The sequence below is a fragment of the Xyrauchen texanus genome, chromosome 15 (assembly GCF_025860055.1).
Source record: "Xyrauchen texanus isolate HMW12.3.18 chromosome 15, RBS_HiC_50CHRs, whole genome shotgun sequence".
Classification (NCBI taxonomy): domain Eukaryota; kingdom Metazoa; phylum Chordata; class Actinopteri; order Cypriniformes; family Catostomidae; genus Xyrauchen; species Xyrauchen texanus.
In genome coordinates, this window is record NC_068290.1 from 38221716 (window position 1) to 38293804 (window position 72089).

The 72089-nt window shown below is 37.4% G+C and overlaps 4 protein-coding genes across 4 annotated transcripts in view; 2 read left to right on the top strand and 2 right to left on the bottom strand.

Annotated features, from left to right (window-relative positions):
- LOC127656384 (protein SOGA3-like) overlaps positions 1-913 on the bottom strand; it is a 14640-nt gene extending 13727 nt beyond the window's left edge. Inside the window, exon 1 of the mRNA XM_052144699.1 lies at positions 878-913. Coding sequence (XP_052000659.1) covers positions 878-887 — 10 coding nt within the window. The 5' untranslated portion in view covers positions 888-913. The remainder of the gene's footprint in view (positions 1-877) is intronic.
- Positions 914-8799: 7886 nt separating this feature from the next.
- On the bottom strand, positions 8800-19655 carry LOC127656381 (elongation of very long chain fatty acids protein 4-like). The gene is made up of 7 exons (XM_052144695.1): positions 19522-19655; positions 18751-18841; positions 17064-17251; positions 13683-13763; positions 12426-12597; positions 12188-12315; positions 8800-10695 (listed from the first exon to the last, which is right to left on the bottom strand). Exons 2-7 carry the CDS (start codon positions 18815-18817, stop codon positions 10384-10386), a joined length of 948 nt encoding a protein of 315 aa, XP_052000655.1. The 5' UTR covers positions 18818-18841; positions 19522-19655; the 3' UTR covers positions 8800-10383.
- A 45-nt stretch (positions 19656-19700) lies between these two features.
- Positions 19701-39267, top strand: dctn3 (dynactin 3 (p22)). The gene is made up of 8 exons (XM_052144698.1): positions 19701-19790; positions 23892-24134; positions 24768-24852; positions 24949-25035; positions 25226-25309; positions 25481-25539; positions 38209-38268; positions 38435-39267. Exons 2-8 carry the CDS (start codon positions 24033-24035, stop codon positions 38519-38521), a joined length of 564 nt encoding a protein of 187 aa, XP_052000658.1. The 5' UTR covers positions 19701-19790; positions 23892-24032; the 3' UTR covers positions 38522-39267.
- Positions 39268-42280: 3013 nt separating this feature from the next.
- ttk (ttk protein kinase) lies at positions 42281-67700 on the top strand. Its single transcript, XM_052144399.1, has 25 exons — positions 42281-42354; positions 43214-43310; positions 43466-43688; positions 43786-43892; positions 47327-47470; positions 47597-47693; positions 47788-47866; positions 47947-48053; positions 51576-51672; positions 51829-51934; positions 52076-52295; positions 52376-52482; positions 52643-52786; positions 56531-56667; positions 56801-56940; positions 57105-57234; positions 57584-57676; positions 57767-57924; positions 62953-63104; positions 63562-63686; positions 63774-63845; positions 63973-64149; positions 64237-64333; positions 67094-67179; positions 67339-67700. The coding sequence occupies exons 2-25, from the start codon at positions 43223-43225 to the stop codon at positions 67420-67422; spliced, it is 2970 nt and encodes a 989-aa protein (XP_052000359.1). The 5' UTR covers positions 42281-42354; positions 43214-43222; the 3' UTR covers positions 67423-67700.
- Positions 67701-72089: the final 4389 nt, after the last annotated feature.

Genomic DNA, 72089 nt, shown 5'->3' on the forward strand with positions numbered 1-72089 from the left:
ATCCACTGGGTCTTCTACCTATAGCCTATGTGTAGGGCTATGTCATAAAAATGTTTGCATGTTTTGCCCAACCCAACACTTTAATACCAAAATGACAATGCCAATCCATTTATAAGATTAATGGATTTTATATAATTAGGCTACTATTGCTTTTTAGGGGTTTAGGATAATTTATGTGAAGGCTAGAAAAGCCAGAAATGTTAAACATCGCCATATTGTCATACTTTTATTATATATATTTAAAATAAAAGGTAAAAAGGCCAATCCATTTACATGGGTGTCGTATTTGCATATAATTTGTCTGATGTCATGGGGATTGATACAATGGCGGATTGTCATCCAATTATATGGTCAGGCTCAGCTGGTCACAGACGAGATTATCTACACGTAAACCTTTTAAACTATTTGAATTGCACCTTAACTGTAATACCAGGACAGACTGTGTTATCTTTTTTTAATATGGGATTTTTTTATTCAATGTGCCGATTTTTTCCGATTGTCCATAGCGTATGGGCCCGATCATTATCCAATGATGACTCATATGAACGGAAAAGAGAAACCAAAATAACAAAGAAACTAAGCATGTTCCACGATGTTGTGATTAAAATGTTTAGGAAAAATACTATGAATTATTAGTGGCTTTACAAAGAGACCATTGGGTAACCCACTCAGTTCTAGGTTCAGCAAGATTTGCTCTGTTTAAAACGCAGGCTTTATTTTTGTCTTTCTTATAACGACTGGGGTTTTTCTTTTTATGGTGAGATGAGGTATTTTCTAATAACCTTTCCAAGGTGAATGAATTGTTCAAGCTTTTCTTTGCACCCAGCCAAAAAACACGTAAAGACAACCTTAAACATAATAATAATAAATGTCTTACCTTTTAACATCTCATATTTTCTCCGTCACAAATGGTGAAGGCAAAGGGTAATGACAGTGTACGGCGTCGTATAAAGGCCATTACAAATCTGATTAATATTCACACGGTAACGTCACAGCAGGGCGGGGTCTTCATTGAGCATTAGAGATGCTTTTAGCGACTGGCTTTTGTGTATCTGAATAATAAATAATTATCTCACATACAACAGCGGAAACAAAGATCCTAAGTCTGTCATTTTTTTATAAACATTGTCGATAGAGTGTAAATGAGCTCATTACATTGCAGAGATAAATAGTGTATTTTGGAGAACAGCACATTTGCACAGTGAATGTTAGCTTGCCGGTGAATATAAAAACTAAGGTGGGCTGTAGAACAAGGGCGTTGGTTTGGTTTGAAAGTTGGTAGGGACATATAGCTAGGATAATATCCAAAAATGTTGGTATTAAGAAAATGCGAGAGGAAGTCAGTCTGGTAATATAGGCAAAAAACATTATTACCTCATAAAACAAGTCTAAGCCGTTTTTTTTTAAAAGAATTTCTAAAGAACAAACAAAATAAGAACTGAGCACAATGAGGCTAAAGCCACCCCTAAATATTTTTTTTGTTTGTTTATGTTTTTCTGGTCACAAAGTGTATCAATATATATTTTTTATTTATTATTATTTGTATTGAATATTGATGGAGCAACATCATTTTTGAGAGAAAAATAATAATAATAATAATAGAAAGTTAAAAATTATTTAAAAAAAAAAGGGTGGTTGGGGGCAATTTACCCCACACTCATAATATAGTAATATAGAGTAGATATATGGGGAATTATATGGCTAAATTTGTCAATTTATGCAAATACTTTAGAGAGAGCAATATGCTTTTTTGAGTAATAAATTAAGATAATGCTTATTCAGAATATTCTGAACCATAAATGTCTTCAGAAGTGGTATAATATTTGTGGATGAGAAAAATATAAGTCCTTTTTTCCTATAAATCTCTACTTTCACATTCTGAATGTGAAAATAATGATTGATGGTAAAAAGGGACTAGATCTGTTTCACTCCCAAAGTGATTGCATCGCTTCAGAAGACATATTAAACCACTGCTGAACATTAAAAACAGCCAATCAAATATCAAAGTTTGATTCCTCCTGCAACAGAATGACATGATCAATACAATTTGACTCCACCCAGGTGCAGATCCACTCCCTTACCATCTGGGAATCTTACCACAAGCCGGCACGGGCATCATGTCTATTGTCTAGCTTTTTTCCTCAGTTATATACTTTTGATCAAATTCTTTACATTTATCCTTGGAGTACTTGAGAGAGCCAGTTAATTTATTCCATGCAAGAAACAATACTCCTGTGTTTAGCATCAGCAATGGCAGTGTTTTAAATTATGCTTGTGTGTTGTAGAGGGGGATGGTCAGTTATGACCTCTCTGGGCTCAGAGGGGTGGCCAGCTGGTAGTTGAATGACGATGGGGTGTAGCAGCTGGGTAACGTAAAGAAGGTTTATAATTGCTGCCATTAGGAGAATGTTTTACTGATTCATCTATTCAGTCTTATAATTGAGTATTACAGGGGTGCTTTGCAGCTGAGATTCTATGATGAAGAAGTGACCAGATGATGGACCAGCCTCATTTAATTTTGGCATAACGAAAACGTCCATATGGTGTACATCTGTAACTAAAATAAATCAAAACAGAGGAATTGATCTTCAAAAATAGTGAGGTTTCAACAACAACAAAAAATGCTCTTGCTAAGCAAACATCACTGTTACTATTGTTCAAGGGGTTGGGATTTGCTAAAAAGTATTTGTGGAGCGGAGGGGGGCGGGGCCGGCCTAGAATGTTGTATGCCCGGTCCCCAATCGGCCTGATGGGGTGCGCGAGGGATAAAGGCGGCCGGTGACGACGGTCCGTAAGAGAGTGAAGTTTTCATTAAATTAGCATTTATATTGACAAGCCGGTTCTCGCCACCTCCTTGCCCATCTTAACCCCCTTACATTGGTGCCGAAACCCGGGATCAAAATTTTCCAAGTTATGGAAGGAAATCACCCCATAGAGTCCTCCCAGTTGGCGGAGGTCCTCCAGTCCCTCGATGCATCAGAGCCACCAATAGGATTATGCAATTAATCACAATTAAAAAAAATAATCGAATGACAGCACTCATTTTCATACAAAGGGAGAATCTATAAGACTTCATTTAAAATTGTATTTAATTTAATTGTACTCATTACCATGTTAATGAGGAACCACCCATGGACTTACCTGTGGTTATGGTATTATATATGTGTGGTAAACATAAGGGCAAATATAATGTAGAAAAAAGGGCTTCAAAGCCTGGACCTCCAAGAAGTATAGACAAATTCTGGACAAAACTGACCTTTGTAATATACGTTCTGTTCTCATGAGGTTTGATATTATGAAACAAACTGGCCATGTTTGCCTTCAAATTATCTAATTTATAGAGGTAATTATTAATTATTTTAGTTTAGTGTAGTTACTTTGATAGTAGTTTGATTGTTTCGCAAAAACAAACGCTAAAAATTAAATTTTGAAATGTTCAGGATGCTTAGATGATCAAAAATAACTTGTATATCCAATGTAAACATGATTTGCAACTAAATGATTACGTTAAATATGAATGAATTTAAATTAATAAACCAATTTAGTGTGTGTATTATAAGTAATGTGAACAGTGAATAAACGCTATTAAAAGCTAATAAGTTATCACTTTGTATTGGCGACTTGAACTACTGAACAGATTTGCCCCTCTGTTTGAATTGTAGCCCCTCTTATGCCCCCCAATTTAAAAAACAAAAAATAATCCTAGAATCGCCCTTGTGTGTCCTTCTGAGCTTTAAATTTTTTTTTCCACCTTGTTTTCTGCATTCTTCAGCAGTTTACTGCTATTTATGGATAAGCAATGCCTTTTTCAATAAATAAATAAAACCTCTGGTCCATTACATTGATCTTTCAGCATCCGACAGGCAGGAAAAGGATTAGATTACTGTGGCATCCTTGGAGAATCAGAGCAAGGAGTTCTTTTTCTCATAACATGCTTCAACCCACTTCATCCTGCTTCAGGGAAGCTGCCTTTCAACAGAACAGAGGATGTCTGTCTCTTTCCTCAGTCACATGAGGAGCATTTTCTAATAGAGTTTGGACAGTGAGACTTCATATTTCCCAAGAATCATGACCTGGAAAAGTTATTTTTACTTTGCTGTAGAAAACTTTGAATTAGAGAATAAATCTTCTAGGAAATGAGTGTGTAATCCATTTTGATAAGTAAATTCCAGTAAGATTTTAAACATTTTATCAGACAAAGAAATGTAAGCGCAGCATAGTTCTAGCGGGAAGACTAGCAGCTGTACATCATCACACCATTAGCTGGGTAATTCCCAGCCAATCACATGTAAGCCGTTGCTTTATAAGTCTGCTCACAATCTATCACATTGCTGTTTCAGTGTGCTAACACTGCAACCTCCACCACCCCACCACCACCAGTTGAGTCCTGTCCTGCACGGGGGTAAGCTCCTCGCCCCTGCCTCCTATCTCCGGCAGGATATGATGGTTCGGAGTACTACAACTTCGGACCACCAGATGGGGCCTACACCAAAGAGAGACATTACTTTTCTGTTTTATATTCATCAAATAAACGTCATCTTCAATTTCACTCAAGTCTGCGAGTCTTCCTGATAGAATGTCTTTGAATGCTAACAAATAGCATTGTGCCATCTTAAGCTAATTTAATAAAACGTATATAATATTTTCTGATATGGGTGGAACATTTCAAACCAAAATGGCAACTGCTCTCCCTGTTAGCAAGGTTATATCCTCCTGTCATTACCATTCAAGAGTCAACAATATGATACATAGTAGAGAATTTTGTTTTTTAATATACAGTGTTTTTGTGTTTATTTTAAGTATCGGTGGGACCAAAATGTCTATTTAAATGTTATTGATCTAGTGTGAATAAAAAAATGGGAAAACCAATACACAATGTATAATGGCAAAGAAATATTTCAAATAAACCTAATTTCTTTGACTGATGGATATGCCAAATGAATGCCTTCTTGTAATAAAAAAAATACACAATTATCAATCTGTAATATGAATGCATTACATGTTCATTAGGAATAGGTGTCAGCACATGGTAAATCACATCTTAAACAGGTGTGTACAGTTACCATGGAAACCTTTGTCTTTGCTGAGGAGGAGGAGAAGGAGCATTCTGATTGGTCCTCAGGACTTCAGCAGTCTTTGGATGACTGAGAGGGTGGAACAGAGCGCTGATGCAGCTGATCATTGGCAGAGGGTTAAGAGTAGCCATTTGTGCTGCTGCGGGTCACCAAAGCTGTGCTTAAACTATATTGAACGCAAGAGGTCTCCACTGGCAAAGAAAAACATAGGAAAGAACAAGAAGAAGATCTCACATTACAGAATGATATCCATAAAGCAGAAATGACACTAGATTCTACATACCATAGAGAGAGAACATTGAAACAAACTGCAAATATTGGAGCAGTTTTCCATTTGTGGGTTACAATGTGAGCATTATAAAAATAATTGAGTAGTTGACAAATAACATAACTAAAAACATACAGATTTTAGGTTCAAATTAAACATGATGATTCATGTTGTCTCGAGAATGTTCTGGTTCTAATGAGCATCTTTTATGCTTAAATGAAAGCAAAAAATTTGACCTTTTATACAAAGAATTTATCATGTTTAATATCACACATTTTCTTTACATTAGACTAGTGACCTAAAAACTGTGCGTCTTCATTTTCTGTCAATATTTTTCTTTCTTTATTGAACTTTGTTGTCCTAAATTTAGATTTTCAAAGTGGTCTCAGACATTTGTACTCTGAAAAAAAAAAAAAAAAATTAATACAAATTTCTAGTTAGATTTACTTGCAAGTTTTTGCACCCAGTTTTTCAAGGTACATTTTAATGGTATAAAATTGAATAAAATCTACTTTCTAACTTCCTGATATAATATTGATTGAAATGAATACAATTAACTTAAACTTTTCAGTAAATACAGTTAATACATTTCAGTAACATTTACTTTCAAATATGATGCAAATGATGGGAATTTTATTGGATCATTTCACATTTTGAACTTTCTTAAAAAACACTTTTAATCATGTACCACTTGACATACTGTTAGGGGTATAACAGTTATGATCCGGACCGGATATGGAGAAAGAAGACCATGAGTCAAGAAGTTCAATTAAAGAATCAAAAATTTACTGAAGTATAGTCTGCAGTGAAATTGGTAGAGCCAGCGGCAAGGTCTCACGAGGAGATCGAAAGCCAAATCGTACCTTACACAAAATCTTACATCAATTATACCATTTGCAAGGACGTACATTCCATTATTTTACTCCTGATTGGCTAAAAGACCATAAAGTCACAACATATAGACAGCTATGCGGCCTATCAACATTAATCAGCGCACTTGTCGTCCGAGCCCGAGATTTACATCTGAAGTGACCTCGCAGATGGTCGCGGGGCATCTTCGAGTCGGCCTGGTGTGCATCCCTGGGTTCAAAACCCGGGTAGAAGGTCAAACGCACACACAAAACACTGACGAACGACAGTTCTTCTCTGGGCACAAGAGAGCCAGAGCACAACGTTATCAGGCCATTTAAACCAAAACAGAGAGATAAAATATTCACTCCTCGGGCAGAGGAGAGGGTTGAAATAACATACATTTCTTCCCTAAAGAAATAATAAGAGAAAATCACACTTCTACTATTCAGGTATTATTACATAGGACTTTAAACCATATAATTAGTCATGGAAAGGTAACAATCAAACACAGAATACATCTGGAACCTATGTTTAACGCATTCTCAGGGGCTGGAGAGCATCACAGATAAGCTTATCCCCAGAAGACCTTCAGCCTACGTGCAGGACAGAGAGACTCTGGAATGTTCCTAAAAGAGACTAGTTAGCATTCAACACACATATGATTCAAAGTATATTTCAGTTATGCATAAGAAAATAGAATTGATTATGTGATCATGCATATAGTTAATTCATCACTTTATTAAAGAAGTTAAGCAACAGAATACAGATAGATATTGATATAAAAGGATATATATATATATGTATTGATATATCTGAAGAGACAAGGGATTTTGACCCTCACCCTTCAGTCTTCCACGGGAGAGCTGAATGCATGCTATGTAGTCTATTAGTCAACATCACTTTGCATTACTAGTTATAGAAGCAAAATTCAGAGCAACCATTTTTGTTGTAATGAACAGCTCATTTTGAGTAGAATATGAACTTTAGACTTTACAAAACTAGAAGTTACAAAACATAACAGCAAAATCAATAATAAAAATGATGTAAATAAACTTGCAAACAGTGAAACCATGAAAGCTAATTAATTATTCAAAGCCGGTGCATGCTGGGAACACCGGCTTCAAAAAGCCAAGTAAAATGTACTTAATTTATTTACCTGTGAAATTTACTCAAATAAGTTTTGCAATTTCAAATGTAGAATTTATTTAATATTTTCAAGTTCAAGCTTTAACTTATTCAATGTAGAAAGTACTCGATCTGTTCTGCTGTATTTACTTCACAAAATAATTCTTTTCTGTATACCCTACTGAATATGTAAAAGGTAAAGTGCATATTCTTGGTCCTGGTCAGTTCACTTAAATAGTTCTGAGGAGAGACAAATACATTTTTATAAGTAGCAATGAATATCTAGAAGTCTCTCAATTAATGTCATAAAATCTGCAAGTATGAAAATCATAGCAGTAGAAACACTTTGTTTAACACTCCTATGGTCTTCATAAATAGGCATTGCTGCCATCTGGTGAACAAAATATAAATAACATGACTTGAAATTGATGTTAGCCAGAAACTGTGCAGTCTGTCTGCTTGGTGTACCCTAATATTATATTTTACCACAAGATATGCATTTTGATAGATATTTAGACATGATCAAACTATTATTTGTCAAAGTTTATCATTTTAAAATGGATTTGAATTGTCCGTTTTTGCAGTTAACAGAAATAAACTGCAGAAATTGTGAAAATGCAATAAGAGAACAGAAGAATTAGAGTAAACATTTAGTCTTCAAATTTTCTATAGTAAAAATTTATTTTGCAAACATTTTCAAGTCAGTGAGGTGCAAAGCAATAATAAACAACAATAAATGCATAAAAATGTGCATTTGTAAATGTGCATCATAAAAACCACATGTTTATGTGGTTTACGAGGACATTTTTTTAGGTTACAAACTGGTAATTACAAGGGTATTATGCTATAAATGTGGTTTATGAGGACATTTCTAGTCTCCCCATAATTTAAATCACTTAAAAAACATTAAACTATGTTTTATTTAAAAAAAAAATTGTGAGAGTTAGTTTTAGGGGATAGAATTTATAGTTTATACAGTATAAAATCATTATGTCTATGGAAAGTCCTCATAATGATAGGTAGACCAACATATGTGTGTGTGTGTGTGTGTGTGTGTGTGTGTGTGTGTGTGTCTTATAGTCTCACCCTTTCAGTTCTTTGTGTTTTTTTTTCTGCATTGTGGCTTGATTTATTGTTTGTATTTGACGGATTTAAAGAAAATGCTCTGTTTTGTGGTCTTTCCCTTTCATTTTCAGTGGTTGGTCAATTTCGACCGCAAAAGATATTGATTTACGACCACTTAAGACTTATCAAATCATGGTCAGAGAAAAAGTCACTAAGTCCTGTACCATTCAGATAAAAGAAACCATTTTGATTAAATCAGCAAAAGTGATTCCGGTCAAAAATGACCGAAAACCTATAGGAGGGTTAAAGTAGTTTTAGATGAAGTATAACATGATGCCACTGCTTGACACTAATAGAGTGAGCAAGTAACAAGGGTTTTTTTAGACACAAAATTGCAGACAAAATTGACTTTGCTTTAATTTATTTTATATACAGCAATGTATATCTGTCATTTAAAAAGAAAAGAAAATGCCAGAGCTGTTGATGATCATTACATTTTCAAAAGCACAATGTACAAAACTGCACACATTATACAACATTATTAAAAAAATCAAGACAAAACACGTATTTTAGGATTCGGAACGATGTGAAATGAAAAACTATGACTTGGAGCATCTTAGGACTTTATGTACAATGCAATACTGCAGCTGCAAACATATTTCCCAAAGAAAACTAAAAGCTATGTATCTTATGCTTATGATTGAAAGATTTGCTGATTTTCAATAACCTCTTGGTGATGTCAAAAGCTATTCTCAATAGGGATGCAGGACATACCCTTGAATATATCAGAACTGAGCAATATTGGACTGATTTGGCCAATACTGGAAGCAGCTAATCATAAAGTGTTATCATAAAACTTTTTTCTAAGCCAGGTTACAAAACTCCTAAAATGTTATTGGTTATTTCTTTTGTAACATTCTTGGAGATTTCACTGTGAACACTGTTTTTAAAAGAACAGATAAAACAGCATAAATCATATCGGTTATTGGTCAAAATCAAAATAATTTTCAGTTATCGATATGTTAAAATTCTATATCAATGCATCCCTAATTTTGAAATAAGTCACATTTGGGGGGCTATTCTGCACTATTTTTGGGATCACTATTTAAATGGAAGTGAATTTGTGACATTGAACATAATAATTTGTTATGACATTTTTTTATTTATTTGAAAAATGCAAAACAGAAGCATTTTCACTTGTGGTCTCAGATGTTCAGACCCCACTTTAATAAATTATGAAAACAAAAATGAAAAAAAAAATGAAGTATTTTTGTAATAATTTACAGAACAATGGTAAGACACAGGTCTTATCTGGCATTAGGACAACAATGTAAAAAAGGCAGATACATAGAATAAAGTAACAGACAATATATATCATACTTTGATAAGATCCTTCAAGAATTAGTCATACAGTGACCCAAAAATGATTTAGCCACATTTAGACACATAGGCCACACTTTAAAAATGCTCGAAAGTCTTTGCATTAGATAATACAATATTAAACCAAGTGGCATTTCTTTTAAGAAACATAGCACAATCACTCTTCCTGCAAGGACACCTCTGTGAACTTGAGAAACTGACATCACCATGACACCAATTGATAAAAAGTCACTCCAAAAAGTCTTCAGAAAAGTGAAGATAGTTCTGAGAAAATCTCTAGCAGCATTAAGTGTGCAGATGCCTCATGGTTTGATATTTTATTATCTAATGCAATGACATTCAGACATTATAAGTGTGAGTTAAGTTTCCATAAGTGTCTATAATTTGGGAAACTGTATGTATTCCCATCTCTCTACATTTAAGCTTACATTTCTCCTCTGCTGCAGAAGCTCGACTTATTCGTGACAATTTTGGATTATTCTCAGCTGATACACCCATCTAATTCACTGTAGCAATGAATCACACATCCTTAACCTGTTAATGAGTCTCTCCATATCCGTGGTCTCTCTTGCATCTGTATGTATGCCTGCCTGTGTCTGGTTTTCTTTCTGATCTGGTTTAATCACGCTTTGCTCTTCCCTTCCGCTTTCTCCTGCTGGTCTCGGCCATTGTTGGTTTCTCATCCATCTTGCCAGCATTTCCGTTGCTAGCCATAAGGGATCCATTAGATGCTCCATTAGAAAGGGCTTTGCTGGGCTTGGATGTAGCCTCACGGCGGGGCTGCTGACGGTATGTCTGGTAGTAGAAGTTCCCAAAGAGGATGATGAAGGTGAGGGCGTATCCAATCAGACACCAGTGCATCCACTTAGGGAATGGGCAGTCGGAATAGAGCGACAAAGCAGTGTGGCCAATGGTGATGTAAAACTGGATCTGTGGAAGAAATCAACAGATACAAGATAACGGCAAAGCCCTTTTAGATTTGATCATCAGTTAAGTCATTTTTATGGTTGATCCTTCAATTAGGGGCAATTTGGAATGGTTTAAATTTGGAAAAAAGGCACTTCTTCAAACTATACTTCATCTTTGTTAAAAAACAGTAATTGCAATTGAAAAAATCTCCATTCAACACTCTATATATTTAGATTGGCTGATCGTTATGAAATTTGGCATCCACTTACAGGTTGCCAAAATAAATCTGTATATCAAATTTCGTGCGAATCAGACAAAAGGCCTAGGATGAGTTTGAAAAAGTAGGTTTTTCAGAACATGAAGAATGGCTGAAAATTTTGTAGGTGGAAATCGGAGATACTGCTAAAAAAGCACCATAACTGCACAACTGTTTAATCAAGGAGGTAGGAATTTGGCATGCATCTTCTTAATGTGCATATCCTTAAAACATTGATTGGCTAAATCAATAAAAATGGTCACCAGAAGCCAATCAAATTTCAGCAGCTCATAACTTGTGATATGATTGGACAAGCATTATGAAATTTGGCATCCACTTACAAGTTTAAAAAGGCTGTATTACGTGCGAATCAGAGAAATGGCCTAGGAAAAAGTATGTTTTTCAGAAAATTTTAAATGGAGGAAACAATTTATTAAGGGAAATGAAATTGGAGATACTACTTAAAAACCTTCATAACTCCAAAACTGTTTAATCAAGAAAGTTTGAATTTGGCATGCATCTTCTTTGATGCATATTAATATTTATAATTACAATATAGATTGGATAGATTAAAATGGTCGCCAGCAGCCAATCCAATTTTAGCAACCAACATCTCCTATTGGTAATGGCCAATAATTTGGCATCCACTTACAGATTAGGCTGTATAACATATTTTGTACAAATTGGAAACAAGGTGGCATAATAATAAGCTAATAACTCCAGAACTGTTAGGCTACAATGAAAATATATGTTTCCATTCTTCAGTGTCCCCAAATCAATTGGTCGATATCTACAACAAAACCCTACTTGTTCAAACTTGTCCTAAACGGTTTGTCTAATTTGCATGAATTTTAGTATGTATGTATAATCAAACAAAATAATGACTAATTGGCCTGAATCCTGTGAGTGTAATATCAAATCATAAAAAACTTAGTACACATGGACAACAGAATTCTGAGGGCACATGCCAAATTACATCCAATTCCAAAGCTGGATGGAACTAAAACTTAAGAAAATCCTAATTGTGCAACTGTGATCAAAGCAGTTGTAATTCAACTCCAAAACAAGTGTCCATAGCATCCACAGCATCTATTCTGTAAATTTTGGCTATTTTTGTTATGTTCTCTTTACAAGTGCTTGGACCCTGGTAATTTATACTTACAAAGAAATAAAAAATAAAAAATGTCTTTGACAGAAATTTCCCCATGAACATCCAATACCATTCTCAAATGTTCCTTGCAAAATGTCACCATTTACCATTTGGATAATGGTCAGATATTTTTTCCACCACAGATATTTCTGTATTTTTGGACCAAATGCTGCCAGCCCATAATACAAGTACATCAAGACATGGATTGCTGCATTCATGTGAGCCCCAAAGAATGCTGCAAGAGAGAAAAAGGCACATTCGATCCTTGTAATGTGACATACAAGATGGAATTTGAAATCCATATAATCTCTCATTAAATTGCTTATTTACTTATTTAACACTTACACTGTCCACCAGCAACCCATTTGATCCCAATCCACCACAGAGTGAACATGGTGCAGTGGTGATACACATGCAGGAAACTGATTTGATTGAACTTCTTGCGTAAGATGAAAAACACTGTGTCCAGGTATTCCACACCTTTAGAGATAAAGTACCACCACAAGGCTGCTGTCACCTGCCCATTACAAAATAAAGAGAACAGTATTATTAGAAAACATTTATGAACTTCAATATTTATAAAAGTGGCTTTAATTGTGTTTGGGTATATTTCTGCAGTAGTCGTGAAAGTTTAAGACTCCTTGTGAAATGTGGCTATAGCTTCAGCTCTTTGCAACCATCTGCATCCTCAAACTATTAAGACACCTGATTTTAGAACGTGAAGATTTGGCTTAATTTCCATTCAGAATTTGGCCACACTGTACAGGAAGTTCAAATCGAATAACAGGAAGAGGAATTTAGTGAATTGCAATAAAAATACATAAATTATTCAAAATCCACATAGCCTAAAAACAAACAATTTGAACTAATTATGTCTATTTTTTCTCTGATTAGACTGATTGGACATTATTCTAAAAAGCCAACTTTAATTTTAAATTGTTTATATATATATATACACTTTCATTTTAGATTTTAATTTGGCTGTACAGCAACACAAAATGTGTAAAACTCTGTTTTCAGATAAAAAAAGAAACAAATATTGAAATATATTCAGATTTAACCATACAAATGCAATAATAATAAACATTTAAAAATCCAATAATTGTGTGAAAGTTGTCTGGTAGGTAAAATGATAATTCTATAATATCAGCTCCATTCAATTCAATTATTGGGCACCCTTCATAAAATTAACCAAACAATATGTAAAATATATAATACTATAAAATATAATAAAAATATATAATCATCAACACATATAGGGAAACCATATAATTATACAATATATGTACATTTTGAACCCCCCACAGATAATATTATTAATAGCTGTTATTTGAAAATACCCCATATGTTGTGTGATAACTGAAACAATTAACTGTATCATTAAAAACTACATGACAATCTTTGAATGAACTCTGCTGAAAATATGTAACATTTTCTCAAGAAAGTCAGATGATGTATGTGTGTATGTTTATGTGACATCTCAGAGTGAAACTCTAACACACTTAAGGCCAGTAACTGGAGAGCAGCATCAAAGGTCCAGTTTCAGTGCACAAGCACAGTGTCGGACAACTGAGGATGATGGCATCTAGGAAGCACACTTACCCTCACTTCATTAGGATCATCTGAGTAGTCAACAGGCTGGCAGATGTAGCTGTAGTTAGCCCCCCGTGCAGCAAGGAAGAGCTAGAATAGAATATATAATCAAATGTCAAATCAGAATCCCTTTTAAAATTCATGAAACGCTACAGTCAAACGTTAGGACACGCCTTCTCATTCTTTGCTATTACTTTGTTTCACATTTTAGAGCAATTGTCTTTAACTACTATGTACTAACATTAAAATACATACAATACAATGTATTTTCTGTGTAACCACATGTTGTTACATTAATAGTTTGAAATTCTCACAAGATTCACATTTGTTACTACTTAGGTTAAGGTAAAGGTAGGTTAAGGGTTTGGGTTTAGGGTTAGAGGTTAAGTAAACAGCGTCACTACAAATGTAATTAAATGCAGGTGCTTTAAATGTAATTACAATGCAACAACACGTACACTGGTGGACAAACATTTTGGAATAATGTACAGATTTTGCTGTTTCACAAGGACATTGTACTTAAATTCACCAAAGTAACATTCAATTGATCACAAAGGACATTACTGATGTAAAAAACACAAAAAGAAAACATAATTTTTTATCAAATCTAGACAGACCCCATTTCCAGCAGCCATCACTCCAACACCTTATCCTTGAGTAATCATGCTACATTGATCATTTGGTACTAGAAAATCACTTGCCATTATATCAAACACAGTTGAAAGATATATGGTTTGTTAAATGAAGCTTAACATTGTCTTTGTGTTTGAGTTGCCATAGTATGCAATAGAGTGGCATGTCTTAAGGTCAATATTAGGTCAAAAATGGCAAAAAAAAGAAACAGCTTTCTCTAGAAACTCGTCAGTCAATCATTGTTTTGAGGAATGAAGGCTATACAATGCTTGAAATGGCCAAAAAACTGAAGATTTCATACAAAGGTGTTCCCTACAGTCTTCAAAGACAAAGGACAACTGGCTCTAACAAGGACAGAAAGAGATGTGGAAGTCCAGATGTACAACTAAACAAGAGGATAAGTACATCAGAGTCTCTAGTTTGAGAAATAGACGCCTCACATGTCCTCCGCTGACAGCTTCATTGAATTCTACCCGCTCAACACCAGTTTCATGTACAGCAGTAAAGAGAAGACTCAGGGGTGCAGGACTTATGGGAAGAACTGCAAAGAAAATGCCTCTTTTGAAACAGAAAAACAAAAAGAAATGGTTAGATTGGGCAAAGAAACTCATTGAGCTTTTGTGGGATCAGTTAGACTGTAAGGTGTGTGTGAGAAGTGCCCGACAAGACAACCACATCTATGTCAAGTGCTTCAGGAAGTGTGGGGTGAAATGTCACCTGAGTATCAGAACTAACAGCTAGAATGCCAAAGATCTGCAAAGCTGTCATTGCTGCACGTGGAGGATTTTTTTGATGAGAACTCTTTGAAGTAGTGTCACGAACCCCGCTCCCTCGCTCCGCCCCCTCGAGCTTCCTCGCTCGTTTTGCTCCCTCGGGCTTCCACGCCGGTTTTGCTCGCTCGAGCTTGCACGCTCGTTTTTGCTCCTACGAGCTCACATGCTCGTACACTATCTCCCCCCTCGGGCTCACATGCCCGCTCCCAATCGCCAGAACATTATGTACACCTGCACTCGTCTCAATCTCCACATTAGTTTCACCTGTACTCGTCTCATCACCTTTCATTGTTTACACCTGCACTTTCCCCTATATATATCACTGCCCTTTCGTCTCACGCCTGTTGGTTATTGTGTTTAGTTTCCCTTGTCTTTGCCCCCCGCTAGTCTCGTCTAGTTCTGACCCCCCCTGTGATTAAGTACCCCCTTAGCTTGCCAGCTCTCTTGTTCCCCTACTCCCCGGTTAGTTTACCCGCAACTCTATTCTGATTACCCCGGCTTTGACCCTTGCTTCCCTCTACCACTCTCATTGGATTTGCCCCCTTGTTTATATCTTTGATTCCCCGGCTTTTGACCCTACGCTACCCTGACCATTCTCCCTCTGGATTTTCCGTGCTGTACTTTTGTTTGCCTGCAAATAAACGCAGTTTTGACATACATTGTGACTGTCTCATCTTGTGTGTGTGTGTGTGTGCGGGTTACAAGTAGTTTAAGTAGTTTATTTTTTTTTTAATTGTAATAGTAATTTTTCACGTTATTACTGTCCTGACTATACACTGTGATCAGTTGAATGCCACTTTGGTGAATAAAAGTACCAATTTCTTTACAAAAGCGCTAGAAATTCACCGTAAAAAATACGGTAAGCATGTTTCAGGCTTTGCGGGATATAATTTTGATGCCTGTATATATTACGGTGCATTACTGTCGTTTATATTATCAAATAATAAACTTGATATTAACCTTCTGAAACTGTAAAAATCTGCTTTTCACTTTATAATGTATTGTTCATCACCGTCATAATTACAGAAGGGCACATGATGACATGACATTAATCAATAGAGGCCCTTCCTGGAGCTATGACCAATAAACGTCAGTGTTACTCACACAAACACTAAACACCATCAGGGTAACACATGTGAGATTAAAATAATGTAATAAACATTAACTAAACTACATTAAATATTACACAGATCACCCCAATGTACATAACTGATATTAAAAATAAGAAGAAACATAACTATTCCCATGAAATATAATGAAATTATCTGTGTCACGCAAGCTGTACCGTAAGTTACCGTAATTTTAACAATAATTTACAGTATAAAGTACATGTAATGTCTTAATGAACATAATATAATTTTTTACTGTTAATTTTACAGAAAATCATACCTTTTACATAAAAAATAGATATTTGTACATAATTTTACCGTAAAAATACATTGTCTTAACAACCCGTTAACAATTAATGTTTTTAACTGTAGCATTTTTACAGTCTTTTACCGCATTTTTTTTACAGTGTACGCAAGTTTGTGAACGCAGATGCTTCTAGCTACACAAGTTCGATATCATGTGTAGTTGCACTCCAAAATGTGTTCACAATGTTGTAGTCTCAACGTTGCCACAAGGGGCGCTATAGCACGATTAGAGTGACGTATCTGCTTCTACAATGAGTTTCCTCTTTCAAGCCAATTACTGTCATGACGGAGCAACAGTTTGAAGAGAATATTAAGTAAGTTAAAGTCAATACATTTATATAAACTTACTAGAATAATAACACATCCAGTTTAATAGCACAGATGTTTGAAGGTAACTCCCTTGTGTTGAGAAAATCTGGGCTGCGTGCGGACTGTGCTAAGGACAAACGCATGTCCTTTACATCACACGCATTGTGCGTGGAGCGTTCAGAAACACGGACAACCAAAGTATACTTTAGCCTTTAGACCCACCCTACAACCTTAGACCTAGACAGATTACGTGAACTCACCTCTTTGAATATGAAAACGTTTAGGATGACCATGCTAAAGTTGTAGACAATGAGGGTCTTCCTCAGTTGGAAGGGCTCTCTGCCCTGCATGTACTTCGGCCCCAGCCAGAGAAAGAGCAGGTATGAGAAGCTGATAGCAAGTGTGGGGAGAGGAGAGTCCATCAAAGGCCATTTCTCCACACGCTTGTCTACAAACAAACATGAAACCCCATTAATATAATTGTATCTATTGCATGAATCTAAATGTTTCAAAATGACATTAATTTCCCACATACAGTATCTTCCCAATGTTATACTTGACAACATATGACTAACACCATAAAATAATGGAAAAAATAAATAAAATAATAGAGTCATTTTGCAGAAAGTGTGATGTACATACAGTGTATCTTCAATGAAAGGTCATAGTTTCATGACATAACAGGGTGCACAATAAATCAAGGGACACACCAAAAACCTCCACTATCAGTGTTAAAATGACACAAACGAATACATGTTAGTGAGAGAATGTAACACTAAACTCTTAACTGTATGTGGGGGGAAAATAGAAATCCAATGATTTAGCACTTATTTTTGACAAAGATGTTTGACGTGCAGATTTTGGGACATGAGGAAGTGACACAGAGCAATAGAAAATGATCTCAATGATTTAAAATGTAACTTTTAAGCCCACAGAAGAGTGTAACATCATAAGAAGTCTTTATTCTTTTTAACAAGCCTGTCAAAATTGTAATCAGGTGAAATTAAACAATATAAATAAAACACGCACTTGTAATGGGGACTTAAATGACACAGAATTGTGAAATGACCCATTATATACAGGCGCTGCACACTGGAAAACAGCTCGGACAGATGAAAAAAAACAAAACGCATTCAGTGTGAACGACCCTTACTAAATTTAAAAAGAAAAACACTTTAATAAAATGACCAGGAAGAAGAGAGAAAGGGAGAGAAAAGGTTTAACATGAAAATAGTGTACTTCTCCTTGGATTATTGTCATTGTTTTGGCAGTAAATAGTGTTTATCATAAGGGAAATGAAAGAAAATTGCAAAATGTTTTGAATTAAAAGTGCAGCAGTTTTAGAATTGTTGGTGGCCGAATTCAAGTGATAATGCACCAATAACAAAAAATCATCAGTCTCACAAAAAAGCATTAAATACAGTTAAAGGGAAACTAAGGACAGTAGATTATGGACTTCTGAAGCAGCAAAACAAGTGGGTATACCGAGGGCATATGCAAATATTGATCCTTAGAAGTCATTATACGCAAACAGCCCTGGGAAAAAAGTATGCATACGGCATGTGTATGGCCCCGAATACACCACTGCATTAATGAACCCTTTTATAAACTATTAACAAATGGAACATTAATGTAAAGTGTTACCAATTTTCAATCTTTAATTTATGTCAAACCTTTCTGTTTATTTCCATGTTTAAATGAAAAAAATCCAACATTTACAATATAGTCTCAGATATTTGGATCCCACTTAATTTATGCTACATGACTATTAACAGTCTATTAACAGTTTAGTGCCCTTGTTCACCCAAAGTGAAACCTGCAGTAGCATTCTCATGGGGAAATCTAATAGCAGGCTAGAGTCTGTGCCTTCACTACTCCCAGCTTTACTGAATCAGAGCTCTGCCATGGATATAATTCAACTCAGTGAAGTCCAGATATTATAGTTACCTGCAATGGTAAGACTCCATTTGTAGAATTCAACGGTGTCGTTGATTATGTGCTTCAAAATATCCATCGCTGAGATTTAAATCCTATTGTTCTGAGAAAACAAAACAAAAAAGACATGAAAAGGCACAAGTATTATTATGTGGTGATGTTTTAATAAAGGGATGCTGGGGTATGCATAATGGTAGGTATAAGGGTTTTAGTATACCTACCTTAGTACAGTGATGGTGTGGTAGGTGGGGGGGGCTTGGGGTAGGTGGGGTATAGATGGGGGTGGGGTATGGATGGGGGGTTTAATTCAGCACAAAGACCAGGAGAGCATGTGTCAGCACATCTAACAAGCACGATCTGAATTATGATGGTAACAGATGAAAAGATACACTTTCATCCAGTAACACGTAGAAGGTTTTGGTCAAATATTTCATTAAATATAAAACGCCAAATATGTTTTTGGCAGACCCGCCATCACATGCGGCCTCTCCCAAATCAAAAGCGTTGCACTTGTGACCACCATTAACTAACCAAGTAAACAATGCCATTTTATCAGGTGAACTCATTTCGACCGTTTTAAAGATATGCGATGCAAAAATTAACGAATTTGCGCAAACGTGCCGATGCGACAGACAGCAGAAGACGCAAAATGACATTGGTGTTCAATTTTATCCTCTCTTATAACCCAAAATACAAACTCACAGTATAAGATCAACATTAAACAGCCAAAATATAACATTTAGTGCCAACCCCACAGTAATCATAATTTGCGTTCATTCTTACCGTAGCGAGATTAAATCCCCGTCTAATGACATTCAGCGCAAGGTCACGCGATACGGTTATTCCGTGCTGTAAAGAACAACTGTGTCCTAGATTTATCCAGATCTGTTCAAACAGACGCGTATAAAATCATCATCCGTGTGCAGAGCATCCTACAGCGTTACAGGCATCACTGCAGCTCTTGGGTCTCTCCCCTAAAACACACAGCAATGAATGAGGGTCGCTCAACTGGTGCAATCATTGTATTATAATCTTTCAGTCCACTGAGTTTGGTAAGTAAAGCTATGAAAGCATACTGTTGTCCCCCTTTATAATCATTGTAAAAAAAAAAAAAAAAATCACGAAATATGTTCTGATAGGTGCATTTTGAATATTTGTAATAAGTAAATGTAAAGGGTAAATATTTTATTTTAATTAAATCTTTACACTTTAATAGAACACCCTCTATTTCTATATCATTGCTTGTCAACAATTTACATGTATATACTTTTTTAAGACAGACAAAATGAAAATAATAATTATTATGTATGTGCTCTGATTTGGAAGGTGCGATATCATCCTAAATGTTAGGCTAACAATTCTTTACTTTTAGAACATCATTGAATTGATCCATGTTTTATCAAGAAAGCAGTGCTTATTTGTGTCCACAACATTTGATGAGGTTCTGGTTCACTTAAAGCAAAAAGCTGTTACAATGTGGTTTACAAGCTTAAATATATGAATTCAAAATTCATTATGGATGTATTATATTAAAAAGTGTATTTCATGTGATGATGTTGCACAGAATAGGCCTATGTGCATTTTTCCATTTTGTTTACATTCATTTTTTTTTTTTTTTACTTTTACATTTATGCATTTGGCAGACGCTTTTATCCAAAGCGACTTACAGTGCACTTACTACAGGGACAATCCCCCTGGAGCAACCTGGAGTTAAGTGCCTTGCTCAAAGGACACAATGGTGGTGGCTGTGGGGATCAAACCAGCAACCTTCTGCTTAACAGTTTTGTGCTTTAGCCCACTACACCACCACTGTTATAAATAGAGAAAACAAAAACATCAACAAAATGTTGCCATTATTAAATTGGTTTTCCAATGTATGTTACTCAAAGTAGCCATCCACTACAAAATCAAGTTACTTTACTGATTACTTCAGCAAAAAAGTAATCACATGGCTAATTACTTTACTTTAAAGTTGCTTTCAACAAGACTTTTGAACGAGTTCAAAATAATTGATATTTTTAATGTCTATTTCTTCAACATTTGCATCGTCACAGGCCCTTCAGCTGTCACAGAAATGCAAACAACTTAAAAATGAGCGCAATCCATATTTTAAATGTATTATACATCAATATTTTTTAGAAAAATTTGTAAACCAAGTAATCTGATGACAAGAATTAAAAATGAAATTACACTACTTTTTAAATAAAAATTACAGTAAATATTTACTTTGTAATAAGATTACACCCAACACTGTCCAATTCACATTATATCAACACTGAAAAAGGGAAAGCTATTGAAATACTAAATTAATACACATGAAATCTACTTTATACAGTTATGTTTGAGATGTGAACATAATTACTGTATATTGCATAAAGTCCAAGTGATATTCAACACAGTCATCAAAAAGTGAAATGGTCACATTGCTGTCAAATGTTTAAATAGATTCAGACTTCTAACGGATGATGTTTATTCAACATGGTTTTTACTGCTTGCTCAATGAACTTATTTCAAATGAGCTAAAACAAATGTATTAGCATTTAGTCTCTACTTCATTTTTACTGTGTACAAACCATGTTCACTCAATCCAGTTGTGTCGGGACTATGTGAGTAATATATGTTGCATCAATGTATTTCTGAAACCGAGCAAGGGATTTCGAATTCCCAGCATGCTTTGAAATGGACTGGATTGAGAGAGTACATTTTAAAATGAGAAATCATTAGTATAATGACTGATTGGGGATCTGTAAACACAGCAGGTCCATACTTGTAACACATAAAAAATGATATGTATAATATGTGTTTGCTGCTTGCTAGGAATTGTAGGAAGCATTTGAAAAGTTCAACAGAGTAATTTGAACTGATGAATAATATATATAAACTAATATAAATATAAATAACTCAATTCATTTAGGGTTTTGCTACTCAGAGTAAGCAGGAAATTCTGGGGGAAAAAATCAAATAAAAAGTGTTTTAAAATAGGTCCATAACTGTGAAAGTAAATCAAATGTATTAAACAATAAAAGTAAAGTTTGTTATAGATGCAATGATTCAAACTTGAATGTTCTCTTCACCAAATTAATGAATATAACGTTTCTGTTTCTCAGAACTAACCATTTTTCAGTATGATTTCAGTTTTTTACTCTTCCTATTTCGTCAAAATTCTGGATAATTGTTATTTGTAGCTCAACCTCTGAAAGCGAAAATTGACAACCTCATGTGAACCCCATTGAAATTTTCAAACGGGCCGGATATGTCCCACAGGCCAATGGTTGAAAAGGCCTGGCCTACATTTGAATTTTATATCAAAGAAACTCATTTTCATTGTGTGGAACTAATGTCCACAACTGAATTAAGTTCAGCCAACATTTTTTTTTTTCAGTGAATTCAGTTACATTTAAGAACATTCATTTGAATTAAAACATGATAATTATATGAGTAACTGAATTTCAAAATGAAATAACATTTCCAGGGCCCAGTTGCAAGAAAGCCCTTATCAGCACTAATTATCACCAAGGATTTTCTTAATGATTTCTTACAACAGGCTGCAGCCTTTGAAAAATCCTTATTAGTTCGATCACTGATCTGAATATTGGAATATCGGAATATCATGACATGGTGATGTTCTATAGTTTTACAGTATTTCACTTTCTGAGTATTTCAATTTTCCCCCACTTTTTTAGACAACTTAATACATTAATACATGCTATTAAAGGAATAGTTCACCCAAAAATGTAAATGATCTCATAATTTACTCATCCTCATGTCATATGTATGACATTCTTTCTTCTGCTGAACACAAACAAAGATTTGTAAAAAAATATTTCAGCTCTGTAGGTCCATACAATGTAAGTGAATGGTGACCAGGCCTTTCAATTAAAGCTGAAGTTTCTGTGTTAAAATACTTTCTCCTATATCCCAGCTTAATATGCAGACTAGTAATAGTAAGGTTAATTTTCTCAAAAATGGTAAACACTATATTTTTGTTGCACTATGAAAATGGCTGTTTGTTTTAAGTGACCTGTTTAGACCCGCCCCAACAATGTTACTCAACCAATGGCGTGAGTTGGGGGCGGTACTATCTCTTTGTTTGACCAATGGCAGACTTCTGAAAGCTGAAGTTTATTTTTGCAATTCTGTTTGGTGGTGCAGAAATTACATAATTCATACATTATGAAAGAGAAAGTGAAATTGGAGATTTATAGTAAAAAAAAGGACTTGTGTTCACACTTGTAGTTCGGTTCTCTTGGTTCTCATGGTCTGGACCAAAAAATAAATTATACATTTAGTCCTGGTTAGCTTAGCGTTCAGACTGGCATTTGTAACACAGAGTCTAAAGATATAAAACAAAAGGCATAAGGATAAGGTCACAACCTGATTGGACAGCTTTTATGACATATGATTTGCAACGGAACTTGCCAAATATCCAAAATAAATGCTGGCTGCTGGGCTAAATGTGCTTGTTGGATATATATATATATGATGGTATTTTTACCAGCTGAGAACAAACGAAAAGCTAATAAAATGTGTAAAGGAGTCAAAACAGCGCTAGGAATTCCTCCGTTGCAAACACAAACGACGCCTGTACCGAACTATAATGGGCAACATAGCTCCTATAAAGAGAAGAACCAGGTATGTTTGAGGTCAGTAATAAAGGCAAATTACTTCCTGTTATTGATCCGTTTAGACGTCTTTGGTCCATACTGCGTTCATATATTAGTCGAACTGCACCAGAGTCCATTTTGGAAGCGGACCGAGACCCACTATTGAGGAGGTCTCTGTCCGCTTGTTTTGTGTGCACCAAGGTTCGGATGGCAGTGTTCACACTTGTTAAATTGATGCTCACTAAGAGTTTGTTTTAATTAAAACAAACCTACCAAGTGTGAACACATCCTTAAATATTGATCAAATCGCAAGACATATTAAACCACTGGAGTCGTTGTTTTGTGTTTCCTTTATGTGCTTTTTGGACCTTCTAAGTTCTGGTCACGATTCACTTGCATTGTATGGACCTACAGAGCTGAGATATTCTTCTAAAAATATTAAGTTGTGTTCAGCAGAAGAAAGAAAGTCTTTACTTTTGGTATGTGTATGAGTAAATTATGAGAGACTTTTCATTTTTGGGTGAACTGTCCCTTTAATAAATGTATAAGTTTTGCTTCCTCTTCACTCGGTACACTGGCTGGAGGACTCTGGTGGTGGCAGCACGGGCGGCAGGCAGCGTCGTAACCGCTGCTGGTAACTCGTAGAAGAAGTCGAAATTCCGGATTGGAGAACAGCGACAAGAAAACAGAATGGAAGAGAATAATAATCTCGAGAATCTGGACGCACGTCTTCAAGTGCTGGAAAAACGCATTTACGGCGAAAGAGAAGGAAAAAACAATAAGCCCGTGAAGGTGAGACGCCTCAGACAGTTATAAAGCACTGCTACCTCTCTCTTATGTGTGTAAAGCTGTTGATGCGAGATAACCTGCAGCATCACAGTATTTATTGTTGTTCATTTGATGGCATAACATAGCCAATAGGTTATATGTTTCGTGTTAATGATCTTTTTTTGAGCAGTCAAACATTACAAGCTGGCATTTTGACAGATATGTTGATTTTGTTCATATTACGGGGGTGACATCATCAGGGTGCGTGACACATAACAGTAAGATTCATGATTGTCTGTTTACGCTAGATCGATGTGATCTAGCATTTTCTAGATAGCGCTCTTACCTTGCCAAACGTCATGTAGTGCAGTTTTTTTATGTCCTCATATTAACTGAGAGACTACATGTAATATTTGCACAAAGAATCATTTGTCGCACCATAGGGCCATTAAAATGAACTGGTGAAATTAAGAAGTTGATTAAAGGGGTCAAGCAGTTACAGCATAAAAAAAAAAAAAAAAAAACTTTCCCTAAAAACGTATAGCTTTTAACCTAAAATATTGATCTTGGAAAAACAACTCCATGTCCATTTGTCAACTACCCATATGCAAGCCTTCCCACCTGATTCAGATTTGTTTTACAATGTTCTTTCTTCAGTGTGCTGAATCGCTGGCAAGGATCAGTGCTGCTCTGGCAAACACCGCAAACAAGAGAGAGCGTGTCAAGATCCTTCACAAGAAAAGTGAGACTCTGTCGACATCCATCACCTCCACTTTAATCAGAAGCACTTGAGATGTGAATATGCTTGTGTTAATATTGCATTATTTTCCTTTTCCAGTTGAAGATTTGCTCAAGTATTTAGACCCACAGTTCCCTGACTTCATTGCCATGCCGGATGCAATGAAACTGGAGTTTATTCTGGCAGGTTAGCAATCTGAGTGTCAAAAATATCTACCGGATTTGCTTTACATTTAGCATTGTTTCTTCTCTGCTGACCCCATCACAACAGACCTGCAACCCACCAGTGAAGAACCCCTGAAATATATCACATGCTTTAGTATTCTTTTAAACAATCTGAACATTGTATAAAGCTTCTTGTTCTTCTTCATGAACAGAGGAAGAGTTTTTGCGATCTCAGGCTACACTACTGGAGAAGGTGCACAATTTGCAACCACTTCTGGACAGTAATCACATTAAAGGTAAAAATCTGCTTGTATCTCTATTTGTTTAAACCTACCATTACTAGTTCTGTTAAAAAAAAATGTGTAAGATTGTTGACAGCTGTCTGACTAAAGTTATCTGGATCTGCAATGCACAAGCTGTGTTATTTATAATTTATGAATGCTTTTTTCCCATCATGGCTATCACAGCGGTTCCAGATCTGACCACTAAAGTGCAGCGGCTATCACAAAGTCACATTCAACAGCAGGTAAAAAAACAATTATTTAATTCTTCCTATGCTTATTTGTACAATTTGAAGGCATACAGGTCCTTCTCAAAAAATTTGCATATTGTGATAAAGTTCATTATTTTCCATAATGTAATGATAAAAATTAAACTTTCATATATTTTAGATTCATTGCACACCAACTGAAATATTTCAGGTCTTTTATTGTTTTAATACTGATGATTTTGGCATCATGAAACCAAATTCTATCTCAAAAATTAGCATATCATGAAAAGGGTCTCTAAACGAGCTATTAACCTAATCATCTGAATCAACTAATTAACTCTAAACACCTGCAAAAGATTCCTGAGGCTTTTAAAAACTCCCAGCCTGTTTCATTACTCAAAACCGCAATCATGGGTAAGACTGCCGACCTGACTGCTGTCCAGAAGGCCATCATTGACACCCTCAAGCAAGAGGGTAAGACACAGAAAGAAATTTCTGAACAAATAGGCTGTTCCCAGAGTGCTGTATCAAGGCACCTCAGTGGGAAGTCTGTGGGAAGGAAAAAGTGTGGCAAAAACGCTGCACAACGAGAAGAGGTGACCGGACCCTGAGGAAGATTGTGGAGAAGGACCGATTCCAGACCTTGGGGACCTCGCGGAAGCAGTGGACTGAGTCTGGAGTAGAAACATCCCTGCATTCCCCAGGTCAAGCCACTTTTGAACCAGAAACAGCGGCAGAAGCGCCTGACCTGGGCTACAGAGAAGCAGCACTGGACTGTTGCTCAGTGGTCCAAAGTACTTTTTTCGGATGAAAGCAAATTTTGCATGTCATTCGAAATCAAGGTGCCAGAGTCTGGAGGAAGACTGGGGAGAAGGAAATGCCAAAATGCCTGAAGTCCAGTGTCAAGTACCCATAGTCAGTGATGGTCTGGGGTGCCATGTCAGCTGCTGGTGTTGGTCCACTGTGTTTTATCAAGGGCAGGGTCAATGCAGCTAGCTATCAGGAGATTTTGGAGCACTTCATGCTTCCATCTGCTGAAAAGCTTTATGGAGATGAAGATTTCATTTTTCAGCACGACCTGGCACCTGCTCACAGTGCCAAAACCACTGGTAAATGGTTTACTGACCATGGTATTACTGTGCTCAATTGGCCTGCCAACTCTCCTGACCTGAACCCCATAGAGAATCTGTGGGATATTGTGAAGAGAAAGTTGAGAGACATAAGACCCAACACTCTGGATGAGCTTAAGGCCGCTATCGAAGCATCCTGGGCCTCCATAACACCTCAGCAGTGCCACAGGCTGATTGCCTCCATGCCACGCCGCATTGAAGCAGTCATTTCTGCAAAAGGATTCCCGACCAAGTATTGAGTGCATAACTGAACATAATTATTTGAAGGTTTGACTTTTTTTGTATTAAAAACACTTCTTTTATTGGTCGGATGAAATATGCTAATTTTTTGAGATAGGAAATTTGGGTTTTCATGAGCTGTATGCCAAAATCATCAGTATTAAAACAATAAAAGACCTGAAATATTTCAGTTGGTGTGCAATGAATCTAAAATATATGAAAGTTTAATTTTTATCATTACATTATGGAAAATAATGAACTTTATCACAATATACTAATTTTTTGAGAAGGACCTGTATATGTAGGGTCTAAAATTTTCGTAACATGCCAGTGGTGGGTGAATTTACTGGCCATTAGTAATTTTACTAAAAACAAAGCATTTTTTTTATTTATTAAAAATTATATGGCCCTGCGATGGACTGGCGACCTGTCCAGGGTGTCCCCCGCCTTTCGCCCAATGTTAGCTGGGATAGGCTCCAGCCCCCCGCGACCCTGTACACAGGATATGCGGTTGACGATGGATGGATGGATGGATTAAAAATTATATAACCCTTGCAGCTTGGATGGGCCCGGCGAGAAAAAAATAATGATCTAAATATTACTAATTACAGTTTTGACCAATACAAAATAGGTATCGTTTTAAAGATGCATTCAGTAGTTTGGAGACAATTTTAAAAGTTTTACACATTAATGAATGAATTGTGTTTTTTGAAGTTTGATTCGAATGGTGGACACTCACATGAAATGAAGACTGCAGTCATAATCGTTTTCTATAAAAAGTGTTTTATTCTACATGGTGCTGGTCAATTCAATTTTATTTGTATAGCGTCTTTCACAACACATCGTTTCAAAGCAGCTTTACAGAAGATCAGTATTAACAGAAATGAAACCGTAATATCTATAAGGTCTTGGAGTCATCATTGTGTAGTTTGATCAAATACGATTGCGAATTGTGTTTAAAAACAAGTAATTAATTAATAATTGTTTTAATAACCCCAGTGAGAAAGCTGAAAGCGACTGTGGCAAGGAACACAAAACTCCAGAAGATGATGATTAATGGCGAAAAATAACCTTGGGAGAAACCAGACTCACTGTGGGGGCCAGTTCCCCTCTGACTAACATCATGAATATAATGTAAATATTACTTATGTATAGTTAAAGTCATGATTTAAAATGATTCAACTAAGTGTTTAGAGTCAGTGTTTAAACAAAGATTTTTATGAACTGTACGATTAATGACTAATGTCTTTGAAGTCCATCCTGGATTAACTGCAGAAGTTCACATAGATGCAATTGTCCTTGTTAGTTGGCTGATGAAGGATTTTGTTGGCAATTAATTAATAGTATATGTATTCCATTATAACAGTGTAGTCCATCATTAGACCAAGTTGATTCAGGCCGAGATCAGTGACATGCTTTACAGTTCAACCGGCCTGTAATTTTGGTGAGGTCTATCAAAGGTTCATATGAAGTAGCCCATGTCTTATGGTTGGAGTTGGCATCAGTTCATCCTTTGAAGTCCATCGTAATAGACTGAAGTGATGTTTGGCTGGCACCGGCTGCATTTAGTCATCATTACACAGCGACATGTAGCAGTGGAGTCCAACATGAAGCAGGAATGGATCTGGATCCAGACGGGTTTGGTGACCTCAGGATAGGAGTCCCAATGTTGAGACAGGGAAACAAATAGAACTAGATAGGTACATTTCCTGAAGAAAATGTGAGTGGTGCTTGCCGTGGCAAAACTCGTCAAACAGCATGTTGTAACTGGAAAAGAACAAAAATTACGGTCATAAATAAATCAGCCCAGAAGTCTGTACGATTTTCTGGTGCAGAAATATGTGATTTTTTACTCGGTTGCTAGGGTAAGCCCATGTGGTTGCTATGCAGTTACCAAGGTAATACAATACATGGCTCCTTTCCATCCTGAGTGAAATAAGTCAACCCGGAAGTCTGTAGTGTTTTCTGGTGCAGAGATATGTGATTTGTTACTCGGTTGCTAGGGTAACCCCATCTGGTTGCTAGGCAGTTACCATATTGATACTAATGAAGTGTCCTTGCCATCCTGGTTGAAATAAATCAACCCGGAAGTCTGTACTCTTTTCTGGTGCCGAGATATGTGATTTGTTTCTCGGTTGCTAGGGTAACCCCATCTGGTTGCTAGGCAGTTACGATAGTGATAGTAATCAAGTGTCCTTGCGATCCTGAGTGAAATAAATCAACCCGGAAGTCTGTACTCTTTTCTGGTGCCGAGATATGTGATTTGTTTCTCGGTTGCTAGGGTAACCCCATCTGGTTGCTAGGCAGTTACCATAGTGATAGTAATCAAGTGTCCTTGCGATCCTGAGTGAAATAAATCAACCCGGAAGTCAGTACTATTTTGTGGTGCAGAGATATGTGATTTGTTACTCGGTTGCTAGGGTAACCCCATGTGGTTGCTAGGCAGTTACCATAGTGATAGTAATCAAGTGTCCTTGCCATCCTGATTGAAATAAGTCAACCCAGATGTATCTACGTTTTTCTGATGCAGAGATATGTGATTTGTTACTCGGTTGCTAGGGTAACCCCATGTGGTTGCTAGGCAGTTACCATATTGATACTAATGAAGTGTCCTTGCCATCCTGGTTGAAATAAATCAACCTGGAAGTCTGTACTCTTTTCTGGTGCCGAGATATGTGATTTGTTTCTCGGTTGCTAGGGTAACCCCATCTGGTTGCTAGGCAGTTACCATAGTGATAGTAATGAAGTGTCCTTGCCATCCTGAGTGAAATAAATCAACCCGGAAGTCAGTACTATTTTCTGGTGCAGAGATATGTGATTTGTTACTCGGTTGCTAGGGTAACCCCATCTGGTTGCTAGGCAGTAATCATAGTGATAGTAATCAAGTGTCCTTGCCATCCTGATTGAAATAAGTCAACCCGGAAGTCTGTACGTTTTTCTGATGCAGAGATATGTGATTTGTTACTCGGTTGCTAGGGTAAGCTCATGTGGTTGCTAGGCAGTTACCATAGTGATACTAATGAAGTGTCCTTGCCATCCTGATTGAAATAAGTCAACCCGGAAGTCTCTACGTTTTTCTGATGCAGAGATATGTGATTTGTTACTCGGTTGCTAGGGTAACCCCATCTGGTTGCTAGGAAGTTAACATAGTGATACTTATCAAGTGTCCTTGCCATCCTGATTGAAATAAGTCAACCCGGAAGTCTCTATGTTTTTGTGATGCAGAGATATGTGATTTGTTACTCGGTTGCTAGGGTAAGCCCATCTGGTTGCTAGGCAGTTACCATAGTGATACTAATGAAGTGTCCTTGCCATCCTGATTGAAATAAGTCAACCCGGAAGTCTCTACGTTTTTCTGATGCAGAGATATGTGATTTGTTACTCGGTTGCTAGGGTAACCCCATCTGGTTGCTAGGCAGTTAACATAGTGATACTTATCAAGTGTCCTTGCCATCCTGATTGAAATAAATCAACCCAGAAGTCTCTCTGATTTTCTGGTGCAGAGATATAGTTACTGCTAAACGGTTGCTAGGGTACTCTGTGTAGTTGCTAGGGAGTGGCTTGGCAGCTGCCAATCATGAATCTCCAAAGGCTGCTTGTCAGTATGAATGATATAAACCAACTCCCATGCCTCTGTGACATTCAGAATGGAAGATATCCCTCTATGGATTTTGGTTGTTAAGGTGCTCGACAATGGTTGCTAGGGAGGGGCTAGGAAGTGTTGAAGTGATGCATGATTGGCTGTTTGCTGTCCCGAGTCAAACGAGACCACCCTTGTGTTTCTATGACACTTCTATCCGGAGATATCCCTTTGATCTTTTTCAATAGAAGTCTATGGGACTTGTTGCTAAGGTGCTCTTAATGGTTGCTAGGGCGTGGCTTGATAGCTTCACAATGATCCAGAGAGACTGATTGGTTGTCTGAGTAAAATGAGCCCACCCCCTCGTCTCTATGACACTGTGATCCAGAGCTATGTTCAATACAAATCCCTATGCCTTTTCATTTCATGGGCCGTCCTACACCATTATAAGTCAATTGGGGCATTTTTGGGCAGCTCCTGCCCCCAAGGGTGCAACTTTTACCCCATATTGAGGTATGCTCTTACAGAGCCTGCCAGCCTCTTCAAATGTGGCAAATCACACGTTTCTACGAAATCCTCGCTTGGAGCTGTGACGCGTCAAAGTTTGTCTCAATGTTAAGTCTATGGGATTTTTCGGCCGCTTTTTTGCCCCTGGGGCAAATACCGTACCCCCGATCGCTTATAAAAGTCATAGCACATGTGTCCTCAATAGGCCGTTTGATTTGACACCTCATTCGTGGGTCTACGCCAAACGGTGCGGGACGAGTTAGGTGCCGAAGTTTTGTTAAGAGATATAAAAATAAAAACTAGATAGGTACATTTCCTGAAGAAAATGTGAGTGGTGCTTGCCGTGGCAAAACTCGTGAAATAGCATGCTTGAAAAGAACAAAAATTATGGTCATAAATAAATCAACCCAGAAGTCTCTACGTTTTTCTGATGCAGAGATATGTGATTTGTTACTCGGTTGCTAGGGTAAACCCATCTGGTTGCTAGGCAGTTACCATAGTGATAGTAATGAAGTCTCCTTGCCATCCTTATTGAAATAAGTCAACCCGGAAGTCTGTACTATTTTCTGGTGCAGAGATATGTGATTTGTTACTCGGTTGCTAGGGTAACCCCATGTGGTTGCTAGGCAGTTACCATAGTGATACTTATCAAGTCTCCTTGCTATCCAGAGTAAAATCAGTCAACCAGGAAGTCTCTACGATGTTCTGATCCAGAGATATGTGATTTGTTATTTGGTTGCTAGGGTAACCCCTCCTTGTTGCTAGGAAGTTACCATAGTGATACTTATGAAGTGTCCTTGCCATCCTGAGTGAAATAAACCAACCCAGAAGTCTCTACGTTTTTCTGATGCAGAGATATGTGATTTGTTAATTGGTTGCTAGGGTAACCCCATCTGGTTGCTAGGCAGTTACCATATTGATACTAATGAAGTGTCCTTGCCATCCTGGTTGAAATAAATCAACCCGGAAGTCTGTACTCTTTTCTGGTGCCGAGATCTGTGATTTGTTTCTCGGTTGCTAGGGTAACCCCATCTGGTTGCTAGGCAGTTACCATAGTGATAGTAATCAAGTGTCCTTGCGATCCTGAGTGAAATAAATCAACCCGGAAGTCAGTACTATTTTCTGGTGCAGAGATATGTGATTTGTTACTCGGTTGCTAGGGTAACCCCATCTGGTTGCTAGGCAGTTACCATAGTGATAGTAATCAAGTGTCCTTGCCATCCTGATTGAAATAAGTCAACCCAGAAGTATGTACGTTTTTCTGATGCAGAGATATGTGATTTGTTACTCGGTTGCTAGGGTAACCCCATGTGGTTGCTAGGCAGTTACCATATTGATACTAATGAAGTGTCCTTGCCATCCTGGTTGAAATAAATCAACCTGGAAGTCTGTACTCTTTTCTGGTGCCGAGATATGTGATGTGTTTCTCGGTTGCTAGGGTAACCCCATCTGGTTGCTAGGCAGTTACCATAGTGATAGTAATCAAGTGTCCTTGCCATCCTGAGTGAAATAAATCAACCCGGAAGTCAGTACTATTTTGTGGTGCAGAGATATGTGATTTGTTACTCGGTTGCTAGGGTAACCCCATCTGGTTGCTAGGCAGTAATCATAGTGATAGTAATCAAGTGTCCTTGCCATCCTGATTGAAATAAGTCAACCCGGAAGTCTCTACGTTTTTCTGATGCAGAGATATGTGATTTGTTATTTGGTTGCTAGGGTAACCCCATCTGGTTGCTAGGCAGTTACCATAGTGATAGTAATCAAGTGTCCTTGCCATCCTGATTGAAATAAGTCAACCCAGAAGTATCTACGTTTTTCTGATGCAGAGATATGTGATTTGTTACTCGGTTGCTAGGGTAACCCCATGTGGTTGCTAGGCAGTTACCATATTGATACTAATGAAGTGTCCTTGCCATCCTGGTTGAAATAAATCAACCTGGAAGTCTGTACTCTTTTCTGGTGCCGAGATATGTGATGTGTTTCTCGGTTGCTAGGGTAACCCCATCTGGTTGCTAGGCAGTTACCATAGTGATAGTAATCAAGTGTCCTTGCCATCCTGAGTGAAATAAATCAACCCGGAAGTCAGTACTATTTTCTGGTGCAGAGATATGTGATTTGTTACTCGGTTGCTAGGGTAACCCCATGTGGTTGCTAGGCAGTAATCATAGTGATACTAATCAAGTCTCCTTGCCATCCTGATTGAAATAAGTCAACCCGGAAGTCTCTACGTTTTTCTGATGCAGAGATATGCGATTTGTTACTCGGTTGCTAGGGTAACCCCATCTGGTTGCTAGGCAGATACCATAGTGATACTAATGAAGTCTCCTTGCCATCCTGATTGAAATAAGTCAACCCGGAAGTCTCTACGTTTTTGTGATGCAGAGATATGTGATTTGTTATTTGGTTGCTAGGGTAACCCCTCCTTGTTGCTAGGCAGTTACCATAGTGATACTAATGAAGTCTCCTTGCCATCCTGAGTGAAATAAGTCAACCCGGAAGTCTGTACTCTTTTCTGGTGCCGAGATAAGTGATGTGTTTCTCGGTTGCTAGGGTAACCCCATCTGGTTGCTAGGCAGTTACCATAGTGATAGTAATCAAGTGTCCTTGCGATCCTGAGTGAAATAAATCAACCCGGAAGTCAGTACTATTTTCTGGTGCAGAGATATGTGATTTGTTACTCGGTTGCTAGGGTAACCCCATCTGGTTGCTAGGCAGTTACCATAGTGATAGTAATCAAGTGTCCTTGCCATCCTGATTGAAATAAGTCAACCCAGAAGTATCTACGTTTTTCTGATGCAGAGATATGTGATTTGTTACTCGGTTGCTAGGGTAACCCCATGTGGTTGCTAGGCAGTTACCATATTGATACTAATGAAGTGTCCTTGCCATCCTGGTTGAAATAAATCAACCTGGAAGTCTGTACTCTTTTCTGGTGCCGAGATATGTGATTTGTTTCTCGGTTGCTAGGGTAACCCCATCTGGTTGCTAGGCAGTTACCATAGTGATAGTAATGAAGTGTCCTTGCCATCCTGAGTGAAATAAATCAACCCGGAAGTCAGTACTATTTTGTGGTGCAGAGATATGTGATTTGTTACTCGGTTGCTAGGGTAACCCCATCTGGTTGCTAGGCAGTAATCATAGTGATAGTAATCAAGTGTCCTTGCCATCCTGATTGAAATAAGTCAACCCGGAAGTCTCTACGTTTTTCTGATGCAGAGATATGTGATTTGTTACTCGGTTGCTAGGGTAACCCCATCTGGTTGCTAGGCAGTTACCTTAGTGATACTAATGAAGTCTCCTTGCCATCCTGATTGAAATAAATCAACCCAGAAGTTTCTCTGATTTTCTGGTGCAGAGATATAGTTACTGCTAAAGGGTTGGTAGGGTACTCTGTTTAGTTGCTAGGGAGTGGCTTGGCAGCTGCCAATCATTAATCTCCAACGGCTGCTTGTCAGTATGAATGATATAAACCAACTTCCATGCCTCTGTGACATTCAGAATGGAAGATATCCTCTATGGATTTTGGTTGCTAAGGTGCTCGACAATGGTTGCTAGGGAGGGGCTAGGAAGTGTTGAGGTAATTCATGATTGGCTGTTTGCTGCCCCGAGTGAAACGAGACCACCCTTGTGTTTCTATGACACTTCTATCCGGAGATATCCCTTTGATGTCTTTCATTAGAAGTCTATGGGACTTGTTGCTAAGGTGCTCTAAATTGTTGCTAGGGCGTGGCTTGATAGATTCAAAATGATCCTGAGATACTGATTGGTCGTCTGAGTAAAATGAGCCCGCCCCATTGTCTCTATGACACTGTGATCCAGAGCTATGTTGAATACAAATCCCAATGCCATTTCATTTCATGGGCCGTCCTACACCATTGTAAGTCAATTGGGGCATTTTTGGGCAGCTCCTGCCCCCAGGGGTGCAACTTTTACCCCATTTTGAGGTATGCTCTTACAGAGCCTGCCAGCCTCTTCAAATATGGCAAATCACACGTTTCTGCGAAATCCTCGCTCGGAGCTGTGACGCGTCAAAGTTTGTCGCAATGTTAAGTCTATGGGATTTTTCGGCCGCTTTTTTGCCCCTGGGGCAATTACCGTACCCCGATCGCTTATAAAAGTCATAGCACACGTGTCCTCAATAGGCCGTTCGATTTGACACCTCATTCGTGGGTCTACGCCAAACGGTGCGGGACGAGTTAGGTGCCGAAGTTTTGTACGGAGATAGAATAATAAAAAGTATAAAAATAAAAATAAGTATGTGAGATTACAATAGTGATGCTTTGCAAGCACCACTAATAATATTAGCATAGATGCAATTCAATGTATTGTAGAGTTATAGATCACGATCAATATTTCTGGTTCAGGCAGACCTAATTAAAGCAGCCTAATTGTGATTTGGAGGATAAATTAGGTGTATACCTGAATAAATAGATGAGTCTTTAGTCCAGACTTAAACTGAGAGAGTGTGTCTGCATCCCGAACGATGTTAGGGAGACTATTCCATAGTTTAGGAGCCAAATATGAAAAGGATCTACCTTTTGTGGATTTTGATAATCTAGGAACTATTAACAGGCCAGAATTTTGCGATTGTAATGACGTGGAATATAGCGTGGTAGACCATTCAAAGCTTTGTATGTAGTTAACAGAATTGAAATATGTATGTGATATTTAACAGGCAGCCAATGTAATGATGATAAAACTGGGCTAATATGATCATATTTCTTGGTTCTAGTCAGCACTCTGGCTTCTGCATTTTGAACCAAGTAAAGTTTATTTATTGATCTTGCTGGACATCCTCCCAGTAATGCATTACAATAATCTAGTCTTGAGGTCATGAACGCATGAATTAGATTTTCGGCATCAGCGACAGAGATCAGTGTCTTAACTTAGCATTGTTGTATTGTATCACCAATAATTTAGACATTGATGGGTCACCCCCTGTCTGTCGCCATGTTGAAATCACATGACCCACAGTGTTTCACTAAACGTTGAAGAAGAGAATCCTTGTGCTAATTGGCTGCCGCCTGTGTAGATACGCTTGGTTATGCTTGGAGTGTTGTTTGGTGATGCAAAAACAATCAGAATGAGCTTTATTGCCAAGTATGCTTACACACACAAGGAATTTATCATGGTGACCGAACACAATGGGACATGCTTATTTATAGTGCTTTATAAGTGGAGACTATGGTACATCCATTAGCTGAAAGTGAAAGTGTCAAATGACAGGACAGTTACTGAGATTACAGCCTGACTGGCTGCATCACTGCCTGGTATGGTAACAGCACTACCCTCAACCGCAAAGCCCTGCAAAGGGTGGTGTGAATGACGTCCGAGGTGAGCTTCCCTCCCTCCAGGACATATATACCAGGTGGTGTGAAAAAAGCTTGGAGGATCATCGGAGACTACCAAAGCAATTTACAAAAGATGAACACATAAGTGAATCATCTTAAGGAGACAGTGGTATGAAAAATGCCAAACTACAAAGTTTCACTAGCATCAGAATAGTATTCAGTAAACATATTAAAATGCAACAATATTTTTATTTTTATTTATTGTTTGTGACTTGTTAAGTGCTCATGGAAAAGATGTGTTTTAAGATGGTTTTTGAAGACAGAAAGTGACTCCGCTTCATGGATGGAGTTGGGAAGGTCATTCCACCAATGTGTATGATGAAGCCGAATGTCTGGGAAAGTGTTTTGGTGCCTCTTTGTGTTGGTACAACAAGGTGATGTTCCTTCTGGTGGGCATGTAGCTCTGCATAAATTATTTTAGGTATGCTGGAGCAGACCCAGTGAGAGTAACAGTAAGACATTAAGCGAGTAGTATTCGACTAGTCATGTGATTCTAACATGGCAGCCCCCATGTGCGGACCCTCTCCATCTAGAATAAAACAGCTTTTATAAGGTTACTGATATGACTGGAGTTTTCATTTTAATGTGAGTGCTCATGATTTCCTACATATATTGCAAAATTACAATTCATGTCTTTAGGAGTTCAACTTTTTTTAATGAGGAAAATTGACGGAATGCACCTTTTTAAAGCTGTTTTTTAAAATGCATGTAGAACCAAAACTGAACAAGTTTTTTTTAAATTTGCAGACAAATCTGAAATGTTCCATTTTGGTAATGTATTAATAATTTTGCACTGCACATATGATTGTAATTAGAAAAACGGCAAACTCATCAAATAGCCATGTGTCATATGCTGTTGAAACCTCTCAAAGAGTAGGACACAATCAGCTGATTTGTTTACGTGTAAACAGGTGTTTCTTATTTGCTGCGTTTTTGCTTATAACTTCACAAATAATAAACAGAACATAAAATATCTTGAGCCCATGCACAACGTAATGGGATTAATAGATCATTAGATAATCCACATGAAGCACAATGTGCAGACAGCACATAATGTGCTATCTGGCTAAAAGCATCTTAGCTTTCCTGGATCAGATGACTTCATCGTAAATGTAGCATGTTGTCCAGCATCGTGGAATGCTAAACCAATCGTATTAGGACTCAGATCACTGCAACAAGAGGTGGAAGTCATCCAAGGGCAGAGAGGATTGTTCACTCTAATTACATATGATCACCAGGAGATGGTGCCAAGTACATGACATAGACTCAATGATGGCTCAAATGACACAGAATGGAAATCAATGAGATCTTGTTACTCATGCCTGCATGCTTTGGAGAGAGAGAATAGCTTTAGTCATTTTTGTATTTGCTTCTGTGCTAGAGGCGAATAGAATTAGTTATTGTGTACCATTATTATGTTTTATTGTTTGGAGACATTTTTGGACTACTATAATGAATTATCTTTGCAATGCTATAACTTTTGATTGCTTTGTCGCATCAACACACAATTTTACTCTGTTACAGTGGACATGATTGGGAACAGCTACCTTATTTGCACCCTGAGATATATATAATGTCAAATCAGAAAAATAAGAAGAATAGTTTTTGATACAAAAATTCCAAACACTTATTACAGCTTAAAGGGTTTGTAATAATTATATTATTAAATATTCTTATACTTATAATATTGATGTAATTCACTCACATCACTGACATAAGCACGGGTCAGAATGTTCCTTGATAATTCCTAAAAAAAGGAAAAGCTACCAGTCAGTTGGGGAGTTAGAATGATATGGATTTGATAGAGATCTTGTTTCGATTGTTTAAATGTGGTAATATGTGTTGATAATATGGTATAATTGCATGCAGGTCCAAACTTGTCTTTAAAACATATGTTATCTCTGTTTCAATCCCACAGGACCAGAATGAAGAGATGTCTGGTGAAGTGAAAAGGCTGTTTGAAGAATACAACAAAATGGTAAACTATTTTGCAGCGAAAGATAAAAAGGACTTTTCAGTTATCGTTTTACTTCTTATCATGTGGTCAGAAGTCCCTGCAGCTAAACGCAGCAAACAATAAGCTTGTATCTTGAACATTTGAGGTCTTTTACATGAATGGTTTAACACCCTTAACTCTTTTGCAGATGTTTCTTTTATCAAAACAGTTCTCACAGTGGGATGAAACCCTTCGGAAGCTGGAAGGATCCAAGCAAGGCCAACAGATAGATTAGGATAGTAATACATAAATTGATGTTTCATTGTAGAATGTTGCATTTTGCACTCTGGTAATGTTTTTGCCTATTTCTCTTTATCAGTGATATGATTAATATTTAAAAACAAACAAACACTATTATTACTTAAAATATACAGTTTTTATTAAGTTTTGGTAAGTAATAATGTAAAGAAATGGTCCTCTTACTGCATTATTAACAATGACATGCTCCAAACCTTCTCCTATAAGAGTTGGGAAATCTTCATTTTTGGAACTCTTTTTGTTCTTATTTATTCCAGCAATTTTTAGGATGTTTGGTGTGTATGAAGGTGGCATTTTTGTATGGCATTTTTCCAGCTAATAGAAGTGACCATAAATAAACCAAAAAAGGACAAATAAAGTGCTGTAGTTGTATTTGTCATTTTACATATTTTACTATGTAAATGTACTAATATACATTTCCCAGTTTGTGAGCATGATGAACACAAGCTGACCCACTTTAACAGCTTAAAGTATTACAATCAAATGGCATGACACGACACAAGACATGAGAATACTTTTGTCTTATCCTTGAATGTCTTTTTTTTTTTTTACATTGTTATGGAATGCAAACTTTTCTTTTAAAAGTACAACACACACATATCTGTGAAAATATTGTCATTTCAGACTGCGTTCAATTTCAATACACACAACATTTTTATTATATTTTTGTTGGTTATTTTTGGGTGAAAACAACACAACTAATTTACATGAGTTATATAAAATCAAATTGGTCTAACAAACAATATAATATTTTGGCTTGACATCTTTGTATTGTTTTGTTCCAAACCTGAATGACTTTCTTTCCCCTGTGGAACACAAAAGATGTTATGTAATATAATATGTTATTCTCAGTCACCATTCACTTTCAGTGTATAGGAGAAAAAGAGACTAACATTGTGCTTGACATCTTTTGTTTTCCCTAAAATAAAGAAAAACATACTGTTTTGTAACAACATGAGGGTGAGTAAAGGATTGATTTTAAATTAAAGCACTACTTTATGGTTACTTACATATGAAAAAAATGAAATTGGTTTTGAGGCAGACCATTTCAATTTATCATGTGGAACTTCACCATAAATTGTAATAATTGTATAAGATTTACTTTTTCATTTTTCTATCCCCTTCTTATTCTTTAAATGCTAAGTTCCACCCATTTGTAAAACTGAATTTATGATTCTCTAAATCAATCTCAAACATATGACCGGCTTCCATACATATGCATATAAACTATGTAAAATAAAAGTTTCCTTGCCTGTATCACAACTTAAAACGTTGTAGTGCATGTTTTACTAAATTTCTATGCAATATTTTTAATGAAACTTCTGTTTTTTTGCCGGTGTTGTGCCAGAGTCTGAGTGCCCACCAGATCATTACTCCCTGCTACCTGATTGGTCCACATCCGTAAAGCCCACCCCTATTCCTAACCATGGTAGTGAGTCATTGGTCTCTATTACTAAAGCCCTCCCCTAAACATAAAGAGACGGAGTGGAAAATCGGTATGACACTGTACTAGAGCATTAGCTTGTAAAATAATATTTTACAAATCCAATTATTTCAATGCTTTTTTTTATTTTTCATTCGTATCAGTGCTTCTGTATATTGTTTTAATTCATTCTTAAAGATGCACTCAGTAACTTTTGTCTTTGTGTGATCTTGGACTTACACTGACACCAAGTGGCTTGGATGCAGCATCATTTAAAATCACTAGTTTTCAGTTTCAGATGTCATTGTGTAAATAGTATTCACAGTCAGCCGTGATTACTTTAATCAATGAGTCAAATTGTCAAATAACAGGACGGTTACTGAGATTAAGTGAGTAGTATTCAGCTGGTCATAATGCTGGTTTTAACATGGCTACCCCCATGTGTGGACCTTCTCCATGTAGAATAAATCAGCTTTTATAAGGTTACTGATATGACTTCATTTTAATGTGAGTGCTCATGATTTCCTACATATATTGCAAAATTACAATTAATGTTTTTAGTAGTTTTTTAATGAGGAATGAATTATTGAGTGCACCTTTAAATACTATATATAGTGAGGGAGATTTAAAAAAAATGCATTTGTGCATAAAGCTTTTTTTTTAATCAAAAAAGGCAATAGACTATCCTTTATATGTGTACTGACTGTATTTTATATCTTCAAAAGAGAAAGTCTCACCAATCATATATTTTTGTATTAACCAATTCTGCATCCTTTTCTAAAAGGCCGCTGGCGTTCCATAGTCTCAGTAGAGGAATTACAGAGATCATTTTCACGACTGAGCTTTAAACTTAAGAACTCATTAGAAGGGAATCTCACATCTATGTATGTGAATATTGTTTGTAATGAACTATTTCAGACTTTTCTGAGAATGCTGGAAAAGAAATACATTATTGTGTATCGAGCCATCAATGTGAAGAAATTCAGTTTTAGGTAGAAAGACCATATGGAAATTGTAATTTCTATACTGAAAATGTAATTATTTGTAAATGAATTAATTTTTTCATTTCTATATGGGAGAAGATTAAATTTGAAGTCAGGCAGCAGTAATGTAGACAAGTCTTGACTGCACTATTGCTAAGTACAGTGAATTAATGGTAAGCACATTGAAACTGAAAATATTTCAAGATACTTTTATTCAATTTAAAGCAGAACTGGGATTGATTGAATAATATATGGACACAGATGCTTTATTATAATTTTAAAACAGCAAGGTTTGAAAAAAAAACATTTTTAATTCACATTTGAAAGTGTATTTCTCACTTTTCGGTATGCTAAGAAATATAAAACTTTAATTATTTCTTACAATAGTCATAGAAACAGAAATATTTTAGATATTTTCCTACCGAAAATCTTCACGTTCACTTTCACTTTAGTGAAAAAAGGTCTTAAATGTTGATCTGATTCTCAATCACATCTATAATATCTCTTCTGAAGACATGGATTAAACCATTGTGTGTTACTTTTATTCTGCCTTTATGTGCTTTTCGGACCTTCTGAGTTTTAGTCACCATTCACTTGCATTGTGTGGACCTACAGAGCCGAAATATTCTAAAAATCTTAATTTTAGTTGAGCAGAAGAGAAAGTCATACACATCTGGGATGGCATGAGGGTGAGTAAATGATGAGAGAATTTTAATTTTTGGGTGCACTAACCCTTTGTTCGAATTGTTCATTTGAAATAATAACCTTTTAAATAAACATATAATTTACATGACTTGATATTAAGTTTGCTACACAAACACACATCTCGATCATTAAATTTTAATCACTAGTTAATCGTTCAAAATTATAAAAAATTAATTGCAGAATTAATTAATTAATGATAAAAAGTTAAATAAGTGTCAAATTATGTTACATATCGTATACTGATCTGTATGAAATATGCAATGTTACATCGCCCCCATTATAATAGTAATCGACAAAGCTGTAAACAACTTATTAAAATGCATGTGATAGTTTTGTCTTGTCTAATATTAACCATTTAAAATTCGCGCTTAACTTCGGGCTGTTTATTTTTCTGCAGCTTATACGTTACTAATATATATATATATAATATATGATATGATATGAACGACTCCTCAACTGGCAAATCGCAGGCCGCTTGAAAGAAGCACTTAGTAGCCAATGGGGGAAAAATAACGCGAATGAAAGTGTGACGTAGCAGGGAAATCCCGCCCCTCAGGCTCTCGGAGGATCACGTGATCTCGGGTGGAGCCCCAAATACAAACTGACCAATAGTATTGTGCTTTGGCGAATTTTGAAACGGTTGCTGAAGAAAACATTTAATCGAGCTCACAGTCAGTCACCTACTTTTTCCATCTCAGTGTAAGTAGACCGCTCTAAAACATATATACGACTTACAGTACGTTTAAATCTTTAGAAATGTATTTTAATCTTTTGTTGTAAAGTGAGTTTAGTCAGATTAACACCCGATCACAACTGATGCGTTGTGTTGGTGGTCGTTGCACGTAAAACAGGTATAAAGGGATTTATGTTAAATTAGCAAGTACGTAGCCTACATGAGCAGTGAGCTGTGGGAAGATGTTAGCTTGGCGAATAACTAGTTCAGATAATAAAAGAGGGTTTCTGCTCGTAAAAAGCTGTCGACCACCATTGTAATATATGTGTCAACAACGTGTTTATGCAGAACACATCAGGATATACTGCAAACATGGGTGCAACCCTCTACAAACCCTAACCCTACAGTTATATAGGCTTGATTTACTTTTAACAAGATAAATAGATAGGAAGTGTTAAAATTTAAATTAATGACAGCTATTCATCCAAGCTCTTTATTGTCATTGTACAAGTACAATGAAAGTATTGTCTTCCACTGGCTGTTGCATACATTTAGAAAAGAGAGTAGAGATTACACAGAAAATATAGAATCTAAGAAATATCTAAATATACAGGAATGCTGAAAAATACAAATTTACAATAAATAATAATAAGCATGAAAGTGTTTGAAATTACTGGATCAGATGAGCAAAATATTGTAGGCTTATTGAATGAGGAAGTGCATAACATCTATGGTGGAGTATGATGCTGATGCAATATACTATGTATTGAAATACAATGTCTGTTTCATTGTTTTCAGACTAAAGTTTGCTGCCATCTTTCAACATATATACTATAATTGTGTTGCATGGATGTGTGATTTGTGATTATACTGTGCGTTGTGTAGTGTACAGAGATGGATGAAGAAGAGAGCACAGAGCGACAGATGCAGATCGCTATGTTGTGTCAACGACTTGCAAAGATGAAGCAATTATTCAATGATGGTAGTACATTCTCACGTAATTATGTCATGGAACATTACAAATTAAAACATTTCTAGCCCTGAAGATAAAAAGCCATGGACATTTTTACAGTACAATTTTGTTATGCTCAAATCTTATTAGAATTAGAAGTGAAATTTCAGTGGTCGTTTTTACAGATGACACAGATTACATCAACCAGGCCATCAGTTCAAACTCTCCCGACACCTGCCAGACATTTCTGACCAATCTGGAGAAGAAAGGCAACCCACAGTCTGACCCCAGCCTTCTCACCAAGCTCATCGACAGCTACACACGGGTCTTTTCCAGCATGCCATTGGGAAAATACAGTCAGAATGAGAGCTATGCCAAGATGCTGGTCAGATTTGCAGAGTTAAAAGCGTACGTTTTGCCTCCCGTTTCATTGGTCATGGTGTTTAACGAGTCAACAGATCTGTTTTGAACTGTCAAACTGTTTTGTCTCTTTTTGTCTTAACAGCATCCAGGATGTAAATGATGCACAGGCTAGTTTTGATATAGCAAGGTTCCACTGCAAGGATTTTGCCTTTGTCCACATAGCATATGCTCAATTTGAACTCCTGCAAGGTAAGGAGAAGACTCTGGAGACTGTAGTTTACACTGAATCAGAGTGTGGTTTGCATGGAAAATTGGTAATATGAATGCTATTTTTCAGACGGGGGTGGTGAGGGTGAAGTAAAATAAATCGCACATGCGTTTTTGCTGATTTGCTGATGCACAAAAACATACACGTGTACCTAGAGTGGAGAACATTAGCAAGGCTGGCAACCAGCCACATCCTAAAAAACACAGTTAGCAAACCTTCTGATTTAGTCACCTTCTCCTGGACATGCATATCTGCTGATTCACGGCATGAAGGCCTTCTCATACCAGACACAAATATCCGGCATGATTTCTCACCACGATCAACATTTCGAATCGAAACAATAGCTTCCAAATGAGCCATTCTCATCTGAAGCGAACATTCACGCCGAATTGCGCGGTGACAAAGTGAAGGTTTTTTTACAGTGAGTGTGTATAATTGTTTTTCTTCTGCCTGGCGAAGAGAAACCAATAATATATAAGCTTTAGATCATGTGTCAGAAGCCGTTGCAGTTACCAGAATCAGAGCAACTAGTGGCGCTAAAGCACAGATAGCTGTTTTTGACCAACAACATTAAACATCAAATGCCTTAAAAACTTTTTCAACAATTCTCATACGAGTTCTCTTAACCTGTAGATGATATTGCTATATCACTGCCTTGCAACCCCTTTAAAAATGATCTGATCTTATGTGGATTGTCTTCATAATTTATCCCATATTGCTGCATTGTTTGGCCTTTGCATTTAATCTTACATGAGTTTTCTTATAATATATATCGCAACATCTTTCCCTTTTGTATCACTTTTTTAATAAACAGCTTTACAGATCATAAGTGTTTTTCTTCGCCAAATATTAATATTAATACTAATGCCGTGACTTAAAGTGCACTCTGTGTGCCTTTGAATACCAAAAACGGATCATTATTGCTCTGCTATTTTAAATAGTCATTAGACGTATTAAAGTTTCTAAAAATGGGTCAGACTGAAGATGGGTTTGGGTGAGATCTGTGTTTTATTGCTTGCACTCTTGGAGTGTATATATTTCATCATGTTTAATTTGTAACATGCAGGGTTTTTAGCAAATATAACACAAGTAGATGTACATGGCAATAAGAAACAGTCATTATAAGTGTGCATTACACAGTGATTTTAAACAAATGCACTTAACTCAAGTATATACAGCATGCGTGAAAGTGAGCCATAACGCAGATATGCATGTCCAGGAGAAGGTGACTAAATCTGTTGCTTGCCATCTGTGTTCTTTTAGGTGACGGCTGGTTGCCAGCTCGTGAGAAATGCATTTTATTTTTTCAATCTGCTCGCTAGAGAATAGTTTTCTTTTCTTGTTTGTTTTGCAAACTTCAAATGGTTGGGCGGAGGGCAGACCAGCTCAAAGGTGCGTTGAGCCACCTACTGTACCAGGGTAAAATTGCTTGTCGATTAGCACCACCTATTGTAAAGTCGTGAATGTGCTAACGGCAAACAATTGTTTCGCTTTCTATGGGAAAGTGCCATGCATCTGTGATTCGGCTCTCATAATCGTGTCGCGTTTGGTGTGAAAAGGCTGTGAGATGCACAGAGGTGCCAGTGTTCCCTCTGGATGCATAATGGCACATAATTAATTAAAAAACAATATAGCAATGCGCTTTTGTGATGGCTCCAGTTGCATGAAATGCAACAGGGTTCAACAGAATCATAAGTCTGCGGGTCAACGCTGCGGGGGACGCTAGGAGCAATCATACTCCAATTCGGACCACAGAAAACGTGCCCAATATAAAAACCACCTAAATGAACATATGTGACCAAAGTCCCTAAAGGCCCTGTTTCCATCTGATATTAAGGTGTGTGTCGGGTGATCCGATCACATGTGGTCAGGTGAGACTTTGTTTACACCGGGTCACTTATGGGGCTTTTCCACTGAACGGTACGACTCTGCTCGCTTTTTGGGGGTTTTCCACTGTGGATAGTACCCGGTACTATCTTTAGTACCACCTTGGTCGAGATTCCAAGCGAGCCGAGTCGATACTAAATGGGACGTCTGATCACTGATTGGTCAGAGAGAATCGTCACTTTTCATACCACTGTCTCCTTAAGATGATTCACTTATGTTTTCCTCTTTTGTAAGTCGCTTTGGACAAAAGCGTCTGCTAAATGAATAAATGTAAATGTCACTACCAGCATCACTGGATTTTCGACACGGGACATCGACCCGTAGTTTTGAAGTTAGCTACAGTGATAGCAGTACCATTTGTTCATGCAACTTTCGATTGTAAAAAGAACTGGCTGTGTGCAAAACCACGCCGTGGTCAATAAACAAAGTGCTGACGTTCCTCTCATTAGTGACAAATGAAAAAGTATTTCAGGAAGTGTATAAGCTGTTCCACGATGGAGGATGGTACGTTTTGTTGCGTTAACTCGATACTCAAGCTTTATTTAGTTGACCAGCTGAAAGTTTAACAGTTAACTGTTACACTTGTGTAAAATCACCATGCAACAACTGCTTTATGCAGCACAATGAGCTAGTAGCTAACAGTTAGCGGTCGTGCTATTGTTTATTGTTTTGTGTCACGTTTAAGATGGTGTCACGGCAGTAGATGTGGCGCAACTATGACGATCAGACTATAATCCCACCCAAGTTGAGGCGGCACTAAACAGCAGTGGAAATGCAAGGTCAGAAAAGTAAAGCGAGTAGAGTCGAGTCGAACTGTAACGTGCAGTGGAAAAGTGCCATTAAATGTGCCTCCTGTGACCACTTGTGTTTGGATTTGGTAGGGAGGGTCTCTGTTTCATGATATCATATATCAGTCACTATGTCAGTGTGATACTGCAGGATATTAAAGTGCAACAAAGTCAGAAAAGACAAAGAAAGCACCAAAAAAAAATGGCGCACTGTTTCTCCCAGATGCGGTTGAAATTTAATCTAAGCACAAATGCAACATGTCAAGCAGAATTATCCATTATTTTAATGGATTACCTGTATTAAATGAGCTTCAGGTGGTCGTTCTCCTCATCTGTGTTGATATCAGAAACACTAAACAAGATCTTTGAAACTCTCGTGATAGTGTGTATCTGCTTTTTAACGTTTACCGATCTGAGGGTTATTTCCTTTTAAAGCTACTTATAAACGGCAAAGTTTAAACTCTTGTTTAAGCGCAGTGGTTGATTGACAGGTGAGGGTGGCGCTTTACTACTGCTGGGATGCATACAGAACGGATTCACTTTTACACCTCAAATGCGATGTGGTCACATGCGTATGTGGTTTCTGTGATCCGATCACAAAACGTTTTAGACCTGTATTTATAGGGCTGACCACATGTGATCAGATCACCCAAAACGCATCTTAATACCATGTGGTATTCTTTCAGAAATGTTTACATATTAAGAATCTACGGTCATTATGCTCTTTTTGTTCTCCCCAGGCAACATTAAAAAATGCACTTTGATACTTCAGAAGGCATTCGAAATGAATGCTAAACCCAGAGCCTTTCTGGAAGCTGCTGTGCGGAATCTAAATTTCGGAAAATGCCAGCTCATCTCATGTGAAGATAAAGAGAACATATCGGGTAAGTTTACAAAAGCACCAAAAAAGGTTGCCATTATTTTGTTTTCCATAACCATTTCCACACCCTCTCAGACCCTTTGAATAAAAAGGTCAGATTTTTTGACCCCTGTCATGAAATGTGTTTTAGTGTCTTCACATGAAAATGCACAAGAGTCTCTGAAAAGCAGCTCCAGAAGATCAGATGGAACATTTGACCTGCAGGCCACAGGCATGTGTACCCAGGGGTATGCATAATAATTACCTTTATATCGTCCATGTATCATACTTATGTTGGCATTTCCCATGAATTAATTATGACATTAACTTTCTGAATTCCAGGAATGATCAAAAGTTCAGTCCACAAGATGAAAATTTGCCTGTATGGAGATCAGGGTCACAACAGAGAAGAATCAACATGGTAAGGGAGAAGAGGTTGACCCATCAGCATAAATGATTAGCAATGAAGAAGCATGTGTTGATTTATGTTCCTTTATACAGGCAGACAGAGTGCCCATGGTGCCTCTCTCCATCCCTGAAAACGAGAGCAGCGACTCTGAAAGTGTTCAGAAACCTGAAGTTCCCACCTACAGCAGTAGTTTCTCCAGGTAACAATTGTAAATTTTAGCTTGGGTGTTAAGTAGGGGTGAGCAGTATGACCAAGATCTTATATTACGGTAACGGTACAGGGTTCAACAATAAGTATTGGTTTCTGATGGTCTGGTCAGGCCAGTAGTTTAGATTTGTACTTGCCCTGCCAATATTTTTACTTGGCCCAGTAAAATTATTTGTCATTTTATATAATAATAATAAAAATACATTTATATATTTGTCAATGTATTTTTATATCTGTCTGAAAATAAATGTATAGATTTATATGTGTAAAATTAAATAAAGTGTCTCACAAAAGTGAGTACACCCCTCACATTTTTGTAAATATCTTTTCATGTGACAACACTGAAGAAATTACACTTTGCTTCAATGTAAAGTAGTGAGTGTACAGCTTGTATAACACTGTAAATTTGCTGTCCCCTCAAAATAACTCAACACCCAGCCATTAATGTCTAAACCGCTGGCAACTAAAGAGAGTACACCCCTAAGTGAAAATGTCCAAATTGGGCCCAATTAGCCATTTTCCCTCCCCGGTGTCATGTGACTCGTTATTGTTACAAGGTCTCAGGTGTGAATGGGGAGCAGGAGTGTTAAATTTGGTGTCTTCGCTCTCACACTCCTTCATACTGGTCACTGGAAGTTCAACATGGCACCTCATGGCTACAGTTACATTGTTCTACAGTTCATTGAGGGAACCATGAATGCCAACATGTACTGTAATGAACTGAAGCAGAGCAAGAACTCTCTGAGGATCTGAAAAAAAAGAATTGTTGCTCTACATAAAGATGGCCTAGGCTATAAGAAGATTGCCAAGACCCTGACACTGAGCTGCAGCATGGTGGCCAAGACCATACAGCGGTTTAACAGGACCGTTTCCACTCAGAACAGGCCTCGCCATGGTCGACCAAAGAAGTTGAGTGCACGTGCTCAGCATCATATCCAGAGGTTGTCTTTGGAAAATAGACGTATGAGTGCTGCCAGCATTGCTGCAGAGGTTGAAGGGGTGGGGGGTAAGCCTGTCAGTGATCAGACCATACGCCGCACACTGCATCAAATTGGTCTGCATGGCTGTCGCCCCAGAAGGAAGCCTCTTCTAAAGATGATGCACAAGAAAGCCCGCAAACAGTTTGCTGAAGACAAGCAGACTAAGGACATGGATTACTGGAACTATGTCCTGTGGTCTCATGAGACCAAGATAAACTTATTTGGTTCAGATGGCGTCAAGCGTGTGTGGCGGCAACCAGGTGAGGAGTACAAAGGCAAGTGTGTCTTGCCTACAGTCAAGCATGGTGGTGGGAGTGTCATGTCTGGGTCTGCATGAGTGCTGTCGGCACTGGGGAGCTACAGTTCATTGAGGGAACCATGAATGCCAACATGTACTGTAATGAACTGAAGCAGAGCATGATCTCCTCCCTTCTGAGACTGGGCCGCAGTGATGTATTACAGCATGATAACGACCCCAAACACACCTCCAAGACCTTCAGTGTTGTAACATGAAAATATATAATAAAATATTTACAAAAATGTGAGGGGTGTACTCACTTTTGTGAGATACTGTAAATAAAATATTATATGATATAAAATAAGAACATATATATATATATATGTATATATTATTGCTGTCAGTTGATTAACCCTTGTGCATCCTTGTGGACATTTTTGGCTTTTTCAGTTTTGTTTTTTTGATAACTTTGTCTGTGTTAATGCTAACTGCATAAAAGTTTCCACAGGTGTGAATTTTTATTGGAATTTTTATATTTCACCCTATTTTCTTTAAAAAAATATTTTTTGCACTAGTTACACAAAATACTCCCTCTTAGCGTCGTTTTGGACAAAAATGGCACATTGAAACCCATTAAAACTGCGATTTTTAATCCCAGTGCCATTTAACTATAAAATTATGCAATCTTGTTTAACATGCTTTCATTAACATGTTGGCAAGGCTTCAGAATTTACATTTTAAATATTTTTTACCAGATCGTGCCATTTTTTTCAGGTTTGGCATATCATCGCTTTTGTTGTTGTTTTCTGCTGTTTTTGGCTTATGCATATTATAGAGCCAATTAGATACATTATGAATATATAATTGTGTGAGTGTGTTGGTATGGATTTCAGAGTGTGGTTTGTATGTGTCTGAGGCTCTAATAATAAAAATTAAAAAAATTCTGTTTAGCACTTATTAAATTGAAAATAAATATAATTATTATATTTTTTATAAAAAACAACAGTGGCATTATGCAAACAAACCGGCGTTTAAAGTGTTAAAATTCTGAAAATAAATGAATGTTTGGTCATTATGATTAGAGCTGATGCTGGTTAAAAAAATTATGTCAGTGAAAGTGGAAAAAAATATAAATCTATAATATTTTTATGACAGTTTTTGGACTTGGCCATTTTTGTCCATAATGAACCTATGTGTAACTTTTTTTAATTGATGCACAAGGGTTAAATGTTTTAATTGTGATTAATCACAGATTTATAAAGTGCTTACATTTGATTCTAAATATACTTTTCCTGTCAAAATGCAGGAGGAAAGAAAACAAAACAATATGTAACAATGTAATGCTTTATTAACATTTTCCAAACAAAGCCTTCCAGAGTATAAACAGAAATGCACTAAAATATCACAAATTTAAGTAACATTAAACATTTCGTTAAGTGTAAGTGGGAGTTTGACTAAACTGCATAGTACTTGCAATGGGAATTACATCTCTTAATTTCTCATCCTCCACAATATTAATAATCTGCCAGACTCTGGCTATCCTTTTTCCTACAACAATTGTGTAGCAGAGTTCATAAATCGCATCAGGGCGTTAGCGCCTCTTTGAACTCCACATGAAAAGCGCTTGCAAACAAAAATGTCTCATTCTGCGTTTTGTTGATAGTTAAGATTTAACATGCTAGGCTTGATTTGTACAACAACTATCGTATATATATATATATATAAATTCATATAATTTTGTTTTATATAAAATTACATAAAATAAAAATAAAACATTTTTATTTTTGGAATAGTATTTGTATATCTGTCTGAAAATAAATATATAGATTTATATATAGTGTATGCGTATATATATATATATATATATATATATATATATATATATAAATAAAAATACAGTAATATAATAAATAGATAAGTGTGAATATGTATGTGTGTGTGTTTATTGTTTTGCTGCCCCCCCTACACACGCACACTTGTTTTTATTAATATAAATAATAATTATTATTAATTTTAAGAAATTTGTTTTCTATATCTGTCTGATAAATATAGAATTATATTTTTGCAAAAAACAAATTTATTATTATATATTTATTTTGGATTCATATCTTTGAGGCAGGTATCAGCTCCGTTCACTGGCCCAAAACGTTCTCACACTGGCCCGAGTCATTGTTATTATTGAGTCCTGCTGATGAAGAAATAGTTATTTTTGCTTGAAATTCAATGAAAGATTGATTTGTATGAATAGAAAACCATGTGGTAATGAATATTCTTTGTTAATCCTTAACGTTTGCAGACAAACACAAGGTTCCAGTGTCCGTGCCGCATTCCCGTTGTGTTCCTCCAAGAAGGCGACTTCAGATAGGGACTCCTACAGTTTATTAAACCTTAAGGTATAAGGGTCAGCTGACCATTCTCTGAAAACATCAAATGACCAGTTCTAAAACTTTTGAGTAATGGTAAACCAGTAGCACTGATTTAAAAATAAACAGCCCATATGTGCATTAAGTACCTAATAGTGTCTGTCTTCTTTTTGCTGTTTTTTACAGCCGCCTGTGATTAGTCCAGATCATCGTCGTGAAGACATTGAAGAGCAGGACACCATCACAGAACTCCTACACAAACAAGAAAGAAAAGAAAGTGCTAGAATGGATGGTAATTTTCTATAATCTATTAAACTAGCATAGTTCATCCACAAATACAAATTCTGTCAGCATTTCTTCACCCTCATTTCATTTTAACCACCTTAACGTTGGAACACAGAAGATGTTTAGCAAAATGTTCATTCTTTCATAGACACCACTGTCTTCAACCAGATGATCAGCTCAAACTCTCCTGAAAGTTGTCAGATTTTCCTGAGTAACCTTGAGAAGAGAGGAGACCCGCGTTCAGACCCAGCCTTTCTCTCCAGACTTCTGGACTGCTACTCAAAAGTGTTCGGCAGATTTCCCCTGGCAAAGCATAGCAAAACCGAATGCTATGCACGAATGCTTGTGAGATATGCAGAGTTGAAAGGGTAAGTTAGTGACCGATTATTATGTATTATCATTTTGTCATCTCATTGTATTAGTAATTTATGCTTTGCCATCTCTGCAGAATTGAAGATCCAGAAGACGCCCAAGATAATTTCAGTATTGCCAGATCACACTGTAAAGCTTTTGCTTTTGTGCATATCGCACATGCTCAGTTTGAGCTCTCACAAGGTAAAACATGACATTTTCACTTCAGTATATTTTCGTAGTACAATGAATTCTTAGCTCACAAGATCAAGGAAAATTTGATTCCACATGATATCAGCCCTGAATATAAGAAAGTGAAAGGTGCATTGAGTCTCCATAATAATGTGCTTTTAAAATCTCTCAGGCAATTTCAGGAAGAGTAATTTAATTCTTCAGAAAGCTCTGAGCTCAAACGCAAGGCCAGTTGAACTGCTGCAGACTGCAATGAAACATTTAAACTCTGGTCAAACTCAACTGCTCCCCGCTGAGGATGAACAGAACACTGCAGGTTTATCTGATTTCATTATTAAACAGAAACTTTTTTTTCTTTTTATGGTCACATTTTAGTTTGTTTTTTTTTTCTCCTGAGGTGCACGTGGTATTTAAGGTTACTTGCGCATATTTTTTTGTTTTTGACTTCACATGGGACACTGATTTATTGATATCGCCAAAGTCACTTTACTGTTTTTACTAGTATACATTCTTAATCTGTTGCATTATTCAAGACTATATTCGGCTTTATTCTTGTAGTTTTTTAAGTGATTCTTGTAAAAGGCCTTCTGTGAGATTATTCTCAAAACATGACTTTATTCCTCAAAATATTAATACTTTAATCCCATAATACTGAGACTTCATTCATTTTTTATTCCCTTAATTTTGTCATTTGTCTCAAAATATGAATACTTTAATCTCATAAATCTGCAACTTTATTCTCAACTTTGACTTTTATTCTCATAAAAAGCCTATTATGAGATTCTCAATAGTTACAGCTTTATTCTCATAACTTTGAATTTATTATTAAAATATTACAACTTTAACCATATAATATTAAGATTTAAAGGGGTCATGACATGCTCCTTTTTATTTTATTATTTTAAATAATTGTATTATCTTCTCTGAGGTCCAATGATAATGTTATGATTTTTTTTTTTTTCACCAAAACAGTCATACAGTAATATATGATCATTTTCAACCCTCTACGATCATGTTGGAGAAAGAATCGTCATTGGCTAGTAAATTTTAGTTTTTACTCGCCAGACTTTTGATGACATGTAAGCATAATGTAACTAAAAAATATATTAAGCAAACTGAGAGTGGGGGCCTCTTCATATGTATATAGTATATACTTCATATAGTATATTGCAATTTTTATTTTATTTTTTTGCTTTATGATTTTAATAATATTTTAGGTTTTTAAAAATGCACAAATTTCACATTCAATCAATTTAGATGATGTCATGAAATCGCATTTTTAATAACGATACAAGCTGTTGTCACTGTTTGAATTTTCATACACATTTTTAACAAAACAATTCACAAGTTTGGAACCTTATAATGAAAGTTAGGGGTCACGATTTTGAAATTTGGCTGACAATTAATTGTCAAACCAATAATTGTGATTATGATAATGAATTGCCTGTTTTAGGGCTATGATGATTAATTGTCGGTTTTAGGTGTTTCATGAATATGATGATTAATTACGATACAAACTCACTATGTGTGCTTCATGCACACAACAAAGTCATTTATACAAATTTAGCTTGGGTCATATAATAAAATAATGGTATGATTTCCTTTTAAGGCATCAAAAATGTATGAATGACAGTCAAATATAAAATAATATTATAATTATCAAAATATGTCTAAAATAAAATGTATCTCTCTTATTTGTCTGATTAACTTTTGATCTACTGGACTTGATCGATGTTTTCTTTTGCTTCTTTTGTAACCCAGCCAACCTGTATAGCTATTGTATTATGCAATAGTAAAATCTTATATTCTTCAATTTCACACATTATTTTAAGGCTTTCTGGTTAACTCACAAGCCCTTATTTCTCGTGAAGGAAGACTTTGAGATTTTGTTTCTTGCACTTGTTCATCTCCACAGAAATAAAGCAGGACATCTCTGTCTCACTGCGTGTTATTAACACTATGTGAATAAACCCACAATGACCACGGTTATTGCCATCGCATGGCCTTTAAGTGAAACTGGAGCGCTTTGCGTTCACAATATTAATATGTTTATACCTTGTTTATATTTTCGCGGTAGCTTGGCACAAGCCTCTGTAGACGGCGTGCACATCAGAGCGCTTGAGAAGTGGTTCATCTTCACACACTCTCAAGAGAGCTGCTCTTGTGACATCCACAGTGCAGTTCCCTGAGATGATGAGTTCAACTGAACGAGACACAAGTGCTCTTTCTTGCATGCGCATGAGGAAGCATGCAGGGAAAGACGATGCTGAATCCAGCTTCTTAATCAACTGCTTTTTATTCAGTAAAAGTGCCTCAGTGCTTCAACACTACACAACTCTATCACTGGCAAGTGAAATGTTAATATTTACTTGCCAGTGGCTAATAGACGTTTTTTGGTCACATAGTGCGAAATTAACTTGCATATGCGAGTGATTTACTCGCAATGTAGAGGGCTGATTTTCCACCCTGTATCTGGCCCTCTGTCTAAAACACTCTGTTTTGGCCTAAGCACCTCCTTAAAACTTTAACATTATGATTGGCTAACATCATGCAGCCCCTCAAATTCAGCAAACTCAATTGGAAGAACATTATTAAACAAATTTGCAGGGTATACACACAACGCACATCCAACACATTGCATCTGAATATATTAAAATGTTCATCTCATGCACAACTGTTCACACATGTCATGACATTTGAAATATTAATGAATGAAGCAGTTTACTAAGTTTAAGTGTTTTAACTGCACCATCCTTCAATAACAGTTCCTTTGCAAAGCTTGAATAGTATAATGAAGGTTTACAAACAATCGACACTGATATGAGCCGAAAAAAAGGAGCACATCTGTAATAATAAAGCTGTTAAGGAGGAAGCTGGGACCGACTTGACAAACACACATTTAATGACACTTTTCAGTGTACTAAGAAACAAAAACACGCACTGCTTTTCAGCCAGCTGCGTCAAATCATAAAAACAATCAGACATGCGGACAAGTTTCGTACATTTTCTCTGTCTGCCGTTGTCTATTCTCCTTAAATACTCCCACCTCCCCTCGCTGGAACACGAGGCAGCCAGACGCTGCTCTGCTCCGCCCTGTTCACCACAACATCAAAGAACAGTGAAATTATGCACACACATACTGAAGGCGCACTGAGGCACACATCGCCGGAAACACACCGAAACTGTCAAAGACATCCTATGTTTACATACACCAACAATTAAAAATGGCACAGATGGGCAAATGATGTGTTTGTGCTCAAAGAAACACAGGCAGCAGATGAATGAAAGGTTATTACTTCTCTCATTCAGAGTTGTAACTTGACACCGCATCTTTTAAAAGCGGCAAGATACATGGCAGCGGTCAAAGAGTCTGTGTAGTGCATGTTCATACAAAATAATAAGAAATAGCCCAGATCGGTTCCCTTTGGTGTTATTTTAGGAATAGTTAGCCACAGAAGGCCTGCTCTCTTGACTTGTATTGCTAATACTAAATGTAATTCTCGTAAAAAGCCTATTATGAGATTATTCCCAAAACATTACGACCTTATTCTCGCAATTTTGACTTTTCAAAACATACTACTTTTATCTCACAATACTATGAAATCATTCTCGTAAAAGGCCTCCAGTATTTTGAGATTGTTTTATTTGATTAAAACACTACTTTATTCTCGTACTTTTGACTTCTCAAAATATTACTATTATCTAACAATATTATGACTTTATTCTTGTAAAAAGCCTTTTATGAGATTATTCCTAAACATTTTGACTTTATTCTTGTAATTTTGTCTTTATTCTCACAATATTTCTACATAATACTGCAATTTCATTCTGATAAAAAGCCTTTTATGAGAATATGCACAAAACATTTGGACTTTGTTTTTTTAATTGTTTTATTTTAATATCGCACTTAAAAGCTGTCATAGTATGCATAGAATGCACATTTTCTATAAGAATGGAAAACTCTGATATATTAGGTATATTTAGCTCTGCATTTTAGGGTTAAAGTGACATGCTTGTTTACAGATTGATGCTTAAACTTGTTTTTAATTTTTCCCTGCAGAAAATGTGGAAGCACAAAATAACCGAAAGGAAGAATATCCTGCAAAGGCTCCTAAGGGGCAGCTAAAGCCTCCTGTTAAGGAGACATCTTCAGAATGGAAGATTCCTGCTGTCATAAACAGACATGCATCTCCAGAGGTTTGATCACATCTCAGACTTTGGTGTTTAATGTATTTAGAGCAGAATGATAACATACTGCATTCTAACATAACAGGACAGATTTGTCTCTCAGGTGGGATTGGTTCATTATAAATCTTGTGGTTGTGTTTAGGATCGTAAGCCTCCTGCAGACCTCATTCCTGCATCATCCTCACTTCATGCTTTGAGAACTCCCTCTGCCCCAGCACCTCCTCGATTACACCCGACTCTCAGCTGTCAGACTCCCAACTACAAAGATCCAAACGCAAACAGGTAAAGATACTACAGCGCATATGCATTACACATGACACGATTCATTATACGTGTGTCTTTATTTCTTGGGCCTGTGATACACCACATATTTATTCCGGTGCCCATAATAACAGGTTACTGCATAGCGTAATGTTAAGCACGTGTTTCTCTCTTTTCTTGAACAGTTTTGTGACTCCTGTGGTAAAACAGCGGCCAGTGATTGTGTCTGTTCCATCAACGGCTCAGAAAATGGGTCACGCTCCGCTACCATGCACCCCTCAAAGCCAGGTGTCCTATATTCAGCACCAATCACAGGTAAAGTGCGTTACTCTCGCAGTGTATTGTGCCACTAAAACATATTGAATTGTGAAAAGTGGGCGTTACATACTAGAATCGTGACATTAGCCGGAAAATGGAAAGTCCTTCCGAACTGAAGCACGATATTAAATTATATACGATATTAGTAAATAAGGTTCAATTTAATTTAATGTAAATAAAAAAATGTTTTTGTTGTTTTTAAGTCACTTTTCCACACACATGTGTATGTTGTGATGTTATTAACCAGAATTTGTAAGAATGTTTTGATATTCGTTTTTGCCTTAAAATAGAAATTTTAAATATTAATGTTTTGATTCTGAGCCAAGCTGTGACCTTTTACTCTCAGACACCTGCCTCAGCTTTCTCAAACGAGACCATCACAATCAAGGGCAAACAGTTCTTTGTTTTCAAGATGATCGGCAGAGGCGGATCCAGTAAGGTACATTAGAAATTAGGAATTCTTGTTACGGTTCGACCGTTTCGGAATTTCCGATCATTGGGTAAAGAAAGTACTCTTGTTTATTTTCAGGTCTATCAGGTTTATGACAATAAGAAGCACGTGTATGCTTTGAAATATGTGAATCTAGAGGAGGCTGATGCACAGGCGGTGGAAAGCTACAAGAATGAGATCGAGCACTTGAATCACCTTCAACAATACAGCGACCAGATCATTAAACTGTATGACTAGTAAGTGTGTCCACAAAATACCCGCATCATGATGTGCTCGGAAAATATATCAAATGTAATATTCTTCATATATCTGTCGTTATTTATTCACCATATTATTTCAAACCTGTATGCTGTTATTTTTACACAAAGGAGAATTTTTGAAGAATCTACATGCAGCTTTTTTCCTCCATACAATTACAGCAGATAGTGACCACATCTGTAAGAAACAAAGCAAAACAAAACAAAAAATTGTCATATTATTCCATTATGTTCCAGGTCTTCTGAAGCCATGCGATAGCTTTGTGAGAAACAGACCAAATTATAGGTTAATATTCACTGAAAAACGTTTCTACAATGAAGCTCTGAAAACTCATTCACATCCACGTTTGGATTTGTATATGCCATGGATCGACATGCTACGCTTGTTTTGATGTCATTGATTGCAAACGCCATTGGTTCTCGCCACTGAACAAAGGGGCGGCAGTTTGAAGATGTTGTATAGAGAATTAGATTTGAGAGCTGCAGCAGAGGGGAAGATTTTTCAGTAAATAATTACGCTTCAATCTGTACCTCACACAAAGCTGTCGTGTGGCTTCAGAAGACTTGAAATATAGTGCACAAGTCCTATGGACTACTGTTATGGAGTTTTTGTCCTTTTTTGGAGCTTGAGCGATGTCACTATGACCTGCTGTTGAATGGAAAAGAGCTGCATGACGATTCTTAAAACGTTTTCTTTTTTGTGTTTAATGGAGAAATAAAGGCATGCCGGTTTGGAACAACATGAGTGTGAGTAAATAATAGGGCTGCATATAAAAATTATTAGAACGATAATTTTGTTTAGCTCTTAACCGACAATTCAGCTTGTGCCTAACCGGTTGTATTGAACATGTGTTTACTAAAAATAGAGGACAAAAGCATCTTTTAAAAATACCTCTAAATGCCCTTCACTGAATTACAGAAAAACTTATTACATTTTAATTTAGTAAAACAAATTCACTGCAAAAAAATCCTATTGTTATCAGCATGAGATTTATTGCCTAGTATAAGGAATTTGACTTTGTGACAGAAGCTTCCAGTGCACAAGCAATAAAACAAGAAAACAGAGATGATAAAAAAATATAATGAAAATAAAAACCAAATAGAAAATACAAGTGTGTGTGTGTGTATGTGTGTGTATATATATATATATATATATATATACACAATGTCTCATTCTGCGTTTTGTTGATAGTTAAGATTTTACATGCTAGGCTTGATTTGTACAACAACTATCGTGTATATATATATATATATATATACACACACACACTCACCTAAAGGATTATTAGGAACACCTGTTCAATTTCTTATTAATGCAATTATCTAATCAACCAATCACATGGCAGTTGCTTCAATGCATTTAGGGGTGTGGTCCTGGTCAAGACAATCTCCTGAACTCCAAACTGAATGTCAGAATGGGAAAGAAAGGTGATTTAAGCAATTTTGAGCGTGGCATGGTTGTTGGTGCCAGATGGGCCGGTCTGAGTATTTCACAATCTGCTCAGTTACTGGGATTTGCATGCACAACCATTTCTAGGGTTTACAAAGAATGGTGTGAAAAGGAAAAACATCCAGTATGCGGCAGTCCTGTGGGCTGAAAATGCCTTGTTGATGCTAGAGGTCAGAGGAGAATGGGCCGACTGATTCAAGCTGATAGAAGAGCAACTTTGCCTGAAATAACCACTCGTTACAACCGAGGTATGCAGCAAAGCATTTGTGAAGCCACAACACGCACAACCTTGAGGCGGATGGGCTACAACAGCAGAAGACCCCACCGGGTACCACTCATCTCCACTACAAATAGGAAAAAGAGGCTACAATTTGCAAGAGCTCATCAAAATTGGACAGTTGAAGACTGGAAAAATGTTGCCTGGTCTGATGAGTCTCGATTTCTGTTGAGACATTCAGATGGTAGAGTCAGAATTTGGCGTAAACAGAATGAGAACATGGATCCATCATGCCTTGTTACCACTGTGCAGGCTGGTGGTGGTGGTGGTGTAATGGTGTGGGGGATGTTTTCTTGGCACACTTTAAGCCCCTTAGTGCCAATTGGGCATCGTTTAAATGCCACGGCCTACTTGAGCATTGTTTCTGACCACGTCCATCCCTTTATGGCCACCATGTACCCATCCTCTGCTGGCTACTTCCAGCAAGATAATGCACCATGTCACAAAGCTCGAATCATTTCAAATTGGTTTCTTGAACATGACAATGAGTTCTCTGTACTAAAATGGCCCCCACAGTCACCAAATCTCAACCCAATAGAGCATCTTTGGGATGTGGTGGAACGTGAGCTTCGTGCCCTGGATGTGCATCCCACAAATCTCCATCAACTGCAAGATGCTATCTTATCAATATGGGCCAACATTTCTAAAGAATGTTTTCAGCACCTTGTTGAATCAATGCCACGTAGAATTAAGGCACTTCTGAAGGCGAAAGGGGGTCAAACACAGTATTAGTATGGTGTTCCTAATAATCCTTTAGGTGAGTGTATATATATATATACACACATACACACACACACACACACATTTAGACTAGTTTCAGAGATTAAATCTTGAATATAAGTGTATTTTGTATTTAAGTGTATTCTTCACTTGTTTATACTTCTGCCAGTGCAGTAAAGACAAAATATCCATGTACGGTGTTCAAGATTATATTCAACATTCTCTGAAAACATGTATAGCTATATAGCTCCTCAAGTAAATATACCTTGTTTCAAATCAGTTTTAGAAATGTGCAGTGTCCGGAAAAAGTATGTGAACCCTTTGGAATTACCTGCATTTATATATAAATTTGTTATCTATATTTTTTTTTATTCATTATTAAGTTACAATAATGAACAAACACAGTCCGTTTTAACTAATAACATGCAAATTATTTTTTTGTTCTTGTACATACTGAATACATCATTCAAACACTCACAGTGTGGGTTGGAAAAAGTATGTAAACCCCTTGGATAATGATGTCAACAAATCTAATTAGGGTCAGGAGTTGGCCAACATGGCATCTAATTAATGAAACGAGATTGAAGGTGTGGGTTAGATCTACTTTGACTTATAAAAAGCACTCAAACATTTTGAGTTTTCTATTCACAAGAAGCATCAGCTGACATGGACCATGCCTTGCAAAAAAGAGATCTAAAAAAAAAAAACCTACATTCAAGAATTGTTGCTTTGCATAAAGCTAGAAAGGGTTAAAAAGTCATCTTGAAGTCCTTAGATATTCATCTGTCCACAGTTAGACAAAATTGTCTATAAATTGATATGGTTTAGTACTGTGGCTACTCTCCCTTGAAGTGGCCGTCCAGACAAGTTGACTCAGTGGGCACACCACAGAATGCTCAATGAGGTAAAAAAGAACCCTAGAGTGACCGCTAAAGACATGAAGGAATCATTGGAACTGATTAACGTCTCGGTTCATGAGTCTACTATATGGAAAACATTAAACAGGCATGGTGTCTATGGCAGCACACTCCGAAGAAAGCCGCTGCTTTCCAATAAAAACATTGCAGCATGCCTGAAGTTTGCCAAAGGCCAACTTGACACTTCACAAAGCTACTGTGAAAATGTTTTGTGGACTGATGAAACTGAGGTTGAATTGTTAAGGTAGAACATGCAGCACTACATATGGCATAAAAAGAACACAGCATACCAAAATAAAAACATCATCACAATGGTGAAGTACGGTGGAGGGAGCATCATGATTTGGGGCTGCTTTGCTCCTTCGGGACCTGGACTGCTTGCCATCATCGGGGGGATATCCTACAGGATAGTGTCAAGATGGCTTTGTGCCAGCTGGAGCTCAGTAGAAGTTGGTGATGCAGCAGGATAATGACCATAAACATTGAAGTAAATCCACTACAGAATGGCTTAAAAAAAAAAGATAATTCACCATTTGGAGTGACCCAGTCAGAGCCCAGACCTTAACCCAATAGAGTGCTGTGGAATGACATCAAGAGAGCCGTTCACTCCAGACATCCTAAGAATATGGCTGAGCTGAAGCAGTTCTGTAAGGAAGAATGGTCCAAAATTCCTTTTGAATGTTGTTCAGGTCTAATCCACAGCTACCGGAAACACTTGGTTGAGGTTATTGCTGGCAAAAGAAGGTTCAACCAGTTATTAATTCCAAGGGTTCACTTACTTTGACCACAGTACTGTGAATGTTTAATGTATTGTGTTCAATGAAGACATGAAAGTTTATAATTGTGTTTGTCTGTACATGTGACTGATAAAGATGAGATCACATTTAATGACCAATTAATGCAGAAAATCAACTAATTCCAAAGGGTTCACATACAATTTCTTTCCACTGTATATTGGAAAACAAGCCAAAAAAGACTATTTAAAAACTTTTTTTTTTTTTGCAGTGTATAATGGGATAAGATACCCTCTCTCACCTTTTTGTTCACTTGGTTTCGATCCATCTTTAACTCACAAAAAAAAACCCTCTCGCTTCTTAATACAGCTGCATATCATCGATTTCTTCACGATAAAATACACATTATATTCCGATTCAATACGTTGTGAGCAATCACATTATCATCAAGTTTTGCTCTAGCAGAATGCCAGCTCAGCTTTATTTCACCACAACACTTACTCTGCATTTACTTGTTTTGTATATTGCATAATTCCGTCATATTTTGTCATCTACGTCACCTTAAGCGGTGTGGAAAGTTTGGAATGCGTCTGGACTGTGAGCTGTGTCTTCCTGTCTGCCCACCTCATTCAGCTGCAGCGTTCCTCTGCAACACTCTCGCATGTCATCGTGTGATGTTTCATATGATGTCATGTTACATTTAAATGCGATAAAACACATTTTTGTCGACAATTTCTTTATTGTCGATCATGTTGACTACAATCGTTTTAGCCACCGTAAATAATGGCAGAATTTTCATTTTTGGGTGAACTATGCCTTTAATCCTACTGGGAAAAGTGTGGTTTAACATAAGAAGGGAGATTGTCATGAAAACATGGCTGATGAGCTAAATCCTGTTTAACATTACAGTGAGATTAACAACAGCTACATTTACATGCTGATGGAGTGTGGTCACCTGGATCTCAACACCTGGCTGCGCAACCGTAAATCAGTCAACCCTCTGGACAGAAAGTGTTACTGGAGGAACATGCTGGAGGCTGTACACACCATCCACAAACATGGTGACAGTCCATTATCAGCTCTCTAATTTATTGCTCATACCATGCTATGTTTGTGTGCTTTTTTTGGAGGGCTGTGCTATTATATGTCTAAACAATTTGACGGTTTTCTCCTAGTGGATGATAAAACAGACAAATCCCATAGACTTATATTGAAGTTTATCGGATCTTGAGAAGTGGGTGTTAAACACCAGAATGGAGCCTAGTGGTTGGAGGGAGGGGTTGTAAAAGAGGGATTCATGACATCACCTGAAAAGAAAAGCGGTTTCAGCTGGAGCAAGTTATTACATTTACATGAAAGATTACAAAAACAAACATTTCTACATGGCAGCACACTGCAGCAGAATACTGTTGTCAGTCCTGTTTTAGCTAATAAGTCTCTGCATGCCTATTAGAAAGTAAATGGTTCCAGTTTTGATTTCGTGTTGACTTTAATTGTCAAATCTGTTTTCTTTTGAAGGTATCATCCACAGTGATTTGAAGCCAGCAAATTTTGTGATTGTGGATGCTTCACTGAAACTAATAGACTTTGGAATCGCCAACCGCATTCAGCCTGATATGACCAGCATTATGAAGGACTCGCAGGTTGGAACCAAACTGTTATGCAAATATAGATCTTTATTTCTGGACTGTATTGTGCTTTTATTTACTCTTTCTTATGTTGTGTGTCAGGTGGGGACACTAAACTACATGCCACCAGAAGCCATTAAAGACACATCTTCTAATGGAAAGCCAGGGTCAAAGGTAAGATCAGTTTGTTTTAGTGCTTCAAAATCATATTTATTTGAGTTTTTTTCGGATGTCAATATATTTCCATACATGTACAGTTTATGGGGGTTATTGACATGACTCTTTGTTCATCTCTGTGCAGATAAGTGCTAAAGGAGACGTATGGTCTCTTGGCTGTATCCTGTATTGTATGACTTACGGAAAGACTCCGTTCCAGACCATTACCAATCAGATAGCCAAAATTCATGCCATCATAGACCAGTCCCACGATATCGACTTTCCTGATATTCCAGAAAAGGACCTGCTTGATGTGCTCAAGGTGTGCAGAATTGTTTAGTTGTATGACATTTATAGGTAGGTAAAGAGTGCATTGCGCAGTGCTCTAACTATTCATTGTCTGTTTCAGAAATGTCTTGTTCGGAATCCTAGAGAAAGGATTTCCATCGCAGAACTTCTTGAGCATCAATACTTGCAGTTGCAACCACAGCCAGCACCTGACCAAGGTATGTACTACTGATCACAACTGCTTCAGAATCACACTAAAGTTACCAAACATTTAATAAAGGCAAACACAAACTTAAAGGTGCACTTAGTAATTGTTCTTGTTTGCTAGCTGGTATGACACAGGTTTTGGCTGTCAGCATAGAAGCCATATCACATAAAATGGAATTACTTTTTTATCAAAAATGCATTAGTGTGATTCATTACTTTTCAGATTCTAGTAATCAGATGAAAGTTACTGACTTTCAGATGAGTGCGAGCTGCTCCATGGAAATAAAGCAAACGAAACTTTGAGCACCTCCTAACCGTGCGTTCAGACCAGAGGAGGCGAGAGCGTACAAATTTGCTCTGGCTGCCCTGCCAAAAATGCTATCGAAGATTCGTGGACTCTCTGATGTAGTTGAAATAGGCAGCAACATTTGTTCGAAATGCTTGGTTTTGTGAACTATATTTAAATGGGCCGCAATCGTATATTACAGGAAAACCCACCACGCCAATAATCAGTTTCTCCTCCATTTTGTCTTCGGAACTATTGTTTGGTGGGAACCAAAGTATACACTGTTGTGTCCTCTAGACTTTGCTAGAGCGGAGCACTTCTATATTCCAATAGGTTGCCGCCGAACCATGTCAAAGCTCATTACCATAATGTTGCCCGCACTTTCCTCTGATGCCCACAATGCCCAAGACGCGCCGCCACGGACGCGCTGCTTCTTGCCGCTGAGAGATGCTGGCTGCCATAGAAAATGAATGACTTCCGGTCGATTTGACACTCTCAACGCCTCTGTTCTGAACGCACCATAAGATGGTCTGAGGTCATTTGCAGCATTCTCATAGATGACACTATTCTTGCAAACAGTTTTCAGTTCAGGACTTTTCATATGTTCCAGTGGTGGCTCAGCGGTTAAGGCGCTGGGTTACTGACCAAAAGGTTGGGGGTTCAAGCCCCAGCACTGTTGGGCCCTTGACCAAGGCCCTTGACCCTATCTGCTCCAGGGGCGCTGTTTCATGGCTGACCCTGCACTCTGACCCCAGCTTAGATATGCGAAAACAACTGCGTTTCATTGGTAATAAAGTTGAATCTTAATCTTAAGAGATTCTTCAAGCACGTGTCTTTGTGTATAGCAGCATTTCTTGTCATGTGTCATTCTGAGGCATCTTACGTCTTAAGGTGCGTACACACTGCCAGCGACATCGCGCGCGACAGCGACTCAATACCATTCATTTTCAATGCGAGCACAGCGACTTCCGGCGACACGAGCTGTCGCGACCGTTGGCGCTAGATGTGGGCGTGTCCAGCGATGCGACAAAGTTGAGAAAAGTTCAACTTTGGAGCGACTAACGGAAGCGACAGCCAATAGGAGAGACGACGGAATAGCTCACGTGATCCTTCTCTCTCGGAAAGATGGATGAAAGGCTAATTCTTGCTGTTAGAAATTTCCCAGTGCTCTATGATATGTCTCTTCCCACGTACAAGGACATTTTTAAGAAAAATACTGCTTGGAAAGGTGTATCTGAGATCGCGGGATTTTATGGACCCAGACAGACCGGCATTTGCATTTTCGCCGGAGATAAATAGCCGCTATGGCAAACAGCACGCCTTGTTTCTCATTCATCTTTGATATAAAGCATTTTATGTACTGATTCCATTTCTATTTAGTCTTTTCCCTCCAAAATGTTTGTTTTTAGTGGCAAGAAAAGCGATTCGCTGTCAACAGCAATGGAATGGCATCCGTGAATGTCATTTATAAACGTTACTAGGCAACCAGTAGTGGGAACACCCACTAGCTACTTCACCGCCAGCCACTGGCGACTTGCAGCGACAAAGTCGCTGGCAGTGTGTACGCACCTTTACAGTTAGCCGGCCACAGTGGCTGGTAGATGAGTAAAACATAGATTTTTTTGCAGATAACCGATAGTTCCAATGAGCAACTATTGGTAGCGATTAATCGGTAAAACCGATATATCAGTCTACCTCTACCCTGGGCTTCTATTTAATATATTTGGCGACTTCCAGCTCCATGGTTTTGTAATTTCCTGATATTGTCAATCATTGTCTATGAAAACATCGTCGGTGTCACAATCGGGATATTTGTCAGATATTGTCTACATCCGATTACAGCGTCCTATCCCCCAGCCCCAGTTAATATTTATGTTCATATTAACGGGTGTACACCCATTGAGTCATTGTAAGGGAGAAATGTGAGATTCTGAGAATATGACTTGCGTGCGACAATGAACATGGAGGAAATGTAGACATTATTTTGAATTCATTAAGCAAAAGTAAAATTATTTTAGAAAGTATCTTAAAATAATCAGTAATGTGATTACTTTTTACGATTAGTAATCCAAAATCGGATTAAAATTGTATTGATGTAATTAGTCTTGGATTACTTTTTTAGCAACCTCTTCCAACACTTATCTTTAAACAGTTTTCCTGAACAGTCTGTGGTCTGCTAAACATATAGTCCCGCCCCCACACTTATGCCATTGGTTGACCCAATATTTCTGACATAATGAAAAAACTGAGCAATGTTTTTGTAGCACCAAAGAGTCACATTGTTAAATTTTTCAGAGAATTCAACCTTTAGACTTACTGTTTGACTGTTTTAATTGACATATTTAGATTAGGAGGTTAGCATAGGAGAAAGTATTTTAACATTAAAATGCTATAAAAGAGTATTATGGATTACTTGACCTGCATGCATTATGCAAATCTCAGCTCTTTTAAAGTGATCAGTATATTATTTTCCTGTGCTTTACAGCAGAACCATGTAACAGTGATTTGAAGAGAATTCTCAACGAGCTTGCGGCACTTCAGTCCCCCAACAGTATCGCGAGAGCTGCTAGTGTAAGTGTTCCTCAAATATTTATGTTTTTTTAAACATCATAATGCATCTTTTTGAGTATTGTATTGCTGGATATTTAAATATTTGTTATTATAGCCGAAATGGTATTAACATGATCAACTTATTGTGACTTTAACAATGGTTTTGTACTACCGCTGCAGAACCTGGCCAAGATGTGCAACAGTGGGAAGAAATTGGATGTTTCTGAATGTGTGAAAACATCCACTCAGACGCTGTGGAAATAATGAAGATGCCATGCGAGTCGTCCATCATGACATGTGGAGATAATGGAGACTGGATCATAAAGCAGGACTCCACTTTTCCTAGTAAAACCACTATTACTCATCTAAAGGTCCAGGAGCCACTGAGCCAAACCTTCATCTTTTTCATCACTAAATGCCATCTTGCTTTCCACCTTGTTCTGAATGTGTTAAGGAAATGCCATACTTTTTGTTTCTTCCTTAACTTCTGATTTTATGTGAATACATGATATGCTCTAAAAAAGTGTACATGACAAATAAACCGTCAGGTATATTTTAAGTGTTGTATTCATTTGTAATTTTATAATGCTGTTGTACTTTGAAGGATGGGTAGCCTTAAAAAAAAATTGTAACCTGACTTAAAAATTATTATTGTATTTATTGCCTTTATTACTTTAATCACTTTTGCCCACATAATTAAGTGTTGAAAGATTACATTTGCCAGTATTGATCTACTTGGAATTTGTCTCCTACCCAGACTTTTGAACTTGCCCACATACATATGTAAAAGTATTCAAATCACTAAAGTTCTGTGTTGCAATTATAATTTTATATAACAAAGAATCACTGTCCTCAAACTCCAGTACTGCTGTCATCAACATCACGTCAAACATTGCAAAAATCAATTGAGTTTCCCCAAAGTTGCTTCTATTTGTGTAATGAAAAATGGCAGGGGAGCACAAGTTTTATGTCAGTGATATAATGTCACAGGTTTAAGATTTTTAATGGAATTCTGTTCTAATAGTAAGCTTTATTAGGTGTCATTACCAAAACACTTTTTTATTTTTTTTAATTCAGAAACATTACATTTTTATAAACCGAAACTTATTAGATTTGGAGCTCAGTTGTTAGTGAGTCAAAGGCTTATCACTTGTCTCTGACACTAAAGTATCAAATATCATTACATCGCAAAATCCAACATCTATTCCAAAGTTGATCAAAGTTTCAAAAGTTTGAAACGGGTAAACGGTTTGAAGAAGTTTTGCTTGTCAGGGTTTCAAGAAGTAAAAAATGCTCCAATTGAAAAGCCAGTGTAAAGTTATTTTTTTATTTTATACACTGCCTTGCAAACAAAATAAAAAAGTTGCCATTTGAATTTCAATAAGCAGATATTTAAGAGTCTATGATTGAATCATTATTGCAGTGATTGATATTTTTCAGCTGGCAACAATTCTTTAAACCCTAACTGATGCAGTGTGTAGCTTCTCATTTCTTAAACAATCATGTCAGAAGACGTATCCTGTGTTCGTGGAAAATATGTTACTGTGTTTCAGAAGGGGCAAGTTATTGGCCTGCATCAAGAAAAGAAAACAACTAAGGAGATTTCTGAAATCACTGGAATTGGGTTAAGAAGAACCCAATTCCAGAAGAAATGTGGTCAGAACAAAATCTAGAATGATCGTGATCGGAGTCACTAAAACGCTTGAAGTCACAAAATAAAAAATCGTGAGTATAACTCACAGCTATGTTTAATAGTGAAAGTAAGAGCATTTCCACATGCACAATGTGACGAGAACTTACATGATTGGGACTAAACAGCTGTGTGGCCACAAGAAAGCCAATTGTTAGTGAGGCTAATTGGAAAAAACGAATTCAGTTTGCTAAGGAGCATAAAGATTGGACTGTGGAACAATGAAAAAGTCATGTGGTCTGATGAGTCCAGATTTACACTATTCTGGGCACATCAGGGTAAGAAGGGAAGCACATGAAGTGATGCCCCCATCATGCATAGTGCTCACTGTACAAGCCTCTGGAGGCAGTATTATGATCTGGAGATGCTTCAACTGGTCAGTTCGAGGCTCAGCAACATTATGCAGCAATAAAATGAAGTGAGCTGATCTGAATGTACTGAATGACCAGGTTATCCTAACAAGGGATTTTTTCTTCCCTGACGGCACGGGCATACTCCAGGACAACAATGCCAAGATTCATCTGGCTCAAATTGTGAAAGAGTGATTCAGTGAGCTTGAGGAATCATTTTCACACATGAATTGGCCACCACAGAGTCCTGATCTTAACTCCATTGAAAGTCTTTGGGATGTGCTGGAGAAGACATTATGGAGTATTTCGACTCTCCCGGCACCAATACAAGATCTCTGCCAAAGATTAATGCAACTCTGGATGGAAATAAATGTTGTTACATTGCATAAGGTTGTCGAAACAATGCCAAGACGAATGTGCACCGATCTAATATCAGACTATGTGACTTTTATTTTTGGCCTGGCAGTGTATCAAGTGTTATTGAGTGCCCTGTTCTTGGGGTCAAAATTATTTTGAAATTATTTCTTTGCGATGTCACGAAAATGTTGTGGAAATTTGCTGTCACGTTTTTGATTTGCGTGCGTTTCTCATTGATGATCTGGAACATCAGAGGGACATCATATCATATAAGCTGCAAAAAAAATAAACAGCCACTAAGTTTGAAGTTCAGTGCAAATTTTAAACGGTTAATATTAGACAAGACAAAACTATCAGATGCATCAGCTTTGTCGATTAAAATTAAAATGGGGGCAATGTAACATTGCAGCTTCCAGTGTAGGAAATTGTGTCTCTTAAGCAATCACATTGGCCCGGTTGCTAGGGAGGGTAGAATCACATGGTGTAACCTCCTCGTGGTCGCGATTAGTGTTTCTAACTCTCAATGGGGCGTGTGGTAAGTTGTTTGGATCACGGAGAATAGCATGAACCTCCACATGCAGTGAGTCTCCATGGAGACACAGATGCTTTATTATAATTTAAAGACAGCAAGGTTTGAAAAAAAAATTTTTTATTCACAATTGACAGTGTATTTCTCACTTTTCTGTATGCTAAGAAATATAAAACTTTAATTATTTCTTACAATATTCCTAGAATCCTTCTGGGATGAAAGGTACCGGGGGGCTGTGAGCGGTGCCCAGACACGAGGAACCAGTCATCCAGCCGCGAAGGCTGTGGGGAGGACAGAGGGTTCCAGTCCAACCCCACGCTGACAGCAGCCCGGGCAAGCATGTCGGCCATCTGGGCGTCAGCCTCTGACTGGGCGTGCTGACCCGAGGGTGGCAGCCCAATCGAGTCTTCCACGTCAGATGACGGAACACTCTCAGATGCAGCGGCGAGCTCATAATCCAGCTCAGGGGGCTCAAGAGGATAGGCAGACTGGCCGTGAGGCGAGCCGCTGTCAACCCGAGCCTGGGCGGAAGTCAACGAGCGTGTCGGGGGCGGGTGGTTCGTGGGGATGTACCCGGCGAAACCGAGCCCGCTGCCATCCCCAAATTGCCTCCAGCCAGGTCGTCCTCAATCCCGAGGGAAGAAGGAGCGACGCGGGGGGCGGCTGGAGTGGCGTTCCTTTTTAGGAAGGAAAGCCGGGCCGCAAAGTTGCCATGGTAAGGGTCTCGCAGTGAGAACACGAACCATCCACAAACGCTGCCTCGGTGTGATTGCGGCCCAGACACAAGGCAGCGCCTGTGATCGTCAGGAGTGGAGAGAACTCGATCGCATCAAGGAACTACACAGGGGCGGAAGGGCATCTTTATAAAGACGCGTCCCGAAAAGGACATTCAACGCCGCTGTGTATTGCTCTTTTAGAGAATCAAACTCTTTCACAATATTCGCCTGTCGAAGCGCTAAGGGGCAAAGCTGCACTGCATGCAGAGAAGGAGAAAGCCGCTGATATGCGCCGTAGATCCAACAGCATACGCTCATAGAGATGAGGTGAACAGCTTTGTGAATCACAGCTCGCTGCTCACACAAACGGTCGGCTCCGAAGAAAATTTCTGAATGAACAGACGCATTTCCCTCCCTTTATACCTGTATGTCCTGGGGCGGAACATGCAAATTCTGTCTGGCAATTTCTCATTGGCCTTTTCTCAAGTTCAGAGATGCACGAGGCTCTCAATAGAGATCCCTAGTGTTGCTTCTTCGACACAACATCGAAGTGAGCAACAGATGGGGAACTGTGGTTATCTTATTAATATTATCTGACAGACTCTTAAGGAACTTATCTGTATTTAGAAATTGTTTAACTGAGCTATACAATTTACAATAATACTGAGCTACAAAGTTAGACACATCTTTAGGGTTCCCATTAGGAGCATTGTTTATTATTAATTTGTTCACCGAAGCGGTTTCTCAATTTCTTTTTTCTAAGCTGAAATAAATATTTGATATTTTTTTCACCTGCTTCAATACATTTCCGCCTTGACCTAACAAAGGGGCCTCTATAGCTTTCTCTTTGTAAATTATACCTAGCTGGTTTTGTAAAGTTGTAAATCATTGTTTGAAATATCTTGATAACTTTTGCATGTTAATGGAAATTATTTCAATAATCATCTTGTTTTCATTCTCTTTTTTAGTTTTTTTAATTAGTTTTCCATAGTAGATAGCCAATTTCCTTATTTACTCCCAAGTCTGCATACTAGAAGCCTGTTGCCAATATTTATCAATTATATTTACAATATCTTTTGTAAATTTAATACAGTTCAATAAATTGCTATATACATTTCCAGTAACCTCTGATGCACCTACTTGATTGACTACTTGAATTATTAATCTTAATCATTATGCCTTTGTGGTCCGTTAAAACTGATGGTTCACACTGCAAGCCCGGCAGCAGCGAACACCCATGTGATGCTGGCAAATATGGGGCACAATATAACAAAATATCTCACCCCAAC

What these genes read in the sequence shown, in the direction of transcription:
- ttk (XM_052144399.1), top strand. Translation starts at nt 43,223, where the DNA reads ATGGATGAAGAAGAGAGCACAGAGCGACAGATGCAGATCGCTATGTTG. An exon ending in ACAGGCATGTGTACCCAGGG is followed by an intron (nt 47,694 to 47,787) that starts GTATGCATAATA and finishes TCTGAATTCCAG; the next exon opens with GAATGATCAAAAGTTCAGTC. An exon ending in ACAGCCAGCACCTGACCAAG is followed by an intron (nt 64,334 to 67,093) that starts GTATGTACTACT and finishes TGTGCTTTACAG; the next exon opens with CAGAACCATGTAACAGTGAT.
- LOC127656381 (XM_052144695.1), bottom strand. Translation starts at nt 18,817, where the DNA reads ATGGATATTTTGAAGCACATAATCAACGACACCGTTGAATTCTACAAA. An exon ending in ATGATCCTAATGAAGTGAGG is followed by an intron (nt 12,598 to 13,682) that starts GTAAGTGTGCTT and finishes TGTAATGGGCAG; the next exon opens with GTGACAGCAGCCTTGTGGTG. An exon ending in ATCTGACCATTATCCAAATG is followed by an intron (nt 10,696 to 12,187) that starts GTAAATGGTGAC and finishes TTTCTTCCACAG; the next exon opens with ATCCAGTTTTACATCACCAT.
- dctn3 (XM_052144698.1), top strand. Translation starts at nt 24,033, where the DNA reads ATGGAAGAGAATAATAATCTCGAGAATCTGGACGCACGTCTTCAAGTG. An exon ending in AAAACAATAAGCCCGTGAAG is followed by an intron (nt 24,135 to 24,767) that starts GTGAGACGCCTC and finishes TTCTTTCTTCAG; the next exon opens with TGTGCTGAATCGCTGGCAAG. An exon ending in ACTGGAGTTTATTCTGGCAG is followed by an intron (nt 25,036 to 25,225) that starts GTTAGCAATCTG and finishes CTTCATGAACAG; the next exon opens with AGGAAGAGTTTTTGCGATCT.